General features: G+C 48.0%; 1 protein-coding gene across 1 annotated transcript; it reads left to right on the forward strand.

Annotated features, from left to right (window-relative positions):
* Positions 1–5,154: 5,154 nt before the first annotated feature.
* Positions 5,155–51,165, forward strand: LOC144115484 (uncharacterized). The gene is made up of 3 exons (XM_077649887.1): positions 5,155–6,685; positions 32,924–33,135; positions 46,937–51,165. Exons 1-3 carry the CDS (start codon positions 5,802–5,804, stop codon positions 47,587–47,589), a joined length of 1,749 nt encoding a protein of 582 aa, XP_077506013.1. The 5' UTR covers positions 5,155–5,801; the 3' UTR covers positions 47,590–51,165.
* The last annotated feature ends 20,924 nt before the right edge of the window (positions 51,166–72,089 follow it).

Below are 72,089 nucleotides of genomic sequence, written 5' to 3' on the forward strand. Positions count from 1 at the left end.
ACTAACGTAAGTTGGGATAACCAAAAAGGAAACGCCTTCAAAAGCCTGAAGGAAGCACTCGTGTCCCGACCCTTGCTCAGGACCCCTGACTATGGGAAAGAGTTCATAGTCCAGTGTGATGCCAGTGATAGAGGGCTGGGTGCTGTCTTAAGCCAAGTTGGCTACGACCATGAAGAACACCCAGTTCTGTACATCAGCCGCAAACTGACCAGTAGAGAGGAAGCGTTCAGCGCTTCCGAAAAAGAGTGCGCGTGTTTAGTTTGGGCAGCGCAGAAGTTGTCGTGTTACCTGTACGGAGCAAAGTTTGTATTTCAGACTGACCATTGTCCTTTAACGTGGCTGCGACAGATGTCCCCCAAAAATGGTCGCTTGCTCAGATGGAGTCTGGCTCTCCAACAGTACAATTTCTCGGTGCGTTATAAGAAGGGGAAACTGCAGGGAAAGGCTGATGGCTTGAGCAGACTGATGTAAGCGGGAGAACTAAGAGGAATCTCCTCATGTGTGAGTGTTTTTTTTTACTTTGTTCCGAGTAATCCGGCTGTGGCAGTTTCAAAAGGAGATGTTTCGCGCTCAGTCAGCACAACATTAACCCAAATTTGAACACAATTTTTTAAAAGTGTATTGTTGTCAATGGAAGAAGCCTGGTGATTCTTTGGCGAAGTCCGAGCGCTTGCGGGTGGGGCAGTGCTTTGCTGTCTGGAACGTCCCACCTGCGCTTTCCTTTGTTGGTGGTGCTTTGGGTCCTGCCTTGGGGGCGATGATATTGCAATCCAGGGGACCAACACGGACGCCATCTCATCTCTTCCTGCCCAGCGGTCGTCAACGCTGGACATTCGAGATTTTTCGGGCCGCGGAGGAGCTGTATGGTTTCTGGCGACAGCCGGTGGTTTGATTCAGCTGCGTATTCGGCCAGGACACCTGCAGCCGGGGTCCCTGCACGGCGATAGGCATCTGGGTTCCCACGGCCGGTCCTCGAGATGTTTATTGGATTCGAGACGGAGGATTCCGCTGCCGTTTGTAAACCTTGTTCGCGGAAGATCGTGCGGCCCGGAGGCAGTTAGCGACCGCCAGAACCGAGCAGGGGTGACTCACCCCTTCAACTATGCCTGCTCGCCGGCGCCTCGCCCATTCGGACTTCCCGAAAGACGTGTCCGGCTGGAGCGTGAGAACTGTCGTTCGGACGCGAAGACAACATTCTCTCTGGTGGGGGCGATTGTCCAGCGGCACCCTCTTTCTCCGGCGAGGCATGTGACGGGGCCGTGTCCCTATGTGAAGTGGTGTGTGTGTGTGTGTGTGTGTGTGTGTGTGTGTGTGTGTGTGTGTGTGTGTGTGTGTGTGTGTGTGTGTGTGTGTGTGTGTGTGTGTGTGTGTGTGTGTGTGTGTGTGTGTGTGTGTACGACAACGCAAGTTAGGCCACGCCCAACCTGGCGAATACTTCCTCGAACCTGGGGAATCCTAGGGACCGGGCCCTTTTTAAATCGGACGACGAGTGCCGTGAAGAAGGAATCCTCGATCATCCTCAGATCTTCTCAGATCCTCCGACCTTCCCCCATCACCCTCCAATGGGTTCCAAAATCTTGTAAATAATGTAAAATAAACCCCCTGTACAGTTTCCTTCATAACCAAGTCCGACGACGTCATTCGGAGAAGGGACCTGCGGCGCTGAAAGAGTCAGCTCACTCAAGGACCCCTCGTCCCCAACAACGTGCACTGAAGCCAAGTATATATTATGCACCGATGATGCTAGCATATTTTTTCTGCCTCAGACGGCGAGCGCAGGGAATGGTCCGCAGCAAACCAGTCAGATGTCAACACTAATGAAACTAAGGCCCTACTGTTTAGACCGAAATCATGACAAGTAAATTTAAACGTAGATCTTACGTACGGTAGCCCACAAATAGAGGCAGAGTTAAACTTTAGCAACTGCGGATGGCCCTATTTGGGTTGGTCAGATGCTCGTCGAGAGTGATGAATGACGGTGGCACGCTGGCCGGTGGTCGTATACACGGCGGTAATTAGCAGTACGAAGATTACTTCGGGTCTTTGTACGCTCGTCCGGCGACACGTTGCCGGTTGGGGCAGCAACTCCAACTCTTTAGCAAACAAAAGTGATTTATTAAGGACGGGATCGAAATGCAAGGCAGGTGTGAAGAAGGCGGTTTACCAGAAAGGCTGTTTAAAAAGCGGCGCGCTCCTCCAATAGACTGTTTGTTTGCAGCTTAATTTAAACCCTTCCATAATTGGGCGGAGCTTTACTATTGCAGCTCTCGCCCAATTTCGAGAAATAGTAGTGCAACGGCACCGTAGATACAAACGAGCGGAGCCCAGGGCTCGCCAGAGCCCGACTCAGTGGACCCGCACTTCCTGGAACGTGCAGGGCGCGCGGTTTCGCATACGCAGCTCGCTACATGTGCAACCCATCGAGGCACCCCCGCATCGGCTTTGCTGTCTCCGCTGATAGCAAGCAGAAACACATGGCTTAGCTTGACAGCAGAGTCGTCTCAAAAGTCGCCGACTTTAAGACCCCCCCCCCGCCCCTCCCCCTTTTAGAGCTCGTCCCTCCTCAAAAGAAGAAGGTCGTCTGTCCTTTGCTATCCTGACAAGGCCGTTTGCGATCTTACTCCCCTTTTCCCACGGTCTTGGACAGCGTACGAAGCGACGCGCTGTCATTATTCTAATCACTCTCTACTTTCCACGATGGCGACAGTTCCTGGAGAAAGGGAGAAACGACCCACCAGGCCAGGCTTCTAACTTAACATGTAGTAAGTAGTATCAAAATTCTTGTGGTCACCTTTCCGCAAAATATGATTTGGGATATTCATAACGATTCCTCTAAACTGTCGAGTGTTGTTAGGGTTCTATCGAGATGTCAAACGATACTACCATTTAGCGCAAAAAAAGCTTGTACAGTCGAATCTCCCTATGACGAAACGATTTATAACAAAATAGTGGATATAACGAAGGAAGGATGATTCCCCTTACAAGCCTGGTCAACACGGGCTATAGCGAAGCTACGGCTGTAACGAAGTAATCGCCGGGCCCCTTCAACTTCGTTATAACGAGGTTCAAATGTATATAATTACCTTTTACTCTCATATCCGTTATTGCTCCTTAGTATGGGGCTCTACCACAACAAAAAACACAGAAAAGGCGTTCATCCTGCAAAAAAAGATCTTCAAGGATCCTAATACCTTCTTAGAAATTGCATAATTATAGACTAAGTGTCGCATTTAAGCGTCAAATAAATGAAAACGTGATTTTTTTCGCAACCTGTCTAAGCTGAAATCAAGATACATCCTATACTACACGCCACGCTGAATGCTGGAAGGTGGTCACTCCCTGTGTCAATTATTGCATGGCAACATTATGGTACATATCGCCTACAACAAACATAAATGGGGAATTGATTTACGTCACACCACTGTTCGCGAACTACGGCACTTAGTATGCCGTGAATGTAAATAATTTAGATTTTTTTTCTTCTTTCTTATTATCGTATATTGCTAACAAAAAAGTTTTGCATTGTGTTTCGTGCGAACTTCCGTATGTTCATATATGCTCCTGCATCACCTTGTAGAGGGGACCATGGGCTCTCGTCAAGCTGTCTTGCATCTTTTTTTACCCACGGCCCCCTCCATAAATTTTGATGGAAAAATAAAGTTGATTATTATTATTGTTATTATTATTATTTTTATTATTATTATTATTATTATTATTATTATTATTATTATTATTATTATTATTATTATTATTATTATATTACAGCGAGTACTTTCAGAACCTGGGCCAAGAGAGCTTCGCAATAAAATCCGCGTGGTTAGGAGTATTAGTAGGGTGATTGTTTCGGGTCTACCTAAAGATAATTTAGGCAAATTTTTACAAGGTCAAGTCATTGCATCTTCCGGTACCTGTAAATTTTACAAAATTCATATCACCCAACTGCACACGCGGTGAAACCTAAAGGTGATGCCTACAAACTAAAGAGTAAATTTTGGTCCAGTTGGAGTATTGCAGGTTACGGTTATGCCTGCAGTTATGTCTACCATGCTAAATTGTCAAATTAAAGGCGAAGCTCTCTGCTTTTCAATCTTTGTTTATTAATTATCCGGGTCGACAGTTTGTAAAACTTCAAGGCTCGATTTTTCTCAAGTATCACATACTTCGGCGTTAGGGTAACAACGCAGTCAAGCAGCGTTGTTGAAATGACGTCTCTGAAAGTGTCCCTTTTTGGCTCCGTGCCCGCGTGAATTCTTCAAAAGCAGAGCGCACGCGCATATCGCCAAAAGCGAACGGAACATTTATTTGTTATCTAAGTGCACTGCCGTGCGCCCTTGTGCAGTTCAGCACGCATAATCTGCCTATGTGTGCACCCACCGTAAGCCAACGCACTTGTCCCCAAATTCGCAGTGGTCTTGGACGCCGGCGCTGTGAGGTCACGTAAAAGTGTTCCGTTTATCTTTGACGCATCTCGCAGACATCGATGTTTTGCATCACGATAAAAGGTTCTGTTTGCCCACGACGCCCAACTGCATCCTGCGGACACGACGTCATTAGCTCTAGTCTCGTTCAGAGTGTTTGCGTCGCAACAAGCAACAGTGTGTGAGCATGCCTTCGAGAGGGTAACAAAGTCCCAGCGTCGCTTCGTAGACACCGTTTCCTGTCGTCGGACATGCAAGGCCACGCGTGAATGGACGGGACAAATGTGTCGAACACAGCCGGTCAAACTCCGCGCTCCCTTCTTTATCGACAGGGGCGCGAGCAAAAACAAAGGCTTCCGCTGCCCACGAGCGGGGAAGGTATAAGTAAAACAAAGATGGGACAGGACGATAAGAAGGCGTGCCAACGCTAAATCCAAGAAGGACCGAGAGCTGAGGGGGAGCCGCGATGTGACAACTGGCAAGGCTTTAGTGCGACGGTGACGACACTGTGCCACGTGGGGCGGGCGGAAAACAGCAATTTTCGAATGACTGCGTCTCCTAGGCACAGAGCAAGAAGAAAAACATGGAGCGAACCGAGACAGAGAGACCGGGAGGAGGCAGGCACAGGGGAAAGAAGGAGCCAAGAAAACGTATTCCCTCGTTATCAGTCGCAGGTGGGCCGCGAGAAAAAGGAGAGGCGATAGCGCGTGCGGGCTCTTTTGCGGCTCCGCGGCACTCCTGGATAACGGATTCTATATCTTTCGCTTCCAGCCCTCGATACAAGCGGAACGGTCTCAACAGGGCCCGTCGCACACGGGCACTGCCCGTGCGTCAGTCGAGACGGTCTGGTGCTCCCCCGGCGCGGGGGAAGGTCGCGTCGTCGCTTTCCAACAGAACGGGCACGCGTGTGGAAAACCGCATGTGCTGGCATCGTCCCTGCGCTCGGCACGCGCCGGCCCTTCACGGCAAGAAAAACAACCATTCCACGTGACATTGCAGGAAGGCAACGATCAGTTGGCGCTGCTGCGATTCGCCATGCTGCAGGTCAATCAGCGCACGCAGAGCGTACAACGATCAGGTTTATCAAAAACTTTCAGGTACTACACGTCCTACTGAAGTGCGTTGTTTGATGACGTCCGACCACTCCATCCGGTGCAAAGACAGCTGCCGCCATGAAAGGAACTCGAAGCGCACCGACTGCCTACTGAAAGCAACGAAATGGTCGCGGGAGCCCTTTAAGGATGATCATCGCTGCATGTCCACCGCCGCCGAGACAAGTTCCCACGCGCTGCAGCCGAGGCTGGCATCGCTACCTCGCCCGCTCAAGGACGGCTCTGTAGTGTCGTCAGCGGGCCTGCTACGCCCCGTGAGCGCTTCGGCTACATGAGCTACGGGTCTCCCTGTCGCTGCACCTGCGGCGCCCGCAGCGACGCGCGCTTCCAGTACCGTGCACCTCCGCGACAGCAGCGCTACACCAGGGTCAAGCTCTCCAGGCAGGCACGAGTGGCGGAGCAGTCCAGCATCGTTACCACGTTCAGTTCCTCCGGCACCTGGAGCCTCATAGAAGGCGTGGCAGGCGACGACGCCGACGCGTTCATCGAGCTTCTCAGCTCGCGGCAACGCCGCGACAGTGTCGCGGTCGACGGGGACGGCAGCAGCACCGAACTGACGCAGGCAACGTCCATTGGCTGCGCAACACCGGCCAGCAACGTTATCAGCGGGAGAAGCTGTTGCTCGTCTGTCTCAACCGTACGGTCAGCATCCAACGAGCTCACCAGCTCCGAGCGGCTCGTCGTGCAGCTCTTCATGGACGAAGCGGACATCAAGGAGAAAGAGATGGCCGCGGCCTTGGAAGCGGCGGCAGCCAGGGAGCACGACGAAGACCGCAGCAGCAGCGGCGTCGAGGTGGCCCCGAATGAGGGCGAATCGCCGTGGCCCAGCTGCAACAGGGCAGAGACCGAGCGCGCCAGACGCCGCGGGGCGAGAATGGGATGCGGAGCGCTGGTCGCGCCTTCCACGCTCGCCTTCCTGGTGCTGACTGCCGTTCTGGTGTCGAATGCGCTCCTCGCCATCGTGTACTACGAGGGGCGGACGTGGCTGTGCGTGACGACGTTGGGTCTGATGCACGCGCCGTCGCTGGTGCTCTTCGTGGCTCGCGTCTACTCGGTGGTGGTCCGGAGGAGCATCAAAGAGCGCTTCATGAAGGTCGTGGTGCTTGTGTGGTACGCGGTCACGCTGCCGCTGCTTCACTGCCTGCCACTGCTCACGTAAGTGCACCGCTGGGAAGAGAATTCCCCATAGCTCGCGCCGCTATTCGCAAGTAACGACGTAGTCTTTCTTTTGCGACGTTGTGGAGCGTCCTAGTCATGCCTTTACAATGTCCCAAATGGAAGGTTGCGCTCATCAATATTTGTTCTCACTCGGGTTGGACATTTGTCAGTCTCCACCGTAGCAGGTGTCAAGATGGTGCACTTAATACACACATCGTCTTTCAACTAGCTGAAGGGAAGGACGTCCCTCTTATGGCACATGGCATCGCTTTAGTGCCTTCTCCACATGAAGCGCCTAGAGGTATTACATAAAGGGTGGGGTTATACAGAGAAAAGCAAGTTAGCCTTAACCTTTTTTCGTAGACGAAGAACAGCACTTATGAATTCAGAAAAAAAAATTGATTGGCTTGTGATCGCAGTGATGTCATGCAAAAAGGCGCCTCACTCTAAAGATTTCTAAGGATGACGTGTAAAATGTAGTGCTGCGAGTACGTGATCGGTCAACTTCAAAAGGGTGCCCAGCGTGCTGGGAAAGGCGTGCCAGAGATTGTTTACGGCGCATAACCAAGTGAGCCGTGAACAACACTTGCAAAACAAGCTGGAACTGGCGATGCGGCGAAAGCGAACATTTTATAAAGTCAACTATTGGCGATAATGATAAATATTAAAGCAAGTGATTTCAAGATGGCAAATAAAAGGTCAGTTATTGCGCACATGTCATCATATAAACACGTTTGCTTCCTTCTTTTACTTTGAAACAAAAGACGAAAGCTAGAGATCGTCTTCCGTGACAGATCTCACGACAAATCGGGAAAAATTTTATCGTTTCAAAAATGAACAGCGCGTGCATTGAAAGGCACGAAAAAGACATACGAGCACTGGCGCTGACTTGCAACAAAATATTTATTGCTTGGAACAAGAAGGTATTGTCTGAGAGAGCGCCCGACCTAGTATCTGTTTTCGCCGCTGTCAAAAGTACGCACTGTTCTTTTTTTAAATGGCATTCCAGCTCGCCCAAGCATCAGTTCTAATATATTAGTGTTTTGAGTGTTTTCAACATGTCGGAAGCGTATCGGGGCTGTTTCACTCTTCGGAGATTGAGACAAAAATTGCGACAAGTATTTCACGATATAATCTCGCGAGAAAGCTTTAAAAATAGCTGCGGAGTTTGAATTCTAGGTTGCTTTAGAGATCTTGAATGGAAGAAAACTTGGTTCACAAGCTCCAAGAATGCGCGTGATCCACCGCCTATAACAAGAAATCTCTTCAATGCCATTCCTCGTATCTCCATGTTTGATTGTCTTTATTTTAGGATTTTTCCATCTCTATGTAGGCGCTGTGCATTTTCCTCCTCTGCCTTCGTAAATGTATAACCCTCGCACTCCTTTTTTTTCACTTAAAAGGCTTCTTTATTCCTCAGAGCAGTGGCTAAATTTTGTTCAGCATTTTCTGCGCGTTGTCTAACCTCCTTTCTTTTTTAACGGCGCTGTGGAAGCCTTATCGCTCTTCCGTATCATCTAAAATAGAAGGTCAAGCTGTAGCTAGAACAGCTGTGTTTTGCAGCTGTTTCGTACCGCGGTGCCCTTTAGGTACAAATGGTTAGTTGTTTCTTTGTTTACGCTTGTTTGACGCCATTTTTTTGTCATCTGGTCGGTCTCATATCTTCTGTCAGCGCGTAAGTGCGATGGATGCCTTTCTTTCTTCTTAAATATTAACCCATGAAACGCTGTACCGCCTTGTTGCACAGATTCCGGCTGTAGACAGCATGTACACTCGCGCTAAATCCTCTGGGGCGAACGCAATTGCAACCATGACGCCTCTGGAGTGCGCTAACTTCGCTGTTAACGAAGCGGCCTTGCAAAATGTAGTTTGCGCTAAAACAGCCTAGTTCAGCTCGAGTCGACAATCTAACGCGGTGACGTGACCGCTGTGATGCCTAACGCATCCCTTAGTTGCACACGAGCGTAGAGCAACCTTTGCACGCGTTGTTGTAGCGTCGGTGGTGCTTTGAGTGCCGGCCCGAGCATGCCCAAGGTGCAACGACTCTGGACCCCGGCCTGCGCTCCCGCTTAAAAGACCATATTTGGAAGTGTTCCAGCACGGGATAAAGTTCTCCCATCGCCATGTGGTTGCCCTGAATATACCGATTGCTTCAAAAAAGAAGGTAGTAAGTACAGCAGTTGCTAACTCTTAACTGCTTTTGCTGCATTTTTACTAAACATTTACTACCCTGTCCAAGGTAGTCACTAAAAGTAGGCCCTTGCTACCTTTTGACTACTTATGGTCGCTAGTTAGCCTTGTTGAGATTTTTACAGCGTCGTACGGTTAGGCAGACTAAGCAGTTTCTACAATCGCAACTTCATAATTAAGGATAATATCTTAGCTCAACAGGTAAGAGCCGCTAGCCCGTAACTGAGGGTCAGATTTCCGGAGTATATATAAGAATGAGAAAGATATGCCTGTGCACGCACCGCGCATGTGTCGCTCTTGTGTGACCCTTTCTGAGTTGGACTTTTCTTGCATTCTGAACCTTTGTGTGCACCCGGTAGGGCTGTTGCATGCCATCGCCTCGCGTGATTTGTATACATAATTCCCAATACGTCTAAGCCTGGTTTATGGTGGTTTAAGCCCAAGTGTGTGATTTACGGCCAGCGCACCCTGGTAGCTGTCACTCGTGTCGGGCATTGGTCAAACTGGACATATCGCTTCATTTTTCCAGTGCACACAAATTTAAAGGCCACGCCAACACGTAATACGAAGAACCTAGTAGCAGCATATGGGAAAAGCTTCTACCCATTTCCTCAGTGAATACTACTAACTTTTTGTCTGCTACTGCAATGCCCTTTGCTAGCTTCTTAAGGTAGCAACTTGCACTAGTTTTACTGCCTCCAGTTACTAAGAAGATAAGGGTTTTGGGGGGGAAAAGAACCGGGTAGTAGTTACTTAGTTCTCCAATTTTTTTTAGACGTGTAAGGCGCCTCTGACGCACGTTATGCCGAACACTTGACATACCACATTCGATTTATTTAAAATTGGCCAATTTATCTGAGGTGTAATCAGTGAACAGGGGCAGGAATTACGAGTCTTTCATTCAGTACAGAGGGCTTCTTGTTTCGGGTCTGCGGGCCTTGCGTGAAAGTTGTAGTGATTAATTTTTGCAGTGAAATGCGTGTTGTAATGCTTTGTTGCACACCGCATGAAATAGAACAGCAGCCGCAGATCTAAGATCTATCACCCATAAATGCGAGCGGTGATTTTTTCTTCTATCGAGCCGCGAATCATTTCAACATTTTGTCGATATTTTTTTTTTCAGCCTGACGATCGCTGTGTATTTTTCTGTAGCTGGCCTTATCTTTGCTGCTCTTAGCATGACAGATTTCTGCGCGAATGCAGTGGGTCAGTGGCGTGGAGAAAGATAAGCTTCAGAACATTGTCATTCGGATTTCGATGCAGCATCTCCGCTATTGCAGCTGCGAGCGCAAGAAGTGCAAACGTTTCTACCGAAGCGTACGCAAGAACGTCGTATTGAAACTTATCGCCTCTCCTTGGCACACAATATCATCTACCTATTTTTTACCTAATAAAAATGAGTGCCTATATTTGCCCGATGGTCTAAAAGAAGGGCAACAGCAAAGCATGTACACAAGCTTCAACAGGATTAATCCGGACCGCCTTCCTGCTGCAAGCAACTAAGATTGCACTTCTAGCAAAGCGTGACAAAACAGGAAAGGCAAATATTGCGACCTTGCGGCACGACTGGCAAAGATGGGCTCACCCTACCGCCCATTAGTGTTCTTTTCTTCTTTGCCATTTATCAATATGTCTCCAGTTTGTCCCATTCCGCCGCCCCAGATGACCTTCTGGCCGTGCTTCCTACGGAGAGCGCCGGGGGGTAGTTTGGTAGTTTGGAGGTTCGCGCTGTGGTCTTCCGAAGAAATCAGTTACGAGCCTTGCCGACCCATTCAAAACGCAAGTTCTTTGTATGCATGAGCGCGAGCGCCGGCGCCTCCCAAAGGTGCCGCGGTTGGAGAGTTCAGTTGTACTCCAGACACCGAATGACGAGCAGCTCGTTCCGCTGACGGCTCGAGCGTTCCGAGAGATGTGCAGCTGTTGGCTATTGATCCTTTGTACTTAATCTGTAAATAAATTTAGTGGGTTAATTTTTCATCGACTGGATGAAGTCTTATAATTTATGATTAGGCCATCGAACAGCGGCAGCGACACACAGTTACAACAGAAACATCACGCCGACGTTTGTATGTGATTTCAACCTTACTTTTTTTTCGCGTAGTTAATCCCGGCCGCCGCACATCACATATTATGCGCACTCGCATGGGGCCTCTAGCCAATATACAGCAGGTGTTTCAGGCAATATTCAAAAATGTCAGAAAAATAGGCTTTTTGGGATAAAAATGTGGCTTTTTCGGCACAGTATTACCAGTGTTTGCGGACACCAGAAAACCGGTGAATATTATTAAGTAGTAAGCTGGTTAGGAATTTTAATAATCTTTATAACTAGTTGAGTTAGGCGCCTAGTTGCAGGTAGAGATTTGTAGCTGGTCGTTAGTAATAGCCATATCAGTTTTTAGAATTTTGAAAACGCTATTACCCTTGACGCTGTGGCTCAACAAAATTTGGCTTTTTTTAATAGTTACATGCGCTGGAAAGGTTGCTTTTTTTTATTCGAGAAGTGTGCCATGAGGCATAAGTTGAAAAAAGGAAGGGGGGGGGGGGAGGAATGCACGGGATTGAAAGTTAAAAGGAGTGAAGAACCGTGGCGCTGAGGTAGTCGCAGAGGTTGCTAATGAAACGGTTGTCCATAGTCCACTTCACGTAGTCACTTTCGCGGTTCCACCGCAGGCCCACCTCCCTGAGGAGCTGTTTTCTGATAGCAGCCGTCGCTGGGTACGTCCACAAGTGCCGCACATCACAAATGTCCGATGCAGCGCTACAGTGAGGGCACCTGTCAGGTACTGGCAGATCTTTGGCATGCCACCGATGACGGACAGATGGTGTCAGAGCCGTCCCTGCCCGAATCCGGCGCACGGATACCTCCTCCTGCCGAGTAAGACTACGGGGGAGAGGGTGCGAACACGGAATAATTAGAGCGCGTGTTCGCTGGCGCAGAGCTTCGGAACCGGAAACATGGGACAGGAACGGATCTGGGAGAAGAGGGGAATGTGGCGGATCGTCTGATGTATGAAGATGAGTCAGAGCATCCGCTTGAATGTTATGTGAATAGTGGGCATGGCCGCGAATCCAGTGTATGCGCACAGGACATGGATACTTTGCGCAGAGCACATGAATTGATTGTGAAATCTGGAACGTTCATCGAACAGCCTTAAGCTGTTTAAGGGCGGCGCGGGAGTCGGTGTAAATATGAACTGTATTGAATGTTGGAACGAGCGGAAGGGAAGCAAAGGCATTATAAATGGCTTGAAATTCCAATGCCAGGGGAGTGCACGTATCCGCAGTATAAGTCGCGCGAGAGTTGAGATGCGGATGAGATGGACTATACACAGCAGTAACTCCCCTCTCTGCAGAATAGCCGCCGTGGTGGCTGAGTGGTTACGGCGCTCGGCTGCCGGCCCGAAAGACGCGGGTTCGATCCCGGCCGCGGCGGTCGAATTTCGATGGAGGCGAAATTCTAGAGGCCCGTGTACTGTGCGAAGTCAGTGCACGTTAAAGAACCCCAGGTGGTCGAAATTTCCGGAGCCCTTCACTACGGCGTCTCTCATAGCCTGAGTCGCTTTGGGACGTTAAACTCCCATAAACCAAACCATAAACCAAACCTCTCTGCAGAATGTGATGCATCCGTGTATAATATGCACCCTTCAGGCAGATACGCTGCTGATACCGACGGGGAAACAGTGGGGCGATTGTCAAGGGTTGCTTTTCCTGCATGCTTTTCGAAAGCGCATGTATTTTGGCACGATGTAGCCAAATTTTGTTGAGCCACAGCGCCGAGCATAATTGCTTTTTCGAAATTCTAAAAACTGACATGACTTTTACTAACTACCGGCTACAGATCACTAATTGCAACCAGGCGCCGAACTCTTAATAGTTAAAAAGTTCATTATTAAAAAATAGTTAACAAGCTTGCGACTTAGGACAATTTATCGATTTCCCGGTGTCCGCTAACACCGGTAATACTATGGCGCAAAAGCGTTATCTTAAACCCAAAAAGCCTATTTTCTAAAATTTTTGAGTCTTCCTGAAACACTTGGTATATCAACCACCGCTTCTGCGGACGTCTCACCGCATCTGTTCTTTTCTTCATCGTCACACGTTTAATAATTGCAACTGTACCCGTTACAGCGATCTTCCGAGGAAAAAAAAAAATTCCTGGTTTCTTGCTGTATCCTGCAAAGGATTGACCACGATAGCACATACAGTGCACACTTTTCGCGCGCGCACTAAACAGAGCCGCCCTACCAGAACACATATTCCAGGACTGTACAGAATTTATTACTGCACTTAATAGACACATAACTGAACTGTGCCGCTAAATTTGGACAGACGGTGCTACGTAGCTGGTTTGCAAACATCTATTCCAACACTGTGTGATTTATCATGGTTGCTTGTGTGTCAGCGTTATGCATGTGCGCTCCATCATCATCATCATTGGCCCTTAAGACCCCTGTGAGCTGTATTAAGTCAGATAGGGCAGAACATCGGAATAGCATAATGGGCCACAATCAGTACGAAAGTCGTAGCCAGGCAGGATACAAAAAGAAAATGTGTATAAACAACTCTGTAGACAGGTGTGGCCAAGCACAGCACGGCAGAGCTCGTTACGCAGTGTGTGCCTTTCTTGCTTTTTCCTAATTTCTTGCACCTCGTGGCAGCACAAGCCATTCTCTTATCCTTTCATCAGCGCGCAGCACATGCAGGTGCACTTAACTGAACGAAAAACTAATTATATCAACCTAGTATACTTGAGAAATGGAAACATTTTCATTCACGAACGCCTTGGCTGACGATCGACAATCATCAGAACTTATGCAAATGTGTCCTTCAGTCAGAACGGCAAAGTCGTCGAGCCAAGGTTCGCATACATTTTCCACAAGTAATTCTGCTGGTTATCTCGATACGCAACAGCAGCAACTATATATATCTCGCAGCACACTAGATTTGATGAGCAGCTCTGCGAGCTACGAAACGCAGCCATAATTATTGTTGAAAAGCGGGGTTACCTTGCACAAAAAAAACGTACGGGGGTAAGTGCAGAAGTTTCGTTGTTGAACCGTAGCCCGAACATGTGACAAGGAATAGCGCACACGAGGGCTAGCTCCGTCGTCTCGTCTCTTCGCGCTGCAGTACAGCAGTGAACTTATCCAGTTTGGCATTCTTTTGTAGTTCTAAAAGGCCTTCGAGTGTAATTAGGCACGTCACTCTAAATAAATGAACAAACAAATGCTTTACCTCGCGCGACTTGTGTAAGCATGCCGGTGATTTGAATTCGATCATTTTTACAGGCATTACAAGAAGTTGGTTGTCCGGCTTTTATGCAGAATCGAGTACCCAACAACGTTTCGACGCGATTGTACATGCACCTACGCAAAACATACGTATCACTCGAGATTTCCAGCAGGTGAAAATGTCACGGCTTGAATTTCGTTGCCGGCGCACTCCGCGGCGCCGTCGGCTCAGTCGTTTTCTGAAGCTTCTGATCGATGGCTCGAACATGCATGGTGAAAGTCCAAACTGTTCAACACTGCTTGAATTATCCATAATTTCCAAAACGTAGTTGTCAAGCCAGCCGAAGCAACGCGTTACTCAGCAACGCCGTCGGTGCTGGCCGAGCATCCCCGTGGAGGACGTCACGACAGACCCGACCAATCGCGGGCAACAGCAGCGTTCGCTCGGCGCCCTGAGGCGATGAGGCGCGTTTCCTTGTAAAAAAGAACTTTTTGCGCCTATTTCCGCCCTTTTTGAATGAGATATTCTTTTTCAGCGGACTAAAAATTATATAATGCCGCAGGGAACTCAATTTTTTCCGGAAAGTGCTTCAGCGTCCCTTTAATGTCAGAGGATCGAGGTAGAAGCATAAAAATTTGGCTATAAGGCGGCGCTGATAGAGTACACTATAGAAAGCTTTCGATAAGTGCAGATATATGGTGTCCATCGTAAATTAATAATCTAAATTCAGGTGAAGGCCAGTAGTGAACTGGAAAAGTTTGGTTTCGCATGAGTAACCGGATCGAAGCCGGGCTGACTGTGAAAAAATGATTTGGAATCAAAATGAGATGGCATTTGTGAACATATAACGTGCTCTGGTTTTCAGGCTATGCATGTTGAAGAAATCATATGATAGCTAGAACCTGGTTTAAACACCCAAACTACTCGACTTATCTTCCGGTAGTCTGGAATTGAAACAGTAGCAGTTGACTGCGCGAAGATTTGCAAAATTTGGCTAGAGATATCCTTGGTGCGTTTCCATAACTTAGCTGGTATATTACCCGGTCCTGGACCGTTTGAAACCTTAAAGGGACTATGCAATGAATAAAAAGTCGCTTGTAAATGTTTCAATGCTTAGAAATGATCCTAAGAAGCATTCACGCTAAGTATGAGTCTTCGGAACTGAGCCGGCAATTTATTATCAATTTTTAAAAACCGCGCTTTTTAAAATTCGCGGGCCGGTTGGTGTGCTCGTAGTGACCGATTTTGAAACTAAAATCGTGAAAAAAGACGTCATTCTACCCATGACGCCGCCAGGCCACCACATGCTCTCATTTGCTGGAGCCACGGCAGCCACGACGTCACGGGCACACTTCTGGTAGCCGTGAAAATCGTCTGCTCGTGCCGCCGCGCGACCCTCTCGGGCAAGCGCGAGCCAGGGCATTAATTGCCTTCGCGCATGTGGTTTCAATTTTCCTCTGCCGCCTCCTTCTGTCGGGAGTTCGGAGTCACTCGCAGTATCTCGCCGAGTCGCTCCTGTCGTCGCTGGCGTTCAGCCGGTACGGCGTGAACGCATAGGGCTCGATGCCCATCGCGGCCGTAAGAGCGAGCAGTCGCGCCTCGAGGTCCGGGTGACGTTTTGATGGGCGGTACCAAGTCCCAGAGCTGTTTTCTTTATTTTCGTCTGGTGCCCCGCGTGTACGAGTTGAGGGGGGAGAGGAGGAGCGTAATTTTTAATCGTCTATATCTTCGGTGTTATTCATGCTAGCTTAAAAATTCTTGCGTTGGGGTGACGAGTGATGAAATACCTATCTCTCTTCTGGTTTACGTAATCTCAATTAATTTATTGCATAGTCCCTTTAAAAAAGGCTATAAAAAGGGGGCCTGCGATGTTAAAAGACACCGCTTCACGAACATCCTCCAGCAAGAATTTTTTCTTATGTGCCTTGTAGAAGCCGAGTTATCTGTAGTCAAATCTTGACTTTCAGCGTCTTCGCGCCTTTGCCACTCCTTGTCACTTTTTGCCCGGAAGGTCGGCGGTCCTCCGCCGGCCGCACCGGAGGGCGAAGCTTCCTGATCCGCTGGAGCTACGCGGTTTACTGGCCGCAGCCATGGTAGCTGCCTGACTTCTGAAAGAATCTAACCAATAGCCGCCTCTGAACTGGTATACGCAGGAGCGGAACGACGGATGAGGGTGCGGGCATTTAAAAGTCGCCGGAAAGGGCTCGCCAACTTTCTCGCGCGATTGTGGGTACCCTGCTGAATGTAGAGTATTATTTGGCTCCGGTTTTCATGGCAACACGGTGCAGTGATTGAGCGAGTTGATGTCCTCTCCTCGGAAGGCGTTTTGGAGCGCCTTTATGGTTATCAATGATATTAACGAAACCATGAGCAGTAATAGTAATAGGCGGCAGCTACGAAAATGGAAACTAGGATAGGGATTGTCGTGCTCGTCAGTCGAGGCATCCTGCTCACTGATGGAGCGCCACGTTGTGTGTGTGTGTGTGTGTGTGTGTGTGTGTGTGTGTGTGTGTGTGTGTGTGTGTGTGTGTGTGTGTGTGTGTGTGTGTGTGTGTGTGTGTGTGTGTGTGTGTGTGTGTGTGTGTGTGTGTGTGTGTGTGTGTGTGTGTGTGTGTGTGTGTGTGTGTGTGTGTGTGTGTGTGTGTGTGTGTGTGTGTGTGTGTGTGTGTGTGTGTGTGTGTGTGTGTGTGTGTGTGTGTGTGTGTGTGTGTGTGTGTGTGTGTGTGTGTGTGTGTGTGTGTGTGTGTGTGTGTGTGTGTGTGTGTGTGTGTGTGTGTGTGTGTGTGTGTGTGTGTGGGGGGGGGGGGGGGGCGTGTGTGTGTGTGGGGGGGGGACGTGTGTGTGTGTGTGTGTGGGGGGGGGGACGTGTGTGTGTGTGTGGGGGGGGGACGTGTGTGTGTGTGGGGGGGGGGACGTGTGTGTGTGGGGGGGGACGTGTGTGTGTGTGTGGGGGGGGGGGACGTGTGTGCGGGCGGGCGCTTTGGAGAATGTTTGACAGCAGAACAAGGAGATGAGTCGCAGCCTCTACAGAGGGCAGTGCGCTCGGCGGTGTATGGAGGCACGAGTATTCCACGAAATCGGAAGGGGGCACCTTTCTCTCCCCCACCTCCGCAGCTGCGCTTCCCGCTTGGAGGGCGGCAACTGCACCTCGGCGTCGTGATAATGCTTAGCGTGGAGAGGAAGGAGTGCTTATGAGGATAGCAAAGAAGAGGCTTGTAGCTCTCGTTCACTGCCCCTCATCGCAGGTCATGTTTGCCGCTTGGTGGGGCAATTCAGCGGGCGCAATTTTGTAGCGTAAGCTACACTGGCCGGGGTTAAAGTTTCGCGTGGCTCCATGAGAGACGTGCTGCGCATGCGCGAGGACCAGGGATGTCAAACGGCGCACAGCAGGCACGCCGGAGCCACCGCCGCCGCGCGCGCGCCTCGCCGGTCTGCGCATCCTCCGGAAACCGCACCACGTGACCAACTACGTGACCAGCCACGGCGCTGCGCCGCCGGCAGCTGCTTTTAAGCGGGTAGAAGTAACCAAGCGAAGGTTATCTGATTGGTGGCTAAAATCAAGAGAAGAGTTAAGTTTCACAAGTCATGGCTAGGTGGCTTGAGCCACCGCCCGATTTAAAGGGTTCAGTCTTATCCATCCATCCATCCATGCTCCGCACCCCGTCACCGCCCACGTGGTCAACCCCCCCCAGGGTTCGATCCCCAGAGCTGCCGGGTACCCACCAGTGGATGATACAACGGGTCTAAGCCTTCTCCTGGCTTGGTGCTCGGCTTACTTCGGGTTAAATGCCTTAGAAATGTCTTTCACTCCACCTTGTGCCATGGCGCTCTTTGGCAAAAGCTACCCTTGCCCCATACAGTTCATCACCTTCATCATAATGTGTCCTTTTATACTGATAACACGGCCTCTCGTCCGACTTCAAGGCCCATGAGTGCATTGCATACAGCTTTTGTCTTCGGCCTGAGAGGTGTTAGAAAATAGCTATTTATTTATTTTTAAGCTTTGAATTCTTAGGTGGCTGCCGCGGTGGCTCAGTTATTATGGTGCTCGGCTCCTGACCCGAAAGCCTGCATCGCTTTGGGATCTTAAACCGCATAAATCAAGCCGTCTTCTAGCTCTGGCTTGTCTCATATTCCAGCTTTCTTAATCGAACCCCTTTATTGGTCCAGAGTTAGCCAGTATTCTGTTTAGCTTCCTTACCTCTTCATTCTTTTACACGTTCTGGGATAATTTCCGTCTGGTTCCTTTTTATTGCATATACATATGTCCATTCACCTAGGTTAAAGGGCAACATTTCTTCTCCAATAAGATCGAGCGCTTCTGCACATTTTGCCTTCCTGATAACTGGCTTATCTGTTTCTTTTCGACAGCATTCCCGTGTTCAAATATAGGCTAATTTTAGACCTGACGTCATGTGGCCGCTGCATTATCACCTGCACAATCACCGCCACATGTTGTCAGTGCTGGGATTGCGGCACAATATGAAGCGTATTTCATTTTTAGCATTTCTATTCGGGCTTTTCCCTGCCTGATTTATGCTCATGCGCTCAAGAAAGGTTTTCATATTTTCTTTAAAACATTTTTCCAGCAAATGTGTTCACGTATATCTCTTCGACCGCACCTGTAGCGCACACCATAGCTCCTGCGTTTTCACCTTATGGGGGTTATTCTTGTAATCTTATTGTATTATTCTTGTATTGTATTCTTGGCTCAAAGGGCCAGAAGCAGTAGTCGCTCTCTAGCACCAGCGTGCCAGCCCTAGCAGTCAGAGCTGTAAGTCGCAACCACGGCGGAGTCGGGCCAGAGGGAACAAACGCGAGTATTCTACTCGGATGAGCGTTTATTGCTCCCGAGCAATACAAGTAGCAACAACAAAGCAACCGCCGTAACGAGGGAGTGTTCCGCTTGCGTACGGGGGGGAAAAGCACAAAAGAGGGGAAAGTCTCTTTAAGAGGGGAAAGTCTCTGCGGCGGCGTCGCCGCGGGGCGCGAAAGGAAGCGGGTGCCCTCCTTCGCAACCCTCCCGAACTGCGCGCGCATAACATCGCGTGATAATTACTCGTGGCCGTTGCTATGGCACAGGGGATTGGCGTGTATCTCCACAACTTGTAATTTTTTTCCCTGCTTAATCACTGGACTCGTCCAGAAAACAATTAAATGCATTCTGGCATTGTTCGCTGCTTTTTAAACATCATCTGAGAATATTTCGACCGTTCTTCCTTCGTTATTTGATGCTGACCTTAGAAAAATTGCGTTCTAGCTTGCCAAGGAAACTGTTTTTACGAGGTGTTTGGGCGCAAGGAAAATAGCATTTAAACGCCTGCTAAATCTTTTGGGGCTGGTAGCACGCCGCAATGTACAAACCACTGTTCTGTAAAGCTTCAACGTTAATTTATTTTTATTTTTTCAAAACCCTCTTTCGCCTATGCCGGGACGTAACCGCTGCTAAAGTGGAACTATGTTAGCGTTTTGTTTTTATTTCCAAGCTACTCGCACTGTGAGCTCGTACGGATATAGGCTGTCGCGAAAAATTTCCTGCAGGTAATGTCTCCACTGGACCGAAATAGTGTTCACTTGGTGCTCTACAGATCGCTGATGAAGTACATCTAGGCCACCCCTTACAAAGAAGGCTTATAAGAAGGAGTACCTAGGCCCGTCTGATCACCGAGCTTCGGTATGCCACTCTGGCGTGCAACTCTTTCCTTGCATGCCAGCGCCTTTTCATGCTACTTGCTTGAGTCTATGCTTAGGCCATGGATTCTTAAAGACGGTTATGAACATTGTGGCGATACGGGGGGAGTCTTTCGTCCCGCACTGACACTCCGCGGACGCAGCGACTTCGGCCGCTAACAGCCGAAGTGTTCGTTCTCTACTGGAACCAAGGGAGAGACGACAAAGCGTTAACACTCATATGCTATTTGTTGCACTTGCAAATAATACACAGAGCGGGCCAGCTAGATACAAAACATCGACGAGGCATTCCTCGGAAGTAGAAGGGTATACGTAAGAAGGGTTTCCGACTTACCGTTAGGCGGTATTGGCGGCTACCGTTTGCAGATGCCAAACGAGGGCCACTTTCAGGGAAAGCTTTCCACTGCGTATCCGCGCCAATGAACTTTGGAAGGCGATCGGAAAAGAAGTCCCAGCTTTAAACATGAAAAAAAAAGCTCAATGTATACACGGTGCGCGTTCTTCTTGGCCCTTCGTGGAGTACGACCTTTCCTTTATTGAGTCAGTGATGCACCATTGAAGCTCGTCCGCGCAGTTCTGCACACTTCCACATTTAAAAAAAAAACTGGGTTCTTTTTGGAGACCATCACAGTATTAGCGAGAAAACTAACAGCACATTTTGACCGCAACGCGTCTAACCAAGCTGCAGCCCGTTTTCTCTGGTAGAATAGTGCATCCCAGTAAAGCTAGATCTCTCTTGCTGCACCAGAATGCACCGTAAGCAGAAAACGTTGCCTCGGCAGTTAAATTTGCTTGCAGTAAACTTGCGCTTGACAGAGTTTGGGGTTTTTTACGCCTTTTAATTTTTCCTTTATAAATCTCGATACAGAGCAAGTGTATTCATGTGCTGAGATATCTTCGTGGCACTCTTTGAATAGATGTGCTACTAATACACTAGGGGTTCAGGATTTTCCCGAAGCAAAATTGCTTCACGGTAAGTTGAACATATGATGCGTGATGACGTGCACGTGCAGAATCGTCGCAGGCGACCGAGCATATGTCACCACTCTGTTTCCTTCTTTAACGATGACATCCTTAGAAGCTCCGTAACCAAGGTCCATCATTTCGTTCCTCTTCCACGGCAGTAATGGAGCGGCGGCGGCGGCGGCGCGCGCTTTCCCTGTACTCTGTACTTACATCAACAAGTTGTGTCCTTGAACTTATAGGGTTTGTAAATTAGTTCAGCAAGTATTCATCTCGTCGCAATGCTACCCCCTCGCTAACCGAGGTATTTAAGCACCTATACGGCGGTAGTTTTGCATACAATGCTGCAAACACTTGACCAGAATGCGTGAATAGTGCACTGCAGGGTGTGTTGGCGTCATTTACGAGTGGCGTAGGGCCCACAGCAAGATCTTGTCGTACATGCGTTATTGTATGAATCTTAGTTTTATTCTTGCATTTCAAATAGCTGCATCGAGCGCAAGACTCACCGGCAAACGTCGCGCAAAAAGGAGCGCTGTCATCCGAGCGCTTTAGAAAAGTGTACGGAACGCAGTACCGGTCCAGCGCACGAACGCTTTTCACCGGGCTTTTAGTGTGTTCACTAGAGTTTCCCTTCAGCCGCTTAGCCGTTGTCTGTGAGGCCCCTCTGAGTGCCCATCGGGTTCTGGACAACCTGCCCTCGGGTGCCCACCTGCCACCTAGGTGGCCTCCTTATATGTGGCAGGTGAGGCACCTAGGTCACGGGACCTCGTGACGTCATCACAGCCTGCCCACTGGATTGTGAGCAAACTGATCACCGTTGCAGGTGGCAGTTAAATGAAAGATTGGTTGAGAGAGGTTGCTCGGGAAGAGTACCCTGGGCCGCACAAGCTCCACCGGTGGCAGCACCTGCCATCTCAGGGCAGTGCCGCATCGCTTAAAGGGGTGGAGATACCAAATTTTTGGTTGGCGTGTTCTTTGTTTCAAACGTTGCGTATTGCCCCAGGACGCGTGATATACGCTGCGCAATTCATATAAGTGCCGTAAATAATTTATTATTCCATTATTTATACTGAGCGATTTCGGTTTCGGTTTCTGAGCTCCGGGGTGTGCTGCGACGTCACGATCAGGGAAGAGCAGCAACCTTGGTCACATGGGCCCCAAAAGTTGTGACGCACGTATTGCTGCGTCGTCTACTCTCGTACACATGCTGTGCATAACAGCGCCTTTAAAAGTCATATGCCGACAAACTTGGTCGGTACTGCGATGGGCTGAGAAAAGCCAAGCGAGCGAGGAACGACACTAAAGTCATGAAACAAAGCTGATCGCTTCGGCCGATCTGAGTCTCCATACCGCGTACGCCAACGCGGTCTCTGCGTTGTATTTCGCTTTGCCACGCCGACGCCGATGCTCGGCGGACGTCTGTGTTGGTGGCCCGTAGCTGACCCTGGTCACATTACAGCGACACGATGCCTCACTTTTCCTACCGACCGATACCTTGTCTCTGTCTTCACTTCGCGCCGCCCGCGCAGCCGCGCTGCGAGACTGCTTAGGGTTCCGTGGCTGCTGATTACGATATCTGCTGCCAGTTTAGCAAATAGTCCACGTATTCGCTAAATGATTGCTTCCAGACAATTGTACAGGGCTCAGAATTAGCCTCACGGGTACGTAACTCCTTTAGGAATGCGCCCGTGACGACGACTGCATCTCGGCGCCATATACTTTTGTTTACATATCTGCATCTATACATGCACCAATGCGCGTATAGTTCGGCATGAATTGCAAGCTGCATTCCACTTAGGTTAAGCAAGCTCATCTTTTTTGCGCCGGTTGCGGGTTTACTTGTTTGCGCAGTGCGATAACTTTGCAAGAATCGCCGAAGAACGCGAGCGCTAGCCTGGGGAATGCATCATAGCCACGTTGTTGACAACGCGTAGGACCGGCGTTTCTGACTCGTTGTAACTGCTTTTTTGCTTTTTTAGATACGTCCAGTGCTTCAATTTAAATTGGTTTATCTAGAGGTATGTTCGGCACCCATTTGAGATAAACAAAGTGGCTTAACTTGTTGCCCTCAAACGACGCCGACGACTGTAGCTGCCGCCGCGGGCGCCTGCAGCATTGACCGACAGACTGGGTCACACAGCCTAGCAGCGGCGCTTCCCGCTGGATGTATTTGCGTCCTAAGATGTAAACAATCCTCGGTTTAAGTCGCTTTTGTCAAAACTACGCTCGATGACCATATGTATCCGCTAAAACTTCTGAACTCACTCTCCACAATCGCCGACATTGCAAATACGAACCCGGCGCACTCGCTAGGCTTATTCGTATTGCAGGTGAGCCGAAGGGTGAACGTATGAAATGTCGTCACTCGTTTCGCTTATTCGTATTACGGCGAAGGTGCCAACAAGACAGTCATCGTCTATAAGGTGTCGGCTGGTGCGTCAGCAACGGCATTATGCCGATCAGCACACCGACAGCTGAGTCGTTGAATCAGCGCCAGCAGCGCCTAGCCGATATCGCGCATCGCCGTTCATAGTACGTCACGTTACTGGATTGTGATGTCACTGCTACTCACTGGTATCGTTCTCAGGGCTCTACGTCACCACCTATAGCGCTAGCGATGGGCCTCCATCATGAGAAAGAGCACTTAGTGCCTTTTTGGAGCTCAATTAATATATATATTAAGCGCTTGTTGCGTTCAATACTTCGCCATGGGTGACCTTGCATACAGAGGACGCCCATATATAGCAAGCAAGCTTACTATAGCCTCGAAATTTGGTGTCCCAACCCCTTTAACCGCTGCACCACTGCGCCAGGAGCGATATTAGAAATTGCAGGGATCACCTATCAATGTAAAGTAGAGAATGACCAATTCCGCATATATATGGGCATTAACCAACTATCGCTATCGCGTCATAACCTGAAGGCGTGGCTTAATTGTTCCCTCCAGTGAAACGGAAACACCGAAACCGAAGTGAAAACCAAAGTGCTAGCGCACCTAATTCGCATTTCGCCTAACCGCGCTAAATCGTCCGTCATTTTTTGCTCGCTGCTTACCTTTGACTTGCAACTAATGGGAATTCATTACTTCTCCGTGCTGTCGTGCATGCGTTTTTAGCTTAATCTTGGTTTTATCACAAACTGTTGCACCGAGCACAGGATGCAACGGGAAAAATTTTGCGCGCACAGTAGTGCTTTCGTATGAGCGTTCTAGAAAAGTGTACGGAACGCATTGCAAGTTCTGCGCACGAACGCTTTGCACCGGCTGTTTTGCCTATTATTTTAGCTTTGACTCACAGCAAATGGGCATGCATTATTGCTTTGGGTTTCTGTTGTAACGCAAGAGAATACGACATTTTAACGGTATCTTCTGTATGTTCTTGGACTTCAACTGCCTCTTCTATGAGACCAGCCGCTGCGGTGGCTGAGTGGTTATGGCTCTCAGCTGCTGGCCCGAAAGACGCGGGTTCGATCCCGGCCGCGGCGGTCGAATTTCGATGAAAGCGAAATTCCAGAGGCCCGTGTACTGTGCGATGTCAGTGCACGTTAAGGAACCCCAGGTGGTCGAAATTCCCGGAGCCCTTCACTACGGCGTCTCTGATAGCCTGAATCTCTTTGGGACGTTAAACCCCCATAAACCATAAACCATCTTCTACGAGACCACCTTCACGTATGCTCTACCTTTGTATTGAGCTTGCTAGACTATCCTTTTCGCACAGCGCGTTACCTGTAGCCTGCAGGATCGTATACTTCTGCTATCTCCTGCACGCGTCTTGTGTAAGCAGCGGTGTTCACTAGGCCTGTGTGAATGTTCCAAGCTCTCGAAATAGTCGTTCGAGTATCCTTCTACTGAATTGAGACTTCAGTAGTTGCTATTCGGTGTCACGAATATTTCACATCAGCGGAAGTAGGTTCACTCAAGCATACTCTTTCTGCCGCATTACAGCGCTATAGGATGAACGCATTTGTGGTCAATAGTTTGATGCCGTCGCCCTTATCTTGGTGAGCTATTCCGGGATGCTCCCACAAACAGCCTGAATTAGTCATGGACCCCTGTCTTATCGCTGCAGGAGTGAGCAGAATAGTAAGTCTTCGTTCCAATGCGAACAATTCCACACTAATGGTCTACACAGAGTTGCTTTTCTGTGACCATGAAGCAGTTTCATAGCTGTCAGTCCATAGCTTACATATTTCTGTTTTGCTGTGGTTTGTTTTCACTACGATAACACTTGTCTCGCTGGTTTCCATGGATGTGAATTTTCAAAGTCATTCAATGGTCTGAGGCATAGGCTCCGAACAGCAGGGAAACACTCTGACAAATAAACTCAATACAGTTTGCTCCAGTGCTGTTTACATAAATCTGTATTTCATGTATTGTCACCTCTGTGCTTTTTTCAATTTTAAAGCGCTGCTTGGTAGCAATGGGGACAGTGACATATAAACAAACGAAATTAGAATAAAGCAAAAGTCAGCCTGAAGCACCGTATTCGATTAATATTTGTTCAGACGTTAGCGCTAATCTATGTGTATATTCACCACGGCCATTATCCACGTGTTTGCGTCAGTGAATTTAAGCCAATCTAACTTGCATGTAAAATGTCCTCGGTGTCATTGCGCTCGACAGCACACGTTTGCGTGCAAAAGGAACGAGACGACGGGGTCGTTTTATCAGCAAGACTGAAAGAGTGGGGCTCGCAGATCTTCCGTCAGTGCACGTCAAGTGGAGTAAGATCTGCTGTCCCGCGCTGACTGATAATAGCAAGAAAAAAATAAAAATCGCTTCGACTCGATCAACGCGCGGTGACGGCTGCGCTGGAGCACGCGTCCAGTGGGAGATCGAACATGGCAGCGACAAGGTCGCACGTGTCCTGTCGAGGCAGGAGTAGCGAGTGTGTTTTGCCGCGCCGATAAGAGCTCTTTCGTCCTCACGCTTTCTGTACGATTGCTCGCGGAAGGCGGGACAGAGAACGTTTGCGCCTCCCGGCTAGCTTGGCACCTTTTAGTCCGCAGACCTGCTTCGTCCGGAAGTCCTTCTGGGCTCCTCGGAGTTCCGTGTTGTCGAAAAAAGTTGTCCGGGTGGCGGCCTGTGAAACAATAGTAAGCGTCACGCGAAGTGTGTTCACATGCATCGATAAGATCTCGTTCTGTGACGTCATAGGTGAAGCACTCTGCTTTCTCGTGGTCAGTACGCGGCAGTGTAGACCACAGCTTGAGTAGTGCAGCTGGCCACCAGTAGCTGGATACAATAGCCGGATACCAGTTACTGTGTAGCACAGCGCTCAGCCCGTCAACCCCACCAGACAAGAGGACCTATATGTTCGGAATGACAAACATCGTTTATTCCCGACAGCTGCTCTCACTGCACATGCGTTGAAATTGGGAGAAAGCAGTCCCCGCTTTCGCTTCTTGTTGCCTTTCCGGCAATGTAAGAATACCTACATATCCACTGAAATAAACGTTGAAGTTGTCTTTTCGTTGTGTACTTTGTTTTCTAGCAATAATATACAGCGTTAGTGCCCTTCACTCTTACAAACAACCGATATACCCGCAGTGCTGAGTACTACGGCAAAGGAGGCTCGGCTGTGAACAAACCGCACGCAAGACCTCCACAGTCGGAGAAAGTTACCTTCTTGGTATTGCAACGTGGAACAACTCGCCTGTCTTCCTTCCAGTGGAAGTCCTCTGTTTCTTCCATTCTGGTGGTAATTAAACCCCATCTTGAGATGCAATCCAGACAAAAACCATGCGGGTACGCTTCAAATTGATGCCCACATTTTCCACACTTAAAGTATGATTTTTTACTCTCTAATTATCACCATCGTGTTTTGCAAGTGATTTCCGACAGTTCTGCAGGCGAATATTTGCTAGGGGGAGGCCTCAGCACACAGTCCCTTTTCTTTTTGCATTGTCCTCGTTATCTCTGCAAGTACAGAGAAACATTCAGCTGGAAGAATTATCAGCAACAATAAACCTAACATAAACGACGTCAGGAAGCGTAACATGAAAAAAAAAAGAAAATGAACACGCAGTTAAAGAAAACCATAAACTCATAAACATTCAGAAAAAGATGGTTACAGTAGTTGTATAGTTATTTCTTCAATTACGCAGTCAGAAAGCGGAACAAGAAGCTATTCGGGGACGTATTCACACCATCCTATAGGAACTTTGGTCGTAGCTAAATAAATAACGAACCTTGCAATGAAGAGGTAGAAAACATAAAAGTGGGGGGGGGGGGAGGGGGGGGGAGGGTAGGGGAGGGAGGTAGTTCAAGTTTTTGAAGATCTGTGGTCGAAAAGCTCGCCTCCGTATATTATACAGGCTGTCTAATGGCCTCGAAGATTCTAGAGACATAGAAAAGCGCTCACGTTAGAATAACCCAAATACTTCACCGGTGACCTGGAGAGCCTGAAAACTAATATGAAGAAAACTATGTACAAGAAATTATAAAATTATGTACAAGACACATCATTAACAAGCAAATGAACAATACACAGGCTAGGTATAACATGGAAAAATAATTAAGCACGAGAGTAAATAAAAAATCAGGCGATAAAAAACAATAGAATACAAATTATAGGTTTCAAGAAAAAGATTAGGCATAACGGAAATGAAAAATACTACAGTGTACGTATTAGGCACGAAAAGAGCAGAAGTAATCGCAAAAGTACAGCAACTGGAAAAAAGAAAACATTAAGAAATTTCGAACACTTCAGACATTTCAAGTGCCAACGTCGCTACGGATGAGAGCAAGAAATGTGGAGGCGTTAGTTTCAATGGCTATGTGCGCTGGTAAATTGTTGCATTCTATGATAGTGCGTGGTATGAATGACTTCGAAAATGCAGATGAATGACGCGAGGTGCGTTTAACTTTGTGCGGATGGTCGAGCCGCGGAAAGAAGGCTGATGTTGATTGGAAAAAATCGCGGTGAAGCGAAGCATGGTGGTACAGTTCATGGAAAAGTGCTAGTCGTGATAGTTTATGGCGGTAAGACAAGTCTTCTATTTCGGCGCGATTCTTTAAGGCAGTGACGCAGGTAGTATTTTAGTAGTCTAAAAAAATAAAACGCGCAGCACGGTTCTGCAAGGACTCAATGTTAGCTATGAGATAGGCTTGATCAGGATCCCAGATGGCTGATGCATATTCAATCTTCGGAAGAATGAGGGTGATGAACGTGAGTTTTTTTTCAGGTGCGGGGGAGCCAGTCCGAGGTTATGCTTTAGTAGGCCGAGGGAGCGGTTGGCGGATGCTACAGTTAGATTAATGTGGTTAAGCCATGTTAAGTCAGATTGCAGGTGAACTCCGACGTACTTGTAAGTAGTTGTAAGTTCGACAGATTCGTTATTTAGGAAATAAGCTGTTGGAATGCAAGAACTGCGAGTGAAAGACAAAAGCTTAGTTTTAGAATTATTAGTTTGCATAAGCCAAGATGTGGACCATGCGGTTACAGCATTGTTGGTCAGTGATAGAAACAATATTACGGTATATTGCGCAGTCATAGGCAAAGAGCCTAAGTCAAGAAGAAACAGCGTTAGGTAAATCATTCATATAAATATTAAAAAGAGGAGGCGACCAAGAACGCTCCCCTGTAGTACCCCAGAAGTGACTTTAGAGTAAGTGGAGTGGTAGTTGTTAATGGAGGTAAACTGAAGTCTAGCGTTGAGAAAGTCCGCACTCCAAGCAATAACAGCGGGGTGAATATCAACTGAGTCAGTTTGAGCATAAGCCTATGATGGGGAACACGATCAAATGCTTTCGAAAAATGGAGAAAAATGGCATAAATTTGACCGCCAGCGTCGATGGATGAGTGCAAATCATGAACGAATCCGGCAAGTTGTGTGTCACAAGAGAAGCCGTTGAGAACGCCGTGCTGGTATGTGAAAATAAGATTGTTGCTTTCCAGGTACTGAAAAATTTGACCATGAATGACGTGTTCAAGAAGTTTGCAGAAAGCATTTGTTAGTGAGATAGGGCGATAATTAAGCGGAGATGAACGATTACCTGATTTGAAAATAGGTATCACTTTAGCATCACGCCAGTCATGAGGTATGAGACCAGATGATAATGATTTACAGAACATGGCGGTTATTATTGAACTAATGGAGCGCGATGTGCTTTTAAGTATTTTATTATTGAAGCCATGTTGGTCAGAACTGGTAGAAATCTTAAGGTTTTTTTAATTTAGTAGTCATAATATGCCAGTTTGAATGATTAATATTTTGGACATTGATATGTTAGGAAGGTTATTTAGGCCGGGCGCTGACGAGACGTCCTCGTTAGTGAATACTGAGCGGAAAGCGTCGTTAAATAGCGGGGCACACTGGGTTTCAGGAACTGTGATCCCATCATCATCAGTAAGAATTATATCAGGATTTTTATTTGGGTTGATCACTTTCCAGAATCTGCGAGGGTTATTTGGTAGCATAGATAAGTCCTTGTTTAAAAAGTAGCGTCTGGTTGACTTGAGGGACGTTTGGTGCAGCTTGTCGGCTTCCTTGTACTTTTTCCACGCGCTTAAAAAATCCTTAACAGTTTGTCTGTAAAGGCGCTTCTTTTTTTATTCAGTCGACGAAGCTGATTATTGAACAAAGGTGCAGATTTATTCTCTTTGATTGAAACTACTGGAATAACGGTATTGATAAGATTAGTGGCGGTATCTGAAAAGTGTCCAGACATCTTGGACAGAATGAGATAATCATCCAGGAACTCCAGCTAAAAAAGCTGCAGTTTGTTACCAATTCGCCTTTGTTGTAGCATCGGATTTGTTTGGTATAAAAGAGCAAGAAATACTGACGGTTATACTGGTGTGATCAGAAAGTCCATCAAGATGATTTAAGTCGGAGCAGATGTCGGGATTGATTGCCAACACAAGGTCCAAAATGTTAGCAGTACTAGTAGTGGATCGGGTAGGCAGATGAATGAGCTGCGTTAATGAAAAATCAAGACAGGAGTGGAGAAAGACATGAGCTTCAAGGTCAGTGAGAGGGACGGCTAATGAGAGCCAGTTAATGCTTGGGAAGTTCACATCGCCGAAGATGACCAACTTACTCTTAGGACAACGCGTACACACCTCGCTCAGAATTCGAAAACATTATTCCGAGAAGCCGGCTACCAGGTCAGGGGGACGATAAAAAACATTATTACGCTAGTTGTCCCGCACCACGCGGAGACTAAGACGCACTCGAGAAATGAATTAACAGTTGCTGGTACAAGCATAAATTATTTTCTGATAGCAAGAAGGACGCCCCCTCCTCTACGAGAGTTCCTATCACACCTAAAAGAATTAAGGAGTGATGACCCCTGTACTAAAATACAATCAGCGTGAACAGTACTATTAAGCCACGTTTCGGTAAGAGAGAGGTGTACAGAAAGCAAACATTATTCATACGCGCAGATGGACGATGGCATGACGAAGAATGCAGACAACTGATGAGCGAATGACCGCGTGAGCGATGTCATTGCTCACTGCGCCGTGAAACGCATACAGCATGATTAGCATCAGTGTCCCACTCGTACTTATCATCATTGATGAAAAGCATGTTGCAAACCAGATGCACACGGTCGCCTTTTTTTTCAATCGTCTCACCAAACTGCAGAAGCTTGCGACGTTTGACACGGACGGCCTCCGAATAGTCCCGCGAAAGGCTGAAACTTTTGTTTTTATCTTGAAGCCCATACTCATCACAGCCTCTACATCCTTGATGTTATAAAATTTGGCGTTATAAAATTACGGCGTTTGTGAGGCGAAAAGCGACCCAGCTCTGGCGATGGAAGAAGCATTGGCACCAAGCTTCTCAGTACAAAAGTCGCTAACGAGACGTTCCGAGGTCTCCCAGTTTTCAGACTCGTCGGCATCCTCGATACCAAAGAAGAGCACATTTGGCCTTCGAGCGCGGTTTTCAAGGTCGTCAATTTTGTCCTGCATTTTTCAAATTCCTTGGTCAACATTCACGATGGCTGGGACATTTGACAACGATCCGACCTTTGACTCAAGCTCCTGGACGCGCTTGCTTAGGAGTTCCAAGTCAATTTTATGCGTAATATGACTGCTTATAACTTTGTCAAGAGCTTCGAGGATATTAGAATGTCCAGCGACTAGACGCGCAACTACCGCAACCAGATAGTCAAGCTTGTCTTACTGAGCCTTGGTCATAGGTACGGGATTAGCTTCAATACCGCCGCCAAGTAGCAAGAAACGCCGAAGGTACGCAAGTACAGCACGGCAGCGCTTTAAAGAATGCGGGGGCCACGACACCGCCACAAGACAAACGTCCTCGTCACGATAACACTGGGCACCATTGTAACTAACCTGGAAGTACATGATGGTTGAGCGTTGTGCCACGAAGGCGGTGCCGTGGCCCGAAGGGGCGTTGAAGTGCGCGCGCTTATATGGGGGCGGGAAAGTGCGAGCCGATGCTCCCAGTTGCCAGCCGAAAGCAAGCGGTTTGACCAGTCTTGGCGGGAGCAGTTGCTGCAGGCTTGATGGGAGGCTGCAGTTCGCTGATAGCTGATCCAGCAAGGCATCCGGTTCCTCGGGAGGCGCCAAGGTGAACCAAAAATGGTCAGAAGGCGACAGGCTACCCAGGACAGCGATCAGCACAACCTGGAAGTACATGATGGTTGAACGTTGTCATGAAGATGGTGCCGGGACCTGTGGTCTCTTTTTTCCTTTTTCATCATCACGCTTGTGCTTGCGAGGTTGACCTTTCGCGGCGATACCAGTATTTTAGTTCTTCCTCTTTTCTACATTACAAGACCTTTGTTTTCAGAAAGAGTGGTGTTTTTGTGTTTAGCAGCGGCATTCTCTCGATACAAGCCAACTTCAATTTCTCCTCGTGTCCCTCTAAGGCGGAGCTTAAGTGTCCCCTCCGATTTTTTTCCTTTTTGCAAAAAGCTCGTAAGAATGGCAGCCTGTTATGAGTAAGAGTCTAAAAATAAAGCTCAAAGGTTGATTGCAACCGATTTTCGCAGAATTTAACACGACTAGCCATTGGCAATCCCCTTCGAGTGAAGTCCCCGACGAAGTAGCAGCGTCTCCAAATGAAATATCTGGCTTCAGCTTCGTGGTTTGCTGTATGGATGCCAACTGCTTATATCAATCCACTGCTAAGGATTACTTGCATTCGTTCTCATTAACTCAACATCAGTACAGTATTGAGTGATAACGACCTTGTGCTTGAGAAACGCTCTGAACAAATCTTGCTTCCAGCAACTGGCAACCATGCCGCTTCTTTGCCGCGGGCAGCCCATTGCCGTTGCCGGTGTCTCTTGCCTAGCATTGCGACTGAAATCACCTCATGGCCGCAGTGACAAGCAATAGAACTCAGGCTGGCAATAGGAGGAGCACGAAGGCAAAAAGACAAAGACATAAAGAAGGTGGTCCTGGTACCATGCGTGCACCGCCTGAAGAAAATTTATTGCTGCACATGGGAACAAGTAGCGTTTTCCACACAGACAAGATAGAAAAGGATTGCAAGTGTGTGTTATGAAGTAAACTCTTTGTTTTGTCTGCCGCACTCAGGAGTAGTTCTTCCTATTCCTCTTAGCTGCGATAACAATTACTTCGCCCAGACTAGCCGGTGTGTGTGAACGACCGATTCAGGTAGCGCGATAACTTTGTTTAAGGAGGTTGCAGCTAACGCTTACCTGGTGACGCGTTGTCGAGATTATGGCTATACTGCGGAATTCAGCCGAGGCGAAGTTGTAAACAACCAATCGAAAATCGGCAAGCGAGATTTTAAAGGCGATATAGATAGCTAGGGCTGCTTTATTGGTGTGTTACTGTCCCCTCCATCGCATATATCAACTGAAAAAAAGAACCTTCTGAAAATGACCTAACAGAGATATTATTTTGGTTGATGACTTCCGCGTGATTTTACTTGAATTTGCCCACTTGATCTGATGTCTTTGCTTCCTTTTCCCTCTCTCGTTTACGCTTCATTTTATCCTGCGTGTTCCTGCCCGAAAAAAACCTTGTCAAGTCAGGGACCTATGTCGTCTAGTTTCTCTCCTCTGGTCCTCGTTGATTCTTGCGCTTCTGTTGCACTATTGACGCGAGAAGACCAATGCGTGCCGATCATGGATGCGGTCTACAGCAGACGCTCCATGGTGTCAGGGCAGTGTCATGCTTGCAAGCCCGAGAAACTCCGCTGTACATGCAGGCTGTCATCCGTGCTGTTCGACAAGGCGTTGATGGTGATGGGCGACCCGTCGGACATGCGCCCGTTTATCGGTCGCCAGGAAGAGGTGGCCTTCGGCGACCTGGTCTGGGTGGCCGTGCTGCACGCCTTCCCGCAGGCGGTGCTGCAGCTGCACATGCTGCTCTTCACCGAAGGTGCAGGCTTTCTGCGTGGCGAGTGGCCCGACTACACCGGTGAGCTCCAAGAGCACGCCCCCGCGTTCGGGGCCTCTGTTCAGAACCCGTGCGTATATTTCCAACCAACGTCGCGACTACGCAGCATTGCACTTAGCTCAGTCCGCGCTGAGAGACGAGTGGCTTTAGCCATGCCGAGAGATTTGAGTGCGAGATGTCAAAAGCTCGAAGGTAGTGGAGATCAGGTCTACAGTCATCAAGCAGTACGGTGACAGAGTACGTATTTAATCTAGGCACAGCTAGCGCCTGCTGCACTCCGCGTTTGGCATCTTGGAACGTTAGGCGCCAGGTGCTTGGCGCAGTGCAGGCCTTGATCATGCTTGCTACCAGTGAAAATGCATTTTCCAAAAGGTAAAGCAAATAATGCCCAGCTGACAACGGCTTTACTCGAGATGGCTTTTTCTGCACCTCTCTGGGACTAGTCATGGCTTCATATATACTAGTTGGCTGAGTGGTTATGGCGCTCGGCTGCTGGCCCTCAAGACGCGGGTTCGATCCAGGCCACGGTGGTCGAATTTCGATGAAGGCAAAATTCTAGAGGCCCGTGTACTGTGCGATGTCAGTGCACGTTAAAGAACCCCAGGTGGTAGAAATTTCCGGGGGCCTTCACTACGGCGTCCCTCATTGCCTCAGTCGCTTTGGGACGTAAAACCCCCATAAATCATAAACCAAACCACAAATACTCGTCATAATTCTGCTCTCTGTTGACGGAGGTCGTGAAATGGAAGGGCGAACATGATAGGCGTCATTATATGTACGTCTCACGTCGTGTGCTGCACAATCCTGCAGGCAACTTTCACGCGGTGTCCCAGAGGCCTGTTGGGAGTTTGCTATCGCTCCGTAAGCCTTCGTTCACAAGAAGAAAAGAAGAAAGTTTTTAAACTTGATTTCATACATGCGTCATCTTTTTTTGGGGGGGGAGGGGGCGGGGGGGTTGAAAAGATGCGATCCTCTACAGCTGTCGACCACACAATTGGGCCTCAACGCAAGCTCTTATCCAGCGTTTCCTAACACCTTTAACACTCTCGCATACATGCGTACCTCAGAGGTCGCGCACAGTTGTCGGGTCGCCTTCTGTTTCCGTGCAACTTTGTCGGCAAGACATTTGCTTGAAGAGTGTGTCCACGACGTTGAACGAATCGAGACATTCTTCTGGTGCTTCCTCGATGTCCTGTAGGAGCTAGACATCTTGTCCAGTCTCCAGGACGCTCCGAGGGTTACACTTCGAGCATGTTTCTAGTCCATCATACCCAACCTTACAGGACTAAGCAACGTGCAACACGGCAGTCTTCGGCATAAACGCCACTTGAGCGAGGTATTCTCAGTCGTTTTCGTGGCATAAGGATATAAAGACCAGCGCCGTCCTTAGCAGACTTGAGGGCTGGGCTTCCAACGCGCCGCGGGCCTCCCTGCTCAGATTGCATTCAGACGGTCACGTCTTTCTATAGCCTGTGAAGAAACTCAAAACACCTTTGTGAAGATAATCCAAAATCAATGCGTTACCTTTAAAGCAAGCCAGATATGCAGATTTCACAAGACGCAGGGCTAACATTATTAGTTCACATAAAACACAGCGTGAACGTCAAGTACATTCAAAGAATTGCCATACAGTTATTCTCACTGCAGCCGCCGCGGTGGCTGAGTGGTTATGGCGCTCGGCTGCAGGCGCGAAAGACGCTGATTCGATCCCGGCCGCGGCGGTCGAATTTCGATGAAGGCGAAATTCTAGAGGCCCGTGTGCTGTGCGATGTCAGTGCACGTAAATGAACCCCAGGTGGTCGAAATTTCCGGAGTCCTTCACTACGGCGTCCCTCATAGCCTGTGTCGCTTTGGGACGTTAAACTCCTATAAACCATTATTCTCACTGCAGTTGTGATGATTTTAGAACCGGCAAGTTGATGGACTGCGCGTCGCAAACTATTTGTGAGATAGTGCATTCTAAACATCAAAAGACGAGATAGTGATAACGTCCTTTGGAGCGGTTTTTTATCATGGTATAATATAATCCAAAGCACAGAAAGCATTCGAGAAACGAAAAATAAGCTCTGAGTCGTGTGTTGCAAAGCGCGGAAGGCTAATTCATTGCGCGTGACCATGTGACATCCCTAACGCCCCGAAAGCAGTAGCATTTAACAGGAAATGCAAGCTCGTTAATTCGAGCGATTTCCCTAGTTAAAGAAGGAAATGCCTTTCTACGTCGAACACTTACTAGAAGCCCAGTTCTACTGCACTTTACGAAATGAACTGAAATGGTTATATCCCGGCCCGGCGGTGGCGGTGACGTTCCGGTGCAGAAAAATGCGAAAATGTCAATGCACTTAAGCTTCCGGTAAACGCTGGTGTGTACCAGAAGGTCGAGATTAATCCCATTCCCTCTACTGCTGTGTGCCTCCGAGCCCGCAACGTCGCTTTGGCACATAATTATTAGGGGAGTTCTTACCGCAGCTCCGACACTGCACTCAACCTTGACAACGCTCCGCTAGATTTGATTGCATTTGTGTCCTCTGATAATTGCGCATTCAAGACCAATTGATAGCCCGCCGACAAGCTGTTTATTAGAGCCTACGAAACCAGCGGCCTGCCTCGGTCGAGCAGCCAGGTTTCCAGGACCTGGCGGAGCAAAGGGAGACTCGGCACCTGACAGAGATGGTCTTGGCGGGGCTCCCGCAATGAATATGTCCCCAGAAGCATTTATATAAGCATTTCTAGGGACCATAACATGACTCTGTCGTCGTTCGTCCGTTCCAGTGGCTCCAGTGCCACTCCGCGGTCTCTCCCTCCACACAGGTCCGCGCGACCACGAACTCGGGGACTTCCTACGAGATGTCGCAGATGTTTTCGCGTCACCCAATCAGCGGCTCTGATCGCCGACTGCTGCCTCCCAGAGGGAGGGTAGGGCAAGTAACGCTGGTTTGGTAACCGAAGTGACACAGAAAGTGTATCTTGGCGCGCTTTGTGAGAGTGAAGGCGGGGATGGACCTCAGCACCTGACACAAAATCCACAACTCATAAAAGAAATGAAGGGCTGTGTAATTTATTTGCAGGTTAATACCTTTAAGGCAACCGCAAAACAACAGTGACGTCTTCGACGTCAGTCAAATGACTGGCATGCCGAACGTGAAAATGTAACAGAGCGCGGCGACGTGCGATAATAGCACCTAAGTGTAAACCATCGAGGTGCTAACACCGTTCCTAAGCCCACGCATGCCGACGCAGTGTTTGCACTCAACTATAAGAAAAGTACAGCTCTATACCTGATTATTAGTAGAGCACAGGAGTCAGGTGATGTGTTAAATTCCAGACAAGCGGCGCCTAGGAATTTTTCTGAAACTGACTCAGCAGACGTTTATTTACTGTACAAGCCGCCGCCATCGGAAATGACTGCCCATCAACCATGACCAATGCGAATGCCGTACACAACTATGGGAGACGTTCGCCCATGACTCCTTTGCCGTCGGAAAGGAGAGGCGCTGCTGGAAAGTTTGCCTCCGCCCTCCCGCCTGAAGAGCTACAGGAGGGTCGTGTGCACGAGTTTGCTAAAAACTACCAAAGTCATCGTCATCAGCCTGACTACACTCACTGCAGGGCAAACGCCTCTCCCATGTCTATCCAATTAACCCTGTTCTTTGCCAGCTGCGCCCCACCCTATGCCTGCAAACTTCTTAATCTCGTCCGCCCACCTAACCTTCTGCCACCCCCTGCTACGCTTGCATTCTCATGGAATACACTCCGTTACCCTTAAGGACCAGCGGTTATCTTGCCTTCGCATTACATGCCCTATTCATGCCCATTTCTTTCTCCTGATTTCGACTAGGATGTCATTAAGCCGCGTTTGTCCCCTCAACCACTCTGCCCTCTTCCGGTCTCTTCACGTTACGCCTATTATTTTTCTTTCCAAGGCTCGCTGAGTTGTCCTTAAGCTCAGCCCTTTTCGTTAGCCTCAACGCTTCTGTCCCGTAGGAGAGTACCGGCAAGATAGAGCTGTTGTACACTTTTCTCTTGAGGGATATTGGTAAACTGCCATTCATGATCTGAAAGAACCTGCAATATGCGCTCCACCCCATTCTTATCCTTCTGGTTATTTCCCTCTCATGATCCGGATCAGCTGTCACTACCTGCCCTAAGTATTCGTCTACCATTTCCAGCACCTCGCTACCAATTGTGAACTGATGTTTCCTTGGCTAGACTGTTGAACATTACTTTAGTCTTCTGCTTGTTAATTTTTTAGACCCACCGTTCTGCTCTGCCTGACTCATTGATCATGCTTTGAAATTCATTTCCTGAGTGACACAGCAAACCCAAACAGAACCCAGCAAAAGCTACCCAAGTAAGCATTATTAAAGTCCCTTATTTTCCGAGAGTTTAGACATAAGTAAATTTGTGGGGCATCGGTCTGCAGTTAGATCCCCAAATAAATCTTTATGAGGCAACAGCAAGAGATCTGAAGGTTTGCGGTTAATTCCTACCACCAGACTTAAACAGCGTGGGCTAGCCTTCGCTAGGACTCTGACAAAAGCTCCATGATCAAGCTAAGAACAAACTGACCTGGCAGCACGGGCTTCTTGGTTTATCTGCGTCTTGCGTCTTGTGTCTTTAGTGCGCTGTACGCATCCTCAGAACAAAGCTCCTTATTAGAACAAAGTGCATTACATTATTGAAACGCTTTCAAAACAACTCTTATTTTATGTATGCATCCATTATCTTCAGCTGTAAGCGATTTATGACGTAACTTGAATCAGCAGATACGCAGCACTTTCTAACAACCGCACGTGCTTGAGGAGAATAAAAAAAAACTGATTTTTCGCGTCCTCCCTTCAGGCAAAGAAATAGTAGCTGCAGTTCACCCCCCCCCCCCCCCAATCAAATTTGCCCTTTCAAATTCCCAATGAAATATTTCCTAACCATCATAAATTGTGATTATGATTATGAAATCTGCTCCCGACACGCTCTCATTTCGCTTCGTTTCGTACAAACTACAACTCGTACAGGTTCGAATCAACTCATTCTCTACGGACCACTGTACGCACAATATGACTAGTGCCGCCGCGGTGGCTCAGTGGTTACGGCGCTCGGCTTCTTACCCGAAAGACGCGGGTTCCATCCCGGCCGCGGCTGTCGAATTTCTATGGAGATGAAATTCTAGAGGCCCGTGTACTGTGCGATGTCGGTGCACGCTTTTTAAAGAACCCCAGGTGTTCGAAATTTCCGGAGCACTTCACTATGGCGTCCCTCATAGCCTGAATCTCTTTGGGACGTCAAACCCCCGTAAAACCACAATATGACTATTAGCGGTGTTTATGACGTGGACCGACATTGGTTATTACGCGCTGCGAAGTTTACGAGAGTAAACACAATACTGTACGTTCTGGAGTTCAAGCCCCCTTCTATCATTGCTTGCCCATTGAATAGAGGGATATGCTCGCAACCACCGTTATTGAAACCAATGAGGCCCTGCGACTTTTAACTGATTATATCACTGGCTGGAATGATCATGCAGCATAGCTCCAGTCTAGGCGTCACGCATTAAAATTGATCTACCGTTCCCTGCATTCTGCATAGTTTAGAGTAGGCACAGTTACGAGTTGGTTTCTCAGACCTTGAACCAAGCAGCTAAGCTTATACTACATTACTTCGTTTATTTTACCGAGGTATTTGTGGCATGCCTGATGAAATATTTCTGTTGTAGTAATTGATTTTGCTGTCTCATCTATTTGCTCAGTAACAAGTATGTGCCCCGTAAGTATATGAATTCCAGTACTTTTGTACTTGGCACGTTATTGAGCTTGCATATTTCTTTTTTTTTTTCGATGCGCATATATTTGACTTCTCAAGTGTAGTGCCACGCCGAATTATTCATTGATTACACCATTTGCTCATTCTTCGTTGTCCTGTCTAGTCAGGTAATGGTTTCGTTTCTTTATTCATAGAGATGAATGTTCTTCAGTGCGTTGGCGGTCAATGAAACACACACACACACACACACACATGTCACCACCAAAGTTCGAAGGGGCGCGTTCAGATAGATTATTTCAAGCAGCTTCATTCGCCTCTGCATAGCTGCTTGCTCCAAAGGCTGTAGCTGTAACAAAAAAAAGCTGAAAGGGAGTGGAGCGAAAAATCTCAGCTCGCAGAGGAAGCGAGCCGCTTTCTCTTACCTCCTCAAGTGCTCACTGGGCTACCCAGAAGCAAGGCGGTGGCGCTTGCCCGAATTGGGACTCCTAATTGACCCCGAGATAGCGGACTGGCTTCTCAGCCCCGCGCCTCTTGCAAAAGGCCTGCCTTATCCAGCTATCATAACAGTGCCAGAGACATAAGCTGGCTGCAGGCAGATAAAAAAGCCATCGCCATCGCCGTTTAACGACCCGTGAAACGGGAGCAGTGGCTCGAGGTATACGCGGCGTGAGCTGGGGGCCCCGCTTGCCGACTGCTGAAGGCAAAGCGCGAAAGCCGCCAAACTGCACACAAAAAAGTACCGCACTGAACTATTATATGTTGTGAGCTCAGCTTGGCCTGTCGTGCAGTGTTCTCATTTCGATTAAATGCTTAACTGGGTGAAACGTTTTCCACCGGGTTCTCGTGCAGCTCAGAGCAATACCGCGCCAATAAAATTTTCCGCGGTATTGCTCTGTCTACCTGGTTTCTTTAGCATAACTGACTTATCGGCAAAGACACAAGGAGGCGCCAGAGTGCGCAGGGCACAAATGCCCTTAACTGCCACCTGGATATCCTTACTGTCTAGGCTGGACTGCTCACGTAAACCTCGAGTATGCCGTACGAAAAAAACTTAGTGATAAACGCATCATTTTTATTTACGAGTTGCCACGGTGGCTCAGTGGTTATGGCGCTTGGCTGCTTACCCGAAAGACGCGGGTTCCATCCCGGCCGCGGCTGTCGAATTTCTATGGAGATGAAATTCTAGAGGCCCGTGTACTGGGCGATGTCAGTGCACGTTAAAGAACCCCGGGTGGTCGAAGTTTCCTGAGCCCTTCACAGCGGCGTCCCTCATAGCCCGAGTCGGTTTAGGACGTTAAACCCCCATAAACCATTTTTTATTCAACTTCAGAGCGTTATGGCAAAGAAGTGTTGAGAGAAATCTCATTCTTGTCTCGCGGTCACGTTTTCTTTCTGTCCACGTGGTAAACTGTTTGTTTTCTTTTCGCCGCTGACAGAAAAAAAAAAGCTTTTTTCTTGCAGCATGCGAACCCTCGCAATTCCGGTAACGCCCTGCTTGTCTGCGGACCGCGTTATTAGTCTCGGAAGCGCCGCGACAGTCTGCAGCAAACCGCATTACGTTGGCAGCATCGACATAAAGAAGTGCTCTCATCCTTATCGCGCGACACATCCACCCAGAACTTATCGTTACGCAGAAACAGATACAGGCAGCTCGAGAGCCAGACAGCCGGAAACGACCAGGTAGATGCGTCACTCCAAGCCGCGAAGCCTCCTTGCCGTCCAAAGGGGGAGACTTGAGAACTGGCGTGGGAAGGTCAAAGATGACTGAGGAGAGACGAGCGTTTGCCAAGAACCAGTATTTCCAGTTCTGAACTCCACAATACTGTAAATTGGGCCGACAGCAATACCTGCTGAAGTAATTCGCTCAGAAATTTTTCACTCGAAAAGAATAAGATATTCTCCCGTCCATATTACCGCCATCTACAGCTTTACGTCAAGAGTCAGTCAAGGGCCCCGCGTTGACCGCACACACGCGCAAAACACATACAGGCGTGCGTGCCAAAAGAGGAAAAGCTGCGCAGTGATACTTCAAGCCAGAGGCATGAGGACACAAGACTTCAGATGGAATAAGTTACATATTAGATCAAACTATCCAGATAGCTAAAGTACACTACAATTTTACTAATATAAGCAGAGTAAGTTTTTGTTTTATTTGCTGGGGCTGAAATATTAATTCTTTGGGAACGTATGTTACGCTACGCAGAGGTGGGCATTTTACCTTAAAAATCTTGACCTCACTTCAACCTCAAAAAGAATTGGCCGACCTCACTCAACCTCAACCTCATCAGTTGAGGTTGAGGTCTCCTTAGACGCCCTCACCTCACTTTTCCTGAGGCCACTGCTGACCACATTCAACCTCACCTCAACCTCAAATTGTGAGGCTGAGCTCGACTGCTCGACGTCTGAAAACAAACTAAAAACAACACAAAAAGCGATTAAGAACTTTTTCAGTTATAAACAATTCTGAGAATCCTGTGAAACAGAAAGCCAAAATGATGATGGTATTATTTAATAAGGTGTGTACAGACACTATTGGTGTGCACGCAATAGGAAAAGCTTATAATCTGTGATGAAACCTCAGAGTATATGGCCTGCGTGCAGGGGTATCCCATACGCGGTTACCACCAGTACGTCGGAGAGTACTTTATATGTGTCAATATTTCGCAACCTTCTTCGTCTATACTTGTTTGTATTGGAAGGCTGGCGCTCATTCACGCACGAACCGGCAATTCACAAACAGACCTTCTACACCATCTAACAGAAATTGAGAGGGGGGGGGGGGAGGGGGGGTTAGGTATTCACGATACTCTTCTTAGGCTTCAGAATCCGAATATAAAGAAACTGGTCGTCGATGAACTTTCCAATGCGACGGTTATGCGGACGCATATCAGTATATTTTGATTTTCTAGCTCTATCCGGCATAGCGAGAATGCTCTTGTCAGTCATCTGTATGTTGCCTTCGAAAACACTTAACAAGCTGCGAATGTGGTTCACCAACAGAGGCACGTTGTATTTATGTCTGTGTAGAATTGAGCGGCTGCTTTTATTAATGCGAAAGCATTAGTTGGCTCACTTTCAAGGTCATATCCGCAAAAAAAGTGTCCGCAAGAAACGGCACCATGTGACGTGACGAGTCGACGTGTCACGCTACGAATATAGTGATGTCACATAATTACGCTAATTAATACAATTAGGTAATGTTATGACTAATTAGTATAAATAGTGGTGATCATGAGTGTGGCGTCATACCAGGTTACGTGACGACACTGTAATATGACATCACACCTACTCACGTGACAATGATGTAATTTCTCGTCATACCAGGCCCCCATCCAACCCCCTTCCACCCTCATTTCAACATCCATATGGATCCCACATTACTACACGTGCGCGCATGACGCATTACAGAGTGCCCACAACCCGGTCTACAATAATGACATTCGGATTGTCCTGCAGGTAAACACGCCAGTTCTCATGTATGACATACTGCAAAGATCATGCAACGACACATGCCTTTGACTCTCGAGATAATGGCGATGATGATGATGATGATGACGCTGCTAATAGTGTATATTTATGAGCCCGGGGAAGTATGATGTACCGCTACCAAATTAAAAGTTGCCAGAGTATTGATTAATTATTGTACTTTACCCAGCAACCGAAGAAAATTATTGTGGGGGAAAATAGGAATACCTGCAGCTAATAATTAGTGATGATGTTGATGTTCCTGGGAGGTCAAGACCCTCCCCCGTTTCCGCCACTTCCCTCCAGGTGGCGATGGTAGTGGTTTCGAAATCCTGGGAATTATCCGATGACTCAGTGATCCCGCGGGATTTTGAAAGAAAGGGCTAGATTACGTCTTTGAACACTGTGCCAACTATTAAAATCACACGGGTCAAAACAACTGGCCTAGAGAAGGCAGGGTGAACCGGTCTCTCTGTCAAGAGTACCATGGCTCTCTGCTCAAATTTCCTCGCAGCGAAATCTTCTTCCGAGCCTCCCCATCCCGTACCGCCCCGCCCCCCCCCCCCCCCCGGCTAATAAAAAACGCCTAAAATACTCATACGATAGAATTCTGGGTACCATTTCGTCCACCAGTCTGAGACAAGCTGCTTTAAGTCAATCACTTGTTTTTCTTCAAAACTGAACTAGTCAATCGTACGTCAGCATCCTTGACGTTTTTTTTACCCGCGAGCACCGCGTGAGCATTCTGTGTAGCCGTTTAAACTGAATGATGGGTCTCTGCAAAATAGTTAATGGAAAGATAGCGTGTAGTGCCTGGTAGTCTCCAAGGCAGGCCGCCAACCTAACTGATCTCATACGCGAAAAGAAAAAAAACGAATGATTAGAAACATACAAACAAAAATCGCACACTAAAAACAGAAGCGAACAACAGCGTGCCCCATTAAACGTCATATTAGAAGGTTTGAAACAGCGACTCAGCAGCACACCGCGAGCATGTAATCAGTTCTATTCACACATCATTTTTTTTTAAAAAGGTAAATGAATCAGCTACCACATCACCATACATTCGTTATAGTTTTGCATTTTTTTCGTCGCTGTACCACCGATGTCCTGGCGCGTTCTCCTCGTGTTGCGGTGTTTCGGCATAAGAGAATTTCCGAGCAGGAACAAGGAACCGGCGACAAAAAAAGAAGTTATTCGGAAGGATAAAAAAAGTGATTATATTTGCATCTGCTTGCATTACGGAACGGGATTGTACAGAATTAGTGCGAGATTCGAAAGGGAAAGTCACCGATCAAAAGCTTCGACGGTGTTATACAGGTTTTTCTGGATTCGTACTTTTTTAATCCAATCAGCAGGTGTCCTTGTTAGGAACAGCCTGAATCATATTCTCTCGCCTTACTCCAGTTTCTGTTAAGTCAGCTTGTAATGTACAGTAGGATCACTTTTATTCGACTGCAAGGCAAGAGCCATGACGTCAGCGCCGGCAACCAGCATGAACACGAAGTAGTCTTGCTTGGGCCCATCCGCGCTGCGGCGAATTTATTCCGTGCTTGTTGGACTGAACTTATTTGTTTGCGGCATCAAACAAAGCTACCGCGGGTCAACATGAATTACGTGCTTTGCGCGCTCCCGGGAGTTTGAGCCGACCGGCAGGCAGCTACAAGTGCTACGCCAGCGGGGCAAGAGGGAGCGAGAGTGGCGTGCTGTGAAAGCAGCACTTCTTCCAGGAAGACCAGAGGGGTGCGTCCTCCTGTCGGCTCGGGCTGAACGGACATTACGGCACAGCACCGAAAGCTAAGAGCGGCCTGCGGCATCCGGTTGTCTAGACAGGGGAAACCGAATATGAACCATCATTGCAGGAACACTGCGGTGATGCGCTGCAACTCCGCTTCGGAAGCGGCACTCGTCGGAGTAAGACGTGGCAACTGCAAAAAGTTTCGACCTCACTGAATGACGACCTCACTCAACCTGAAATTCACGCGTGAGGTCGAGGTCTGATTTGCTGACCTTACTCACAAAATTTCGAGCCATCGCCGACCTGACCTCAACCTCACCTCACGACGTGAGGTTGAGGTCACTTTGAGGTTGAGGTCGACCTCATGAGGTTGCCCACCTCTGATGTTAAACGCCCTGAGGACTCGTGGGTTGAAATAGCACATACCTTGATGAACGTAAAGAAAAAGACAAGCTGTAGTTGTATGCTCAGGTAGCGTATCAATAAATGTGCCCGACCATGCCTTCGACCGGTTTCTGCTAACAGCGTAACAGCTTGTAAGCGCAAAAGCCAGTCTATCAAATTTTTCTCAAAGACAGTGTGTTTCACGGAGCAAAAAATTGAATTTGAGAGCACCACTTGTTTTAATTCAACAGTGATATTGCGTAGGTTTCACGACTATATATTATTACCCCGCACTAGTGTGGAGTGCCACACATAAAGGGTTGAAAAGGGGCGCCCTACAGCAGCTTTTTCCTTCAAAGATTGCTGGTAAATGCCTTTAGCATGAATGCTTTTGACCAATCTCACTAAGTATGATTTCTTGAAACGGAACCAGCCGTTTAATATGATTTAAAAACCATCCGTTTTTTTGTTTAATTCATGTGTCGATTTATCAGCGCTTAGTGACGGTTTTTTTAGTTACTTTTTCTAAACGATAAACGAGACTATGGCGATATCATGGTGAGCAGCAGGGATGGCAACAGGTCACCAGACGCTGCCATTCATGGAGGAAGGAAAACTCAGGAGAGGCCGTCGCTATCCGAGCTGCAAGCCAAAAAAATGTGCTGGAAGTGACGCGCTTTCGCAAGGACTACTGGGAGCCTTTGGCCGACGGCGCAGCCAATAGTAAAGCTGGGCGCAGCGGCGTCGTCTGCTGCAGTACCTGCTGCGCAAGCGCAAGTGCGCTGAGACAGCGGCCAAGTAAGGCGGGTGGGGGGGGACAGGGGGATCGGGTTTAAAAAAATGTGGCGTAACCGCCTCTACTGAGTTCTTTCCTTCCTCCATGCTGCCATTCGCTGCGGCTGGAACCGCCATGGCAGCCATGGCGTCATGGGCACACTTCCGGTAAACGCGAAAGTCGTCTGCTCGTGTTGCTGGGCGAACCCCTCGTTACACGTACGTGCTCGAGCTATGTCAATGCCTTCGCGCACATTGTTCCGATTTGCCGCTGGTGCTGTCGTTCCGGGTTCGTTACAGCCGACGACAGACAAGAAAGAGAAAGGCAATGACCGACGTATGTGCGTGAACGCGAAGACCCACGCGCAGGAAAATGGGTTCGACAACCGGAAGTACGCATTAAAGCGTCAACTGGCAACGTAGCAATGAGCGGGGCGCATTTCTCAAGCTGTTTTGTCAACTTCTGGCATCTCTGCGTGTACGAGAGTTGAGAGTGGAGAGGAGGAGCGTAAATTTTAATCGCCGAAAACTTTACCACTAATAAAGCTAGCTCAAAAATTCTTGCGGTGAGATGACGAGTGATGGAATACCTACCGTTCTTCTGCTTATACCTCCAGGTATTAATTTTTCAGTCAAATCATGGAAACTTTCATGTGCTTCATGCAATAAAACAAGCAATGTTTTGCATATTTCAGACTTTCTGGAATATTTTTATTTTCTCGTTAAAAGTCTAACGTCTTATATATTTTACCATAACTTTAGCAGAACTTTGTATTAGAAAAATTAAATTTCACATTACTGCCTATTATTTGTACTTGAAGTGCATAGTATCAAATAGTATATTTATTTAGCTTCATTATTATGGCTGCTTGTCAATGTAACTGACAATTTTTCAGTCAAGAATATTGAAAAGTACCTAGAAAAATACCATTTTTCACAGGGTATACAGAAAAGGTTAATTTTTACTGATTTTGCAACTCGTTTTAAGATGTGTGTTTCTTTTAAATATTTCCTAGTGTTCAACTATTTTTCTCGCTAGTACATTTCATTAGCCTCGATTACCATATTCGGGTGTTTAAGCTGTTGGTTCAAGTTCGTGATAGAGGGCACTTGTTTTCTTGTTTTTTATCCCATCTGTGCAGTGCCAGGTTATTTGTCTAACAACGTAGGTCTCAGCTCAAAAAAAAAAAATGTTACAGATGGGTTCATGGCTCGGATAGTCGAGCGTTAGTCTTCCAATCCAGCGAGAGGTCGATGGTTCGGCCGCTGGCTAGGCAAGCTGGGAACAGCTTTCTTTACTATGATTACCTCATTACGGGTGATGTACCGTGTTCAGCAAAGGCTCTGGGGACCTTGAGACGCAGCTAAGCTATGATGACAGACGACCAGTGACTGATCATGAGTGGCGACTTTACGAGTACTGCACGTGTTAAGCTGGCCAGTTCATTCTGGCTGAACGCCACCTGTAACTGTCCCATGCCTTTAAAGAATATGGCGTAGAGAAAGGGCAGAGTGCCGGGTTTCTTGATAACACAAAGCGAAGTGAACAGGGGATGGCGGAGTCTCAGGGTGCTTAGCCAAAGTTTCGAAAAGAGGCAAGCACCTTGAGGCTCCCCCCTCCCTTGTTCACATTGCTATGTGTTAAGAAATTGTGTAGTGAGTGACAAACCGCATGCATGGTTCCTCCCTCGCCTTCATCCTTTTCAGCCACGCTGCAGATGGGGTCTGCGCTGTCCGGCGCGCTGCTGATCGCGTGCGTAGCCACCTTCTACAGCAAGTACGTGGTGCGCGGCCGCTGGTGCGACGAAGAGACCACGGACGGGTCGACAACGTACGAGACCACCACGACCGCGGCCCTGCAGGACTGCGACGAGGAAGACACCGTCTGCGGCTACATGCTCAAGTTCGTCGCCTGGCTGCTCATCGCCTCGGCGCGCGTCGTCGCCGGCGCCTCGCTGCTGGCCGTCTCCTTCGGGCCGGCCGTGCTGGCGCTGGCGCTGGCTCACGTTCCCGTCGTCCTCCTCTGGTCGCTGGTGTGCCGCTCGCGCTACAGCTGGGCAAAGTTTTTCGGAGACATCGCTTTGGGGCTCATCACGCACGTGTTTGTGCTCGACTACCGCGCCCTGAACCGGGAAGGGCTGGCGAGCACCATGTCCGCCGTGGTGTTCCTGTGCGCCACGTTCGTCGAGAACACGGTGTGCCTGGTGCTCGCGTACCTCGTGGTTGGCAGCGAGCCTCCCCACTACACCGTGCTGCTGGTCCTCGTCGGGGCCCACTACGCGGCTATGGCATGCGGCGTGTTCCTGCTCCTGTGTCACTTTCGGATGCGCCACCGCAAGGCCGCCGAGTACGTGTTCTGACCGAAGGGCGCAACTGAACGGAGGACAACTTTCCCGTGTGCGCTAGGAGAAGGAATAGCCGTTGTTCCGTTTTTTTAATTATTCCGGGCTCCGACGTCGGTGCCATTATTTATTTTGCACGCCTTTCCTGGCCATCTCACAGAAACGCCACCTGGACAGTACATCTCATTGTAGTCTTTCTTTTTGTCCTCGCTTCGGAGTCGGTGTGAAAGAAATGCGTTTCTCGAAATTTTCTGCATGCTTGCCTGCAAGTGCCCAAGTTTCGAGAAAGCCGTGTTCAGCACAGTCTCCTTTCTCATTCGCGAACGCTGTGCACGCAATGTTTCGCTGCAGCAGCCATGTTACGCAGTTTTTGCGGCCTTCTCCGGAACTCTCTTGGCAACCTAAACGTTCTCGTGGACCATTTGTGGTCGTGGGGCCAGCTAACATCAGTGCCATTACCTATGCAGGCTTACGAGTCACTGTGCTAGCTTGCACAAGCCATTCAATTTTCATTCTTTGGAAAGTTCCTTCGGTCTCGGTCTGGAAGGTCCATTATCGACCAGAATCGCACTATAGTTCACTTCACAGCATTTATGCTCCCAACTATGCCGCCGTCCGTGTGGGAAGACTACAATGCGCGAAAACGTATAATGAATACATTACGCGTTCGTTGTCTTCATGACTGTCATGTTTGTTTGTATGCTCCTAAGGAGGATTGCAATGCTATTTGAAGGTAAAGTAAATAGCAGAGCACAGCAGCACATGTTTGCAATGTTAGAAGTGATAAATTGATGTGACATGTGGTGCCCTAAATGTTTCCATCCAGTTGATTGCTTCTTTCGCAATGAGAGTAGCCTGTCAGCAAAAGTCTGCGCATTGGACTCTACTTCACACTTCAGAATCTCGGTTCGCACGATGAAGACCAGCTGTCATGGAGGACCTGCGCTGCTGTGTCCAAGGCCACTGAAAACTACGATAAAACGTTCTTGACATCGGAGTGAAGACTTCGTCCGCAGATTCAGAACTCCACAGACAAACGAGACAAGCCTGGCTATACGGTTCGCCATTTTTCAGAGTTTTTAACAGCTGGTAACACTTTTTTAACAGCTTTATCAGGGACACTTGGCGGGATTCAGTCTAGTTCATATCAGAATGTGGTTCCAGAAAAAAAAGAAACATGCCAGCCTAGAATTCAATTCACGACAGCTAAATAGAGATCCGAACACACTTCCCCGTTGCGTCTTCGAGATTCCCTGTTTTGCCTTTACAACACAATTTACAATAGAAGTTGACCCGTGCTTAGTGCACAGCTACAAAAGTATTTTTATTGCCATGGTTAGCTAAGAGCAAGGGTGTGGCCTGCAGATATTCTTTCTCGATTTGGTTTTGCCAGGAGTACTGGATCACGCAAATCCCTCACAGAAGTGAGCCATCACTGATTTAGATTCTTAAGGGGCAACTGCGGTGGTTGTTCCAATATTTTGAGGTATTGATCTCATCACATTCCTTGCAGCCCCGCGTTTCCGACATAACAAACAGTTTTGCAAAATATCAAGTAGAACCTGTTTTAAAAGTGCTATAATACCAGACCGAAAGCGAAGCTTTGTTCTTGGTCAGACACAATGCTGTGGTTGATGCAGCGATGACGTAACATGAAGTATTCGAAAAACACTCGTACGTGCATTGAATGCCTGAAATAGCGACTGGAAATGACGGTTAAGTTAATAAAATACATAGAACGACCTAATATAAACCTTATGAATTGTTGTTCACGTGGAGAGCGGGTAATAACATACGACTACTGTACGTTCCGTCGTTAACGCAGTGTTGCCCGCAGAAATCGCCTGAACTGAGGCCACGAGAACGGCAAACTTTAAAATTGATTTGCGCAGAAATTAATCCCTGCACAGCTCCCAAGAATCAAGACAAAGAGGAAATTATGCAGTTAAAGTTTAATTAGAATACATGGATCTCGAAAAACTCCCCAACATGTTAAATTACAATTCCCCGAACTTTCAGTTGATTCTGTGGGGTAGATATCTTTCAAAAGAATTTTTTCGTTTCTTTTGCGAACTGCTTGCCGGTCTGGCAACCTCAGATCGCTGACGTCACACGGGCATACTCGCCCCTGCTGCACGCGGTTGGCTGCGTTGACGTGCTTGCATGCACACTGTGAATGGCGGTCGTTTGGAAAGATTGTTTTTTGAGCTGAGCGAAATAATTTCCTTGTGTGTTTTCTTTTCGGAAGCCTTCAGCTTAGTACGCGAACTTTGTGATCCTTGGGAAAGCGGACTCGCCGTGCACCCGTTTTCCGAATGTTGAGAAACAGAAGTCGATGGACCCCTGCTTTATTTTTTGCACTTCGAAAAATCTGATTCGTATGTTATGATTGTGGTATCTTTTCAGCAGTCAAATGCTCCCGTATGCGAAAAGCGGCACGTGCCTTGCATGGCTTCTCCGATGTGCGCCGTGAAGGGCGTGGCGTTCTGTCGCTGGCTACGAAGTTCTTTCCCGCTCAAATTATCACAAGGTAGCGCCAGAGTGAGCCTGCGGCATGAAAGTAGCAGGGGAATGTGCCGAATGCGACAGCTTTCCCTCTGCATGTGTACGTAAGTCGAGCATACATTCCCTTCTGCTCGTAGAACCCTCTTGCAGAACCACGCTGCTGGCAAAACCTAACGCGACTCGAATGTTTCACTGCCCGCACCGACGAATAGTCGCCACCGCATAAATGAGGGCATCAAGATAATAGTACATCATTTAGCATTTCGTATGTGTGCGCAAGTCCCCCAGGAATGCGACAATTACGACAACTGCAGCCCCGCGCTGTGGTTGTTTACATAGCTGTGCACAAACAGTACTGCTCGTATGCTTGGCATGAAAAGCAAGATGTGCGCTCCTTATCTTAAATATTATCTACTCTTGCGCACAAATTGCAGTTTTTTTCGTTTACACACGACAACACTGCAATAGGCGCCGGTGATGCTATCGCCTACTTAGGAAACGCTTCGCGTAGTACCGGCGCTTCCCGCTAATTGTATCAGCTTCCTCCGATGTCACCAATACTTGATTTTAAGTAGCTTTGCCTAAAAGTACGTTCGGATGCCACTTGCATTAATGAAAACAACCAAATTTGTTGTCCACAGTCGACGCCGACAACTGCTGCCGGCTGCCTTCAGCCCATGCTCTGCAGACCGGGTCACGTCGGCACTTAGCCCTAACTGTACGCGCGTCCTGCGATGTAGGCTGTCGTCCCTCTGAGGTCACTGTAGCCAAAACCACGCTCTACGGTTATTTTCATGCGCTGAAACTTGTTAATTCGCTGTCCACAACCACCGAAAACGCCCACACTAATCCTGCGGACTCACTAGGCCTCTTCACAAAAGAGGCCGTAGACCGAAATTCGAGAATCTGACGAAAGTTCACCGCTGATTAATATTAAACTGTGCAGATACAAAATGCAGCCGCTTGTTCCGTTTTCCCGATGCGGATAAGGTACACACAAGCGTAGTTTTTCAGGCCGTCGCCTCACCGGGCGTGAAGCTTTCGCACGGCCGCACAAGCCCAGGCGACGGCGGCGAGCGGCACAGTCGTGCGGTGCTTTCTGCCCGTGTCGCTTGGCTCGCAGTTCGTTTCTGTGCGCAGGCACTGATTAAAAGCACATCTTCGCTCGCGAATGCACGTCGCGTATGTCACCGTGGCTAGCATGATCAGGTCCAATAAGTTTTCAAATTTTAAGTTGATAGAATGTAATGCCAACTAGCCCCCCACCACACTCTTCTGGTTCCCACAAAGCTCACCCTTTACACTACGACGATACGCGGTCGTTGGTCATGCTGGCATCGTCGCCGATCTAGCATGAAAGACCGGTGCGTCAGCGACGGCATCTGCATACCGACCAGCCAACCGACCGTCTCATATATGAGGGGCGACTGCTACTTTGAAAGTACAGGCGACAAAAGACCTCGCTGCACGCATTGCAACGACAGCACATGGCGTTGCTCCGTGTATGCCCTTGTGACGTCACGAGAGTGTTTAATGCCGTTTGCTGCAGGTGGAAGAAGTCTCCCGATCTCAATTTCGATCGCATTTTTTGGAGTATACATGCAGCGCGAAAGGGCACCTAAATTTTGGAAATTGAATCACAGGCTGTTGTATTTGTTACTGAAGTACAAAACAAGAATACGAAGAACGAGTATGTCATGGCCCCTTAAAGCAGCCGCACGATCTCTGCGTGCGAGTCAAGTGCTTAAAAACGACCTCTTTCCCAGATGAGTGTAAGGCGATCAGATAATTACTTTAATGCGATTACATTAGTAGGCTTAAGAAGGCGTAAACTGCCGTCGGTGGCGTTGGGGTCTGTGTGAAGCCTCCACACGCCCTTTCCCCTCTACTCGTATAGGAGAGGAGGGCGACGCCGGGCTAAGAATGACTCCAAAAATGAATGACTAAATGAATGAACAGAATCAAACTGGAATAGAATCAAGATTGGTAGAGCCGGGTGAGTGAAAGACATTGGAATCGGCATTGAAACAGAATCGGGATTAGAATAGATTGGTAAGTGAAAGAAAATGCCACCGCGGTAAAGAAAAATTTGTCCTGGTCCGGGGTACGAACCCGAGACCACCGCTTCACCGGAGCAGTCGGTCTATCAACTGAGCTTACCGGGAACGCAAGCTGGTAGGGCGAGAACGAATTGATCATTAACTCGAAGTGGGAGCAATGTTGGTCAGCTGTTTAGTGGGGACCCCCAAGGTGTAGATTTGTAGTAAGGGAGCAATTACTCATGGGCTGTAAAGCAAAGCTATACAGCTTTCTCAGGTGGATGCCAGTGAGTAATTATTCCCTTCTTACAAATCTACTCCACCTTCGGGGTTTCCCCTAAACATTTGACCAAAATGGTACCGCATTTCCTCGCGTCAATCCAATAGATCGTCCCTATTTTTTTTTGCCAGAAGCGCGATCTAGCTATGCAGAACAAAGCATGTTGCAGTCGTATCATGGGTAATGGGCAGTCGGTGGACCATTGCAAAAAAAAAAGAAAAAGCCGACGTGAACGTGGCAACATGAATCCTTGCAAAGTGGCTGTAGTGTTAGCGTGGTAGTTGGTTTTCAAAGTCAAGCCGCAGCTGTCTCCCAATTATTGGATAGTAACGTTAGAAAAAGACGGCATATGAACAAAAACGCTCAAGTTTGGCCTATTTGTTCTACCCTTCATCGAGATTATTAGCCACCTCGCGCAATCTAGCAGATTTTTTTTTTGTATATTCTAGATCTGTATATGGCGACAGAAATGACTGTGGCAGAGAGGATTAGTGCCGCATTTCTGACGAGGACGTCGCCAGTTCAAACCTGTCCTGTGCAAAGCTTTTCAAACTGGTCACTCGGTTTGCTTTACTGTCGAGTTTTCAGTCTCCAAATCACTGCTATCTATCTTAATAAAAGCCGCGCAGAATCCTCGCACCTCACCTCGCTTGCGTTAGCAGGTGAACACGAAAGCTGTTATGACCTCTCCTTCAACCTCTCCAGGAGCGCTCTTAAAGCGTTTCAAGCACTTAAGAAAAACACCGCACAGAACCACTCAGTTTGTAGAGCAACTGTCATAACGCTCAGACTATCACCTTGGAAGTGTTTGGCGAAATTGTCTGGTACCTTTTACTGCCCTGGGCCTCTGTCCCAGTGGGGTACATAATATGCGATGGCCTACTGCCGTGGGGTGCTCCTGGAAGCCGCTCTCCATACCACAAATGTCAGATAGCTCGAGAGCAATAAAACGTGCCGCTGATTGTGGCACGCTGCTACTTTCGCGTATGTCCCTTCCCTTGCATTTTGACATAAGCTCGATTTTTAGTCATTCCACTAAATTCCTAGTCGCAGTTACCGCACGCATAATTCTCAACTCATTTACTCTGCGTTTTATTGAAACCCGCGGTAAATGAGTTTTGAGAAGTATGCGCATGTTAACTGCGACTATATATCAAGCTATTGTATGGGATTTGAATGACTTGCGGTCAGACAGGTCCTAGAGACTCTGCTTAGTTGCACAGTGTCATGGGTACAGTGGGCGGTACCGGACTGCATATATGCTAGCCGAGCTGCGCAGGGTAGCGGTTCAGTTTTATAGCTTCATCTCAACTAACCGCGCTACTAGCCGGGCCTGCGAAGCTTTTGCAGTGCGGTATCGGCACGCTCACTTGAGCTCTGAGGGACGCCAAGCTTCCCGAGACCGCTGCATGGTTTCACCAAACCTGTGGCCCATCGGCGAAGGGGGGACATACCGAATTTTCAGGGTTCGCCAACCAGTCTCAGTATTTTTCAGCAAAACTTAGCCTCGCCGCGCTCCTGCGGCATAATGTGCTTCATACATTTTCATTACATGCCCCATGTTTTAGTCGTATCCACATGTCAAGGACCTGCACGCCTGTGCGGTTGAAGATTGTATAGAACTGTTGAAGGAACGGATGTGAGAACAACCCACAAAGGACAGTCGGAACCTGTCCTTTTAAAGCCCCGTTCCCTCTGTCGCAGATCGACCTCTCAACCCATTTGATAAACCTGTCAAATTTCGCACCTATTGTCTTCGGCTTCGCCCTCAGGATCCTTCGCAACAGCTTCGATTTACCTGAAGTTCGCCCGTAGAGCAGCGACAGCCTCCGAATAAACCTTTCTTCGACCCTTGATTGGAGGCGAGCTTCACGGAGTGGCAAGTACCCTGTTCTCTCTTTCGCAGCTCTGCGTCGCTCCTCTCACTCGCGCCATCTGGGACCGCCTGCAGGCAAAAAAAGCAGCGCGCCTCCGCAGCAACTTACCACCTACTCCCTTAAGGTCACTTGGAAGGCTCGTTTCCCAAGCAGGAACCTCAATCTGCGCAAAAGAGGCGCAGTCAAGGAAAAAAAAATTGGCTGTGGTTTAGCTCTGGTTAACCCTAGTTGAACTGCAAAAGCTTCGTTTCCTCGGCACGTCGTCTACGCAGCGTCTCATTCCAATGCTCTCGAGAGCTCAAACCGGTCTCTTCCGCAGTTGAAGAGTCGCTCCGGGACGTGGCACGACTTCTTCTAGCCGCATCTTCGTTACGACGCTTCTCGAGTCGTGCGGCGCGTTCTTCTGGCATCTCTTGAGCGCGTTGTCTCTTCCTCGCTTCGTTCTGTCGTTGTTGCGTCTCTTTCGCGCTCTCCATAACGACTACAATACACTGAGGCGAAGCACATATATATACAGGGTGTCCTTGCTAACTTGGACCAAGATTTGAAAAAAAAACCTAAGCGTTCTCCAGGACTGAAGTCGCCTGGATGTTGTTAAGGTTTATCTAAAGTTACAGTACCATTTTTTTATCATCCTACTTGAATAATCATTCGAGATAAATTAATTAACTTTTAAAACGTAGCTTAAAATGTTCAGGTGTCAATAGGAAAGTTGAGGAGCTCCACAAATATTGCCCAATCCAAGCACATGCAATGAGATAGCTTTAGCGTGGCCGTTCTTATTCTGGAAAAACGAAAGCCCGCGGAGTTTAAAAAATACCACGTGACAGCGCGCTCCGTGCGCCCGAATGCGCCGCGATTACAGCGCTCTCATTTGTGATTTGTAAAAAAACATCGCCATCGCCAGCGCCGTGCCTTCTCTTCGCTTCCGAGAAAGGGCTTCTATCTTTGCTCGGCTCTGGCGTTCCGGTGGCGGCTGGTGACGCATTTTGCATTCTGCTCGCGTGATAGCGCAATTATCGCCGCAGAAACGGGAGCCCGCTTTCAACTGCTACCCGAACCCACTGGTGCTTATCTTGGAACCAACCATAACGCGAAGTTCTGTCGTGTGCATCACGAATGGCGCGAAGCGAGCGATGTTTTTTGCCAAGAGCGAATGAGAGCGCTGTAATCGCGGCGCGCTCGGGGGCTCGGAGAGCGCTGTCACGTAATATTTTTTAAACTCTGCGGGCTTTCGTTGGAAATATCTGGGTTGGACAGTATTTGTGAAGCTCCACAAATTTCCTATTGACGCCTGAATGTTTCAAGCTGTATTTAAAAGTTACTTAATGTATCTCGAATAATTATTCAAGTAGGACGATAAAAAATGGTACTGTAACTTTAAATAAACCTTAACAACATCCACGCGATTTCATTTCTGAAGAACGTCTAGGTTTTTTTCAAATCTTGGTCCAAGTTAGCTGGGACACCCTTTATATACCCCCCGTGAGGCGACACCTCCTCTCCCTCTACCCGAGCGAAGCACATCTGGTGGAGCGAGCGGCGTCGATGGCGGCGCCATCTTTTGGAGCGCGGCTGCGGCGTTGCTAGGCAACGGCGGCTCAAGGCCGTTCGTCCGCCACCGCATACAGCTACCTACATATGACATACGGCTGCCTGCATACGGCGCGACGAGCCGAAATGGCTCGCTGGCTGGCGTAGTAAAGCTTTCGCTTTAAAAATAGTTATTGACTAAGCTAGGCCACGCCGAAACAAGACACGGACAGCCGTTCAGAAGGCCAGTTTGTAGCTGGAAACATTATCACAAAACAACTGTTTCTCGCAAGTCATCGCAGCGCTTCTTGTAACATTGTAGTCATCTCCTGAATTAGCAGCATCGTAGCTTATCCCGGAGGGAAGAGGTGACCCTCCAACTCGGCCGCGCTTCGCGAGGCGCAAACGGTTTGCGACACCGGCATTGTGCAACTCCAATACATTCCAATACTAAAGAAAATGTTGAAGAAATAAGCATTGAACAGAAAAATCCTGCAGGTCCGTCACGGAAACAAGTTACATACACCCTGAAGTGAAACATTACATATAATACGTACAGACCAGGCAGAAAGTGTCTCATGCACATTACTCAAAAACCATGGAAGTCGCAAGAAACGCCGCACTTCGTAAATGCATTCCGAGAACTGCAGTCTATGGCATTTCATGGCTGTCCGATGCAAACGTTTTCCTTTAGTGTAAAAAACTGCTTCCATAATCTCGCGTGTGGTGCTGCCACGATTTCAAAAACAAAATTCGTCAGTTTCGCATTGCTAAGCGCGAAATATAGCGCCAAAGCACGGTTTTTTGCAGGTGGACAACACTGTCACGTAGTTGAAAGCGCGATTGAGGTGGCAACTGACCGAGGAAGCCAGTCATGCGCGTCTTGGAACTTTTCTATCGTTGATGCCAATTTACCCAATATACTACGCCGTCGGCTTAGGCTCCAGTGCCTATGCAGCAACAAACGCGCATTGCTCTAGTGGCTTGTTTCTGCCACACCGTTGTCCACGTCAACGCATGCAGCGCGCACCTCTCTGTCGCTGCAGCCACATAGCTCAAAGCGTGAATACTATCTTGACAGTAGCATTAGTTAATGAAGAAGACGATGTGCAATACACAGCGCCAGAGTGTGTTACAGTTTTAACACGAGGAGTGTTCGGCTGCGGCGATAGTCTGGGGATAGACGAAGACTCCGTCCCTTTCGGTAGCATTCTTCGATGTTCTCCGCAGCAAAGGTTCAATCGCTGAACGCTGGGCGGATATTTTTATACGCGAGACACTTTAGGTGTACGGGAAAGTCATGCCGATTTCTGGATAGAACTGGAAAGTTGCAGACATGGAGCAAATTGGGACACACCGCCGGGATATTACTTTGTCTCTTGCTGAAAGGGGCAGCGCTGCCGGCGTTCCACATCTGCTGACTGTATGTGGCGTGCAGAGCCTCGTTGTTATCCCTGAACGCCCGCCCCTCTGTCTTCGCTGCAGTCGCGTTAATTGGGCACATTCGTTCGTATTGTCGAACGCCGCGCTGTGAAGTATGTGGGCACTTCGGCCACACGGCCGAGTAATGTGTAGTGACATATGCGAAAAAGTTGCGGCATTAGACAGTTTTAGCTGTGCGTACGCAAAGCGCTACGGCGCAGCGTGCGTTACGCTGTCCGCTCCGAAATATAGTTTTAGCTGGCCGTGCCGTAGCGTCCCTCAACGCACGCGTAAACAGTAGCGCCATCTAGCGACAAGACGTCAAAGCACATCAACGCTCGGTTGAAGGAAATTTCAACCGTGATTACTGATAACTAGGGTGAGTGCACTGGGAGCCTTTTATGTTCCAAGAAGAAAAACTATGCAAACCGAAGAAAATGTAAGAACTGACTAAAATCTAGAAAACAGCTTCGCCAGGTGTCGTTGCTACGAGGTAAACACACTGCATTTAGTTAGGCCTAGGAGCTTGAAAATCGCCAAATTTTCTGAAAAATGGACTAGTTATCGCTTCCACCGCTACGTGTAGGCAAGAGTAGGCGAAATAAAAGCGAACCGCTGCCATTTGAGCGAGCTATTGCGTCTGAGAATCCAGCGGCTACATGTATTTATTCCGAAGCGGGCGAGCTGAGCGCCGCTATCTTGTCAACGTTCACGTACGCAAGCCCCGCAAGCGCCGCAACGCAAAGTCCGCTGGCTAGCGTACGCACGCAAGACGCAGGGCTTGCGCTGGCGTTCTGCACATGCGTGCTACCGTCCCCGCAACCTCCTTGCGTACGCTAAGCCTTTGCGTACGCACAGCTAAACTGTCTATTGTGTGCGGCCCCCTGATGACCGACTGCAGGAGCATATCAAGAACGCCACGGAAGTACTCGACGCGACTGGAGACCTTCCTGTCGTCGTTGTGGCCGAGTCGTCCAGTGTCACTCCACCGGCTCTTGACGAACGACAGGGTCCTATGGCGCCCAAGGGAAAGGCCAACGATGATGGAGCGCCGGCCTTGGATGCGACGGAGTGTCCAGCTGCTGGTGACGAACAAGTCACCGCATCTGAAGGCCAAGCGTGTGCTGCTGCGTACACAACTCCTGTGGCCATCCCTGAGCAGCTGCTTGCGGATAAGGCCCTTGTTCCAGTGGATGAAGGACTGGCTGCTGCTGACGAGCATCTCCAGAAGCGCCGCGCGTCGTGCGCCTCTGAACCAAGCGACAAGGATGGCCCAGCAGGCAGCAAGCACCGCTGTCGCCGTCGAGCGTCGAGGCACAAGGTTAAGTGCCGGCGTTCGCGCTCCAGGAGGCCTGGCGGCGGTTCAGATGCGGCCTCACCCTCTACTGACAAAATAGTGTGGGCCATAAAAAGAATTAAAAACAATAATGCCCAGCCCGCACCACCCGCCCTCTACTGACAGGCGGATGGAACTGTTAACAGAATTATGTCCAGTCGTCATGACGTTTTCTGCAGAGTTAGTATTCGCAACGCTTAATTTACGTGGCCTTAGGTTTCGCCGCAGGCAGATACAACTCCGCCGATTTATGCACAGCAGGTGTCTAGATGTGGCGGTCGAAGAAGTAAAGATTGAGATTGAGGAGGAGACCGAAAGGACACTACAGCCCTTTCTGGAAGATTTTAACGTCCTTGTGACGCATGCTGTCGGCTTGTCGGCGGGTGGTTTCTTGTTTCTGCGAAACACACTCGCTTGTTCTGGCCTGACTTATAATGACGCCGAGGGCCGGTTCATACGCTCCGATTTTCTACTTGATGGGAAGCCATGGGGACAGATAAATCTTTATGTGTTCAATAATGTAGCCCAGCGCAGTAGTCTGTTTGAAGATATGGCTATACTTTATTTGACTGTGACTGGCGTGTCGTGCTAATGGGTGATTTTATTTGCGTTTGTTACCCGATTGATCGCGTCGGTCCTGATGCTCGCATGGACAGGAGCGGTGTTGTTTTGTCCCGGGTTACAGAAGATGCTGGGCTTATCAATGTAGGAGCATCCTGCTGTGCTTCTCCATCGTTCACGCGCATTCAGGGGCACTCTCACGTTCGCCTAGATTAGATCAGTGTATCTTGTGCACTAGTTTCTCGCGGGTTTTTACTTGAAAATACACCGGCTTCGTTTTCTGATCTTTGTATGGTGGTTACTCGGCTCGTTGGCAAGGACCGTTCACAATGTAGGCTGCAGTAGGCGCTTTGTAAATTAAACTTATCGCTTGGGAATGACCAAGAGTTTATTATTCGTGTGCGCTCGCAGCTGCAATCCTGTTTTTCTGCCAGCCCCCTCTTGTTTGCCGTATGGGAAATGTTCATGCCGAAAGTACGTGCGATAGCTATTGAAATCGGCATTAAGTCATTTTACAAAAAACATCAGGCGCAGGGACTTAAACAAAGCATTGCAACCTGAATGAATTAGAATGTGAAGCGCCTGGCTTACATACAGATGAAATTCTTAGTATCAGAAGTGCCGACAAAGGCATGATTCGGAACGATACAGGGGTGCCCTAGTCAGATCTCGTACCAAGCGTGCTTTGCATTATGAAAGCCCGACACGACAAGCTTTGCTTGATGAGGGCCGTTATGGTATTGCAAAACAGATCCCGGAAACGATGTCCAGTGGGACTACAGTGGCAGGAACTACCAAATTAAGTAATGTCCTTATTCGTGGATTACTGCAAGACGTTGTTTAGTGGTACTCCTGATACACAAAATTCGGACGTTATAACGCATTTCACATTTCTGGTGACGCCTTTATAAGAAGAGGACTGCTCCGTTGTTAGCGGTTCTTTCACACATAAGGAGGTAGAACTAGCAATCGATCACGCCCGGTCCGGACGACATTTCGAGTGAATTTTATAAAGCATTTAAACCCATTCTAACTCTTATCCTGCTGCAGGTCCTCACGATGGGATTTGATGTAGAAGCTCTTCCAAGGGCGTCTGCAGAATTTTTTTTACGGGGGAGGGGGGGGGGGGGGCTTTGGTTGTTGGCGCCGGAGAGGGGGGGGGGGGGCGGGGGCAGCGATATGTTCGCAGCAGAAAGGCACTATTTGCAGAGTAAATTTATTTATTTATAAATAATTAAGTAAAATATACACAAGCAAGAAAAATTACAAACAGCAAATGAATGCGTGGCTTGGAGATACCTTGGAGTTTATCAAATGAATGCGTGGCTTGGAGATACCTTGGAGTTTATTAACGAACAAACAATTAAAATTAATAAAAAATTCAAAAAGATACTATCACTTCGTGGAGGCGAGTGCTCAGTCTTGCTGCATGCGGGTTCTCGGCTCACCCGAATTAAGACCAGCACAAAGCACAATATGTTCACAAACACGCAACTACAGTCAGTCAGTCTTCCCAGAACAGCATCTGCAGACGCCTCGAATTTTTCTTGGAAAATTGCGTGATGACAGGGGTGATAAAGTCATTTATGTTCTCATTACACGCTCTCGGTGCACACTCAACATACAAAGGTCGTCCAGCCTGTCGTTTGTCATCGTTGAACGTAGCCAGGTTTCCATTCTCCTCATTGTACTGAAGGAGCGTTCGACCGTACAGGTAGTAACTGGCAAAGTCAGAGCCAGCTCAATGGCTTTTGCAACACCGGGGAAGAATGTCTTGGCCTGATGTAGAAGCTCGCAGTAAGTTATTTCTGATAGGTCCCGAGTTTTGTTGCACCACATCTCATACCAAGAGATGGCCTCTTCTTTGAAGTTGTAGATGCCGTAAAAGAAATGGAGTTCTTCGGCGAGGGCACCGAACTCAACACGGCTCAAGTGCTTCATTTTTGATGGATGCAGCTAGAGAAGTTTGAAGCTCCTCTCATTGCTTTCAGAAAAGCGGCGAGCTAAAGAAGTAGTGACAAAGTCCAAGTACGGCACATATATTGCCACAACGTAGTATTCCTCCGGCGACTGAATCACGTAGTTGTCTCGGTGGGCCTGACGAGAGACTTGTCTTGGTACAGATATCACCACATTTAAGGGATTGGCTGCCTCCCTTGCTACGTTCATGATGTCAGAGAGCTCCTCTACATCGTTTGGCCGTTGATCACGAAAAATACTTTGCAGTTCAGTGATGTGGTCATGCACAGAATGGAAGTCCATCGATACACCTTGCCTCCTTCCCTTTTCTCCGGCAAATCATACCGCAGACGCACTGTTGCTGTTGTCATGGCAGGGTGGCTCTCTGGGTGTTAGCACTGTATAAATTCGTGCGAAGCGCTTAAAAATCGTTTTCATAATCAGAAAATGAAGGAAAGCATAGGCTGCGACGAATTACACTTTTTCATTAATAAAAAAGCTTATTTAATTTACTATCCTATTTTGATAGGTAGCCATACACAAAATTTAGTTTTTTTAAGCGATATTTATTGCCCCAGCGCATCAATGATGGGTGAAGGTGTCATGAATGATGTATTAGAAATTAAATGAACGGAAAAAGGATAGCTGATTTGATGAAGTCCAGTAGAGAACGATGGTACGGTCCCTGCGTCCAAGCAATGTATGAAGCAGGGTTGCTTGGTGAAAGACCTGCTACCATCAGGTGCCGCATCCTTGTAGGCTTCAGAGCTGGGCAGTTCCACAGTAAGTGATGAATGTCGGCTTCAATGTATTCGTGTTTACATATCGAACACCCTGGCCAAGGAAACAAATCTCGGGACTGAGGCCACTTCCGAGTGACGGCTGGAGTGAGGGCTACCCCGACCCGGATCGTCCTAAGCGCAACCTCCTAAGCGCGGGGGAGGGTTACCGCACACGGAGGGATGCGAGCACGTGTGCGGCGCCGGAGGAGTTCCTTTCTTGATGAAAGGAGGGTAAAATTGTCCAAATGAAGGAGCCGAGGCAGTGACGAGTTTGTATTCGCAAGGCGGGTCGCTAAATCTGCCTGGCTTTGATAGGTCAGCAGATCCCGTGGGACCCACTTAATACGTACTGGCTGCGGGATGCGTGCCGCGAGCCGGTGGATGCCCTGACATATCGTTGGACAGCGACTAACACGTCGTAGCAAGCGGACAACTTGAAGGGCGTCAATGCGGATGACAACGCGGGCCGCAGGGAGCATAGTTATGTCGGCCACGGAGCAGAGTGCTTCTTGAACTGCAACGAGCTCAGCACAAAAGGACGAAGGGGTTTCGTAAGCTGAAACCAAGAGGTTTGATTCAGGGCAGGTCTGCACGGGCAGTAGATAGCTGTTGTTGCTTTGCAGTCTTGTATGCTTGCGTCTACGTAGACAGCAATGGATACTTCAGGCAGGCAAGCATCTTGTTCCTCAAATTTCTGGCGAAGCAGCGATGCCGAATTAGCAGATGTTGGCCGGCGAATATCTGTTGGCTCGTTGTCGCTTAACTGTACAAACTTCCATGGGGGAAGAACTGACGTTGGCTGCTGAAGAATGGAGTGTGACGTTGCATAAGTCCTCAGTGCATGCGTGGAGTGCGATAGAGTGGCCTTAAGGCTGTGCGCTTCACGTCGCTGCTGCACCAGCTCATCAATGGTATTGAGCTGCGTATTCTCTTGTAATGCTATGACCGGTGTGATGCGTGGAAGGCACGTAATGGTCCTCATAGCCTCTCAGTTCACAGCTTCAAGGCGATCCCATTGGGCTCTTGTAAGATGGTGAAATTGGGCTTGATAGACAATACGTGGCTGCAGAACTGCCCTCGCCAATTGCCGTGCGACGAACGAGCCTGCGCCATCAGTTTTAGAAGCAATTCTTCTAATCAAACCCAGTCTTAATAGCTTGCTTTTTTGCCCTGAGAAAGCCATGCAGTCGCTGATCCTGATTGGTGAATCATTAAGCCAAGGATTTTTACACTCGGATTTTCTTGTAGTGGGGTGACTGATAGAAAAAGACGGATTGGACTTGCAGCAAGTTTACGGCGTCCCCAGCGGTTGGCAACTGACGTGTATGTTGTTTTATGCACGGATAGTTGAAGTCCAATGGATGATGCGTAATTACAGGTAACATCCGAGGCAGATTGAAGGGCTGCCTCCTGAGTACGGAAATCTTGGTGAGTACTGCACACCGTGATGTTGTCAGCGTACTGAAGAAATTTTATGTCACGGATGTCATGTAAGCGCCAAGCCAGCGGGATGAAATCAATATTAAATAACGTAGGCGACAGTACTGCGGCGAATATTTGCAGTGTTTGTTCATTTTTCAAATCTGCCGCCACATCACCTTATCGCTTTGTTTGCGACGCAAGACGCGACTAGATTTATCTCGATTGATCGCAGCCAGGCAGAGCTGATTCTACGTTGTTCCGGAATGTTCTAGTAACTTTGCGTTCTTTATCTCGCAAGTTCGCTATCAGCTTTAAATTGAGCACGGCCGACAGCGGCCGGCATTCTGTTCGACGACCGCCGAGCACGCTTGTCGCTTCGCCGCCGCCGAGTGATTCAGTCCATTTTGGGTGCAAGTCAGCCCGATAAACAGTTCTTTTAGAAGACCCTTTCGTCCGTCTTCATCGCTGCTTCGACTGCCGTCACCACTACGTGACAGTACTGATCCCTGGGGCACGCCGCACAGAGGAACAAATGATCCGACCGCTTCGCCGCTGAGGCGTATTGCAAGTTTTCTGCCTCCCAAAAATGATTGGACAAAACTACGCACTCTCAGGGGAAGATGAAGCATGTCAATGGAGTTCAGAATGGCTGCATGACTGATGTTGTCATATGCCTTTTCAACGTCCATTGCTAAAACAGTACGCACATTGCGCCTGCGCGTAGATGACAAAACTGCAGATGCCAAGACAGCCAACCCGTCTGCTGTACCAATATATGGACGAAAGCCGATTTGTGCTGGGTGATAAAAATCGTACTGCTCTAGCCACCATGACAATCGTGTGGCTAGCATTTTCTCCGCCAGCTTGCACAGCATAGGAGTTAAGGAAATAGGTCGCAAGTTTGCAAGGTCCGTCGGAGGCTTTCCTGGTTTCGGGATAGGAATCACGACAGCGGATTTCCAGCTCTCGGGCACTACGCCATCCAACCATACTTTGTTTATGGTGTCAGGTAGTTGAGGCAGTGCAGCGCTACTCAGGTTCTTGTATACCTCGTACTGAATATTGTCCGGGCCGGCTGCTGTTTTCCGTTTCGCATCATCTATTGCAGCCAGCAACTCAGGCATAGAGAATGGACACGCAATTCCATCTACGTCGACATCATACGGCATTTGATATACATGCGCTGGGATGCCTGCCATATTTAAACTAGCGGCTAAAGAAGGCACAGCATCGTATTTTCGGAAAAATATTCGCGCTGCTTCTTTGGCGAAATCATCTGGTGGTTGCGGCTGCATTTATCTGGGACCAAAATAATTGTGGTCCTATCTTAATTCGTTGAAATGGATCGCATAATGACACTACTACCTCGTATTTCAGTACACTACAAGCGTACAAACTTTTTGAGGGGCGGATTTATATAGGCTTGGTTTGGGTGGCGGGATGGTCGAAGTTCCGTCATTTCGGCAAGGAGTGTCTACAAGCAAATTTGACGCCATGGGAACGTGTCACACTTTTCTTACGAAGTGTGGCGGTCTAGACTTTTTCCTAAATGTAGCCGGCAATTTATGAGAAAGCTGAAGTTCTCGCGATAATACTGCTTAGATCTCGAAGTTCAAGATGGAAAACCTCAAGCGTTCCTCTCAGAATTGTTCGCTATCTTCAGCCTGTCATTCTTTCACTGCCGTGCCATCACCAGCAAGATTACGTCATAGTGTGCAGAGTGTAAAGTTTGCTCGCAATCCTGAATGGCGCTTTTATGGATATAAGGAACCTGAGAGTGCTAACCAACTTTTTAGCTCCAGCGAAAAAAAAATATTGTCCAAATTTCCAGGGGGTGCAGCCGCCCCCTCTTCCCCCCCATCCGGACGCCCATGGGCTCTTCACAGTCTTTTACATGGAGTCGCAGTCTTAATTTCAAAAAGTACTAATGAAAAAAAACTGCGCTCAGTGGAGGGCTATACGCCCATCACGTTGGCAAGTGCGGATTACAAAATTTTTGCGAAAATTTTGTCAAATCGCTTACAGTTCGCAATGTCGGTTCTCATTGGCCCTCACCAATCATGCGGTTTGGGAGGCCACTCGATCCAAAGTAATGTACACATTGAGCGCACAATTCTCGAAACTTGCTCCAGTTCTCATGATCAGCTTGTTTTGCTTGCGATCGATCTTACGAAGGCGTTTTACCGTTTTTTGCATTCATTCTTGTTTTCCCTTCTAGAGCGAGGAAATGTTGAGTCTAGGGAAGCTGGAATGGTTTTCTGAGAATTTGAGGTTATTCAATAATTCTCGCTACGGAGCTTCAAGGGAAAGCAAGTAAAGTATTTTTACCCTTGCGTTTAAAATGGTGACGTAATGGTTGATTAAAACCTTGACGATGTTCAGGCTTCTCCTCACTGCGCTGGAGAAGAGCGAGGAAACTCGTACTGACGCCGTTATCGCCGAAACTTCAGACATCCGCTGCCTTCGCCTGCATGCTACATATTGTGCGTCGTCCAATGCTGCGAAACTATGCTTTGTGAGATTCTTCTTCAAGAGCGTTGGTTTTCTTCCATGAAACAATTGTTTCTTCGCTGGAAACGTATCGCCATAGTACGTGACGTCATTACCGGGGCCTCTGCTTCTTCCTGCGCCCTGCAAAGAAGCCTCAACGTCGACGGCACTTAATTCAGCGATTACGCCACCATTTCAAATGCTAAGGCGAAAGGATTTCGCAGGCTCCAACTGCATGTTTCACACATTCGACCTTTTAAAATCGTCGAATTCTAAAACCTCTTCAGTTGCCCTTTAAAGGAGCGCGACTTTGCCACAGCAATAGTTCGACTGGCTTAATAATTAATGTTCAGATGTCAAAGCTTGTGTCAATCCGCTCTTCTGTAAGACAAGGCTGCGCGATGTCCCATCTGCTTTTGCACTTTATCTGGAGCCGCTTTGTTTGAGTGCTGTGTGTAACAGTAATATTCATGGCTCCTCCGTTTTGGGTAAAGAAGTCAGTGCTTGCATATGCTGATGATCTTGCTTTTTTGTGCACTGACAATCACATCATTGACAAAGTTGTATATAGTCTCTGGAGCTCAGATGAATCGCTCCAGAAGTTCTGGCCTGTGGTTCGGTTCATGGGGCTCAACATCACTCCGTTATGCCGGAAATGAATGGTCAAATGTGCCGTCTAGATATCTTGACGTTCCATTGCATGCATGCATTCAAATCAAGTGCACATATCTGGAAGGAGCGGGCTCCGGTCTTCAAGCGTTATGCGCAGAGTTTTGTCCCACATCGGCGTTCAATTTTCGGTCGTGCTCAGGCCGGCAACACCTTTCTGGCAGCAAGAATTTATTACGTGTTCTAGGTCTTGCACTGCGCTAGACACTACATCCAGAGTTTTCATCGAATATTTGCGACTTTTATTTGATCATCCAATTTCAAGCCGATGCGATGTGGTAATCTTTTCAGGCCTGTTTGCGCAGGAGGATTAGGCTTAGTTCACCTGTATGTGAGACAGTTTATTTATTTATTTGTTTGTTTATTTACATATGCTGCTGTCTCGCAGAGCAAGACATTACAGGAGTGTGTGCATACGCAATGATCACAATATAGCAACAAGTGGGCAAAGGAAAGCAAACAAAAAAAACACACTAACACTTATGATTTTGTAGTTGATTGGCAAATTCGTAGTTGCCTGTTCCTTCTTTTTTCGTGATTGTGCCCATCTGATTATTAGAGCATTCTTGCAGATTAAGTTCATCACCCTGTTTCCAAACTTAGTGATTTCTTCTAATTTTACTCAGTGTCCCTCTTTACTGGGCTTTATGCAGGAATTAAGTATGTGCTTCTGTGGGGTTTTTGACAGTTCGATTTTCTAACGAGTACTTATTTTCTGTTTCGCGTAAAAGTCTGTACAGGGATTTGATAACGGTGCTCTTTCCGCCACAATTGCATCGTTCTGAGGGCATTGGCCTCAAAGGCCATGACATGTTAACGCGAGTGTGTAAGATGCCGATCAGTCAATGCACCAAAGCGTTTTTTCTACAAATTACACACCGAAGCTCTACCTGTTATGACGTGGCTCCATACGAAAAACATTTTTTGTGCCCCTCTGTTAACTGCCATCTGTGCAATCTACCTGGAACTACTGGACACTGTTGTATCAGCTGCAAGGATGCGATTTTGTATTGGGACGCTAAAGAAAGACTTTGTTTTAAGCACCTACAGTGTTCGTTACCTTGCGGCTGCTTAACCTGATTACGAACCATATGTTATGTTTTTCCTCATTGGACTTCATAGCGTGTGGAAAACGCGCATGCTGGACCGCAACGCTGACCCTCTTGTTTCAGCCATTAGCCATTTAAGTAGAATGATGCTCCAATTAACTCGGGGGCATTTACGATGACAGAGACTTTCTACCGGACTGGTTTCCGCTGTTGATACGGTGTCTATCTTTGCCGCCCTTTTAGCTGCGTTGTTTTCTGTCAAGCTAATGCAGTTCATTCACTAGTACGTGTTTTTTTAAATAGTAAAATGATAAAATATTAAATAGTAAAATTTCTAAATAGTCTGTATATATCTCCTTTCTGTACATAACCTCGTGTAGTAAATACCATGATGGGAAAAAATGCGGCGATAGCCTAGTGCTCTCGCGCAGTGGCCAGCGAAGTTGATCTGTTCCCGCCACCGCGGGTTCCAATCCCAGTCACGGATATATATTTGAGTTCTTTTTATCTACTTATTTCGCTCGCCAGAAGCCCGCAAACATCGAAATGTCTTGCTCGGGGTTTACCCATCGGAATAGTGCTTCCGCACTTAATAAATCTTTGCCCCGGAGAACATAGGCTCACACGTGCAGAGGCTGCAATGGGTCGCTACGCGGGAAAGTAGTTTCATTAAAAGAGCGCTCCGTAACTTTTGTATACGGTTTTATTTATTTTTTCCAGAAAGGTCCACAAGGGACATTACATTAAGGGTAGGCTCACAAATGAACACAAAGAGTATTAACATTAGAACATATGGTCTTTGATGGCGGTTTTTAAGTGAAATGGATTAATTATGATGACCATTTTAGGGAAGGTCATTCCAGTCACTTGCAGTTCTGAGGAAAAACCACTGGTGATGTGTTTCAGTGCGAGCTTGCTTGGTGTAGACGACGTTAGGGTGACTGTTATGAGAAATCCGATGAGTATGTGTGAGGGGGGTAGCTCTGTTGAGAGAAAGGGATAAAATTTATGACACAAAGAAAAGCGGGTGATTCCGCAGCGACAAGCCAGTGTAGGAAGACGGGGTTGAGATTTAAGCGCCACAACGCTAGTGTGATAGTGTAATGACATTAGTCATAGCAAATGAATCTGAGAGCAGGATTCACACGCGGTACGTGCGCCCTCAAGCTAATCTTGTATAAATGTTTTGCAAGCAAGAAGTTTTATGGAATGGGGACTAAGGTAAGGTTGCGGCGTAGATGCCTTAAAACTTGATTAGCTGAATTAGTAACGGGCTGAACGTGATGCGACCTATTTAAATCTTTACTTAAGTGGTTACGAGGTACTTTTAGAGCAAACTGCCATAATAGAGAAACCTAATTGTATAATTAACGTCCTGGTGGTTGCACCTTGTCTACAAGGCCTGGAAGGATGGTGATGTCAGACAGATTTTCTGTTTGGCGGTAGATAACACAGTAGCATGCCTGCCTGCCTGCCTGCCCGCCCGTCCGTCCGCCAGAAGTAGAATAAGGCAACTCAAACCACTACGCATAGTCAGGCAACGAACAGCTATGTCTCATCAACTAGCTCGAACAAACCTTTGCTGGAACAGCCCGAAAACTGACGATGATGACGCTTTCCTGAGACCACGAGCACTTTTGCCCAACAACAACGCTTTGACCCTGAGATATATAGAGCACCTCGAGGGTGCAACATCTTGACCACCTCCAGCATTGCACCGTGTATTGCCCTTCTACCTACAGAACTGCGTCCTCGTGAAGAACTCCGCATCTAACAAGGTAGTCATCCAAGGATGTCGAAAGTTGCCCCGGGAAACCTGCGAGCGAAAATTAAGCAAGCCTCGCATGCTTAAGAAAGGGCCATTTCTCGTATACTTGTTTTTCTCCGCGAGTGTCGTTCCGTGCAGCGAGCGTTCTTTTGAGTCCACACATGTGCTTTCGGTGCGAGGGGGGGGGAGGGGGGGGGGGGGGTCCTTGGCGCCACCCTCCGTTGTGCGAAAAGACCGATGAGTGCCCGCTTCGTTAGCTTATTGGTGTAGTCGTTAGGGCCGCGGGCAATGCCCCGCTACTCGAGGTACGAACTGGAGGGCCTTGCGGCGTCCCCATTCAAGTGGGCCAGTGCACGTGTACCCGTGATTGTGTGTGTTTGTGTGTGTGCGCGCTTCCGGTGCACTGCAAGTGCGCGGTAGCCTGCGGCGCTGAGAGGCGACTCAGCCAAGTGACGGACGAGAAGGAACCACAGTGTGTGTGCGATGCTCGGCGGTGCGAGTGCGCGAGCGGTGTGCGAATTTGCGAGTGTGTATTTTGGCGTGTAAATAAGTTTTTGTAAATATATCCTATTGTATTTCCTTCATATCAGAGCTTAATCGTTTCATTTCTTCAGCGCGTATTTGTAACATTCAGTTAACCTTAAGCGTCGTTTATAACACATGACTAACCGATGGCTTGGCATTTGGTTTGTCCCACACCCCCGCCGAATACAGGACAATACTACTCTCCCCATCTGTCCCCAATACCGTACGTTATGTAAGGACTGTCGAGACTGTTAACGCCACAAAACCCTACCAACGAGACCGGCTGGATTTCGGAGACCAATGGAACCCATCAATATGAGGTCATTACACTGGATCTACATAGACCATCTCGACCTTTCTGGATAACGACGTCTACGCTGATAATAGTGGCGACCGACTGCCTTACCTGATGCGCCGAAGCAAGCATCCTGCCGAGCGTATACTGTAGCGGAATTCGCCATATTATGAGCACTAATGGACGCTCTGTGTTTACATTTTTACCCACCTTATCGCTGTAAAGCATCGGACCGATGCTTCTTCGAGAGGGAAGTAATGCCGCGAAGCTTAGGTTCATGCCCAAAGTCGTCGACACACGGCGTTATCACTTTGTTTTGTCGGGAGAGGCGACCGGATTTATCTCGCAAGATGGTAGCTGCGCAGGCCCGAGGGCGTCCTGCTTTCCCCCTTACCCACCCTCGCCTAACCCACTGGAGTGGCTCAAATGAAGTTCCTACCACCGTTAAATTGAACGCGGCCAAGAGCGGCGGTGACTCTGATCTTCGATAACTGACTGCCAAGCTCACTTGCCGCTGTCGCCTCCGCCGAGTTGCTTTATTGTGTGACGGTCCAAGAAGCCCTTCGCTGTCTCCATGCGTGCGGGACTGCCGTCACAACTACATGACAATATCAACACGATGCTTACATCACTCACTCGTGTACCTATTCGCGTTGTTATTGATGCCATGTAAGCAGTCTGAGAACGTTGCCGGATTATCAAGCAATTTAGGAAACGAACTTGAAAACAAGGGCTGCACAGGAATTCCCCCCTCCTTCCCTCACCTAAACTCCCATGGTACAGGGCACAGTACTAGAGCTCCTTGCATACATTACGTGTTCCATTTGGGTGTCCTTATTCACTTTGGTGACCAGTGCCAGTAAGTGCCTTTATAAATTATCTTCCCGCCATAAATTGATTACACTACCAATTTCCTATTCTTCAACAGATTAAAAGAAAATCAGATTACTCAATTATTTTCTTCGTTTCAATGATTTTTAGCTTCCCTAACACGTATGTCATAATGAGCCCCTTATTTCCCTGCCGTTGTGTGCTCAGTTATTCTTGAAGAGGCAGACGAGTCATAAATAGTGACACTAAACCGTAAAACACGCTCTTCTATAGCCTTAATTACAAAATAACGCAGCCTAAATGGCGTATTCAATATAATTATTTAGTGATACGTGCAAGTTACACGGAGACGTTTGTCGAGATCCTTAACATATGAGCATCCCAGGACACGTTGGCATCAAATTGTTTATATGTACTTTATTGCTTGAGGGAAGGGTATAAGAACGTATTGGCAAATGAAGCACCAACACACAAAATATCAGAACACAGAATAACAGATTCATTTAAAGGAGGACTTTCAAAGCAAACTGGAGATGTCGTCCACTTGTTAATGCAAATCTGGTTACCTACCTGAGAACCAACCTCATGCTCTCGCAGCGTCCATTTGTATGAGTTCTGTAGCCTTACTGAATGATTCGCGCAGAACAAGCAGCGCCGTACATATGCGGTACTGGTAAAGTACCGCATTCAATTTTGAAATCTGCGCAATCATTTATATTATTATTGAACAGGAGAGGTCCTAAAACGGAACCATGTCATATAAAGCAGGTTGTAAATCGCTGAACGCATCACTGATTCTAATTACCTGACCACAATGTGAAACGTAGAGAACAAAGTTTTGCAGGGCCCGTGAAATCCGATCTTTTCTAGTTTTTGTAACAAAATGTAGCGGTAAACCATGTAGAAAGCATTCGTTAGGTCTGAAAATTGTTCAAGAACAATCTCGTTTCTATTTATACGCATGTTAACCTTATCGCAGCAGTTTTTAAAATTATGTACAGTGTCGTACTAACGGCAGAAGCCACATTGTGTGTTAATGATTGCAGCGAATCGATCACATAAAGACATCATGCTCTGATATAAATTTTATGCATTAAAGTGGTAATGGTAGAAAATATCGCGATTGGTTGATATAGTTTCTTTCATCACATTTTTTTTCAGACTTATAAATGGGT

Source organism: Amblyomma americanum, chromosome 1 (genome assembly GCF_052857255.1).
Source record: "Amblyomma americanum isolate KBUSLIRL-KWMA chromosome 1, ASM5285725v1, whole genome shotgun sequence".
Taxonomy (NCBI): domain Eukaryota; kingdom Metazoa; phylum Arthropoda; class Arachnida; order Ixodida; family Ixodidae; genus Amblyomma; species Amblyomma americanum.

Excerpts from the sequence above, each read along its gene's own strand:
- LOC144115484 (XM_077649887.1), top strand. The coding sequence starts at position 5,802 with ATGAGCTACGGGTCTCCCTGTCGCTGCACCTGCGGCGCCCGCAGCGAC. Across the intron at positions 6,686-32,923 it reads CACTGCCTGCCACTGCTCAC|GCTGTCATCCGTGCTGTTCG; the intron begins GTAAGTGCACCG and ends CTGTACATGCAG. Across the intron at positions 33,136-46,936 it reads CGAGTGGCCCGACTACACCG|CCACGCTGCAGATGGGGTCT; the intron begins GTGAGCTCCAAG and ends CATCCTTTTCAG.